The sequence below is a fragment of the Lycorma delicatula genome, chromosome 1, assembly GCF_047948215.1.
Source record: "Lycorma delicatula isolate Av1 chromosome 1, ASM4794821v1, whole genome shotgun sequence".
NCBI lineage: Eukaryota > Metazoa > Arthropoda > Insecta > Hemiptera > Fulgoridae > Lycorma > Lycorma delicatula.
In genome coordinates this window covers 148,263,350-148,335,438 of record NC_134455.1, presented here as the reverse complement: position 1 = coordinate 148,335,438, position 72,089 = coordinate 148,263,350, and the positions used below count along the sequence as shown (strand labels likewise).

At 30.3% G+C, this 72,089-nt stretch overlaps 2 protein-coding genes across 3 annotated transcripts in view; both read left to right on the top strand.

The window, feature by feature from the left end:
- Positions 1–7,400, top strand: part of LOC142318202 (myogenesis-regulating glycosidase-like) — a 56,194-nt gene extending 48,794 nt beyond the window's left edge. Inside the window, exons 5-6 of the mRNA XM_075354762.1 lie at positions 3,010–3,166; positions 7,014–7,400. Of these exons, the coding sequence (XP_075210877.1) occupies positions 3,010–3,166; positions 7,014–7,285 (429 nt within the window). The 3' untranslated portion in view covers positions 7,286–7,400. The remainder of the gene's footprint in view (positions 1–3,009; positions 3,167–7,013) is intronic.
- A 10,735-nt stretch (positions 7,401–18,135) lies between these two features.
- Positions 18,136–69,474, top strand: LOC142324005 (sorbitol dehydrogenase-like). Of its 2 annotated transcripts, XM_075364552.1 has the most exons (8): positions 18,136–18,362; positions 37,507–37,540; positions 49,790–49,954; positions 55,236–55,395; positions 56,419–56,603; positions 62,824–63,002; positions 67,077–67,198; positions 68,718–69,474. In XM_075364552.1, exons 1-8 carry the CDS (start codon positions 18,312–18,314, stop codon positions 68,872–68,874), a joined length of 1,053 nt encoding a protein of 350 aa, XP_075220667.1. In that variant the 5' UTR covers positions 18,136–18,311; the 3' UTR covers positions 68,875–69,474. The 2 variants fall into 2 exon arrangements, with proteins under 2 accessions (XP_075220667.1, XP_075220676.1); XM_075364561.1 differs by lacking the exon at positions 37,507–37,540.
- The last annotated feature ends 2,615 nt before the right edge of the window (positions 69,475–72,089 follow it).

Genomic DNA, 72,089 nt, shown 5'->3' with positions numbered 1-72,089 from the left:
TTTAATACATACAGAACGTACAATTTTTGCAATGAAAAACATTGAGGATGTTTTTGTTCTGAACATCAGTTTGTGCAGTTAAAGAGTTGGAACATATAAGCATACTCTCTTCGTAGAAATTTTCTGTGTAGCAAAAAGCTTGCTGTATAGCAATGAGGTCTGCCGTAACAGAAACACTGGCCACATCTGTAGTTTCCATGAATGGACTTCTCCATTTACGTATATAGAGCATACAATACCATGCTCAGTTTTAAAACCGTCAGTGTAAATTTTTATATATCCTTTATAGCTGCTGATGATTGATGAAAATCCCTGTTGGATGATCTCAGTTAGCCTCTTTTAACTTTTTCATAAGAGAGATCCAATATTAGGCTTACAGTTGATAAAAACCGTGGAGCAATTTCTCTTGTAGCTAATGGTTTGCTACTAATGCCTACTAATGGTTTGCTAATAATTGCTAATGGTTTCAGTAAAGCAATTCTGTTTCATTGCTAATTCACGATTTTGTATTCCAGTTGGTCTGGAGTAGGCTGCGCAATGTTCATATAATGTAGCCAAATTACATCTGTTCATATGTCATACACATCATGTGTCATACAGATCGAGATAGTCACCTCAGGAGTAATTAAGCATTTGTCTCTCCACGGAATATATGAAGATGTTATCTCATCAACTATTACCTGCAACACAAGGGTGTCGTGTGGTTGATAAGGGTGAACAAGATGCTAATTTGACTTTGTTTAATACTATTAAAGCACTGAGTACTGGCAAGAAGGTAACTTCTACTAGAAAAACCAATGATGGTTTGTCTAAATCCATTTCAGTAATTACACCATCACATAAAGTTCCTACAGCACCAATTACCAGCAAACAACCAACATCCATGTGAAGAGAAATCTATTAAAACATCATCACCTGGTACAGCATCTCTGTCCTCCCAGGCTTCTAAGTTCTCTCCAGCATCTCAAGGTTTTTACAAGGATTTGATGGCAGGATGAAAGGCCCAAAGAAGCAAGCACTTCTTATAGGTCATAATATCAAAAAAGAAAAGCCAAATTTTGATAAGTAATATGAACAGAAAGTTTTTATATATAACAGGAAAAAAGTTATTTCCTATGGCTAAAAATAATATTTAGTGAAATGTTTACTGTCACTATTCTAGCTGCAAGGATATTGAAATCCTACTAAAGGAAGAAAATCCTTTAATATTATGTCCACAGGAGACTCACTTTCGTCCAAAGGATAATGTATCCTTTTGCAGATACATCTGCAAAAGATGCAGCCATCAAACTGAGGGCAGTGGACATGAAAGTGTGGCTGTTTCCTTGAAAGAAATCATATTACCTACACATATCCAGGTAGTGATAAGCATCCATGATTTCAAATGATCTTGTCTGTTTTCTGAAGAGTATGGTTCAAGATGAATGGCTGAGTGACTGGAATGCTACCATCAATAATAAACTTTGACCAGTTAAGAATACTGTCACCACGGAGCTCTTCAAATAGGAATAACTATCGTGAGGAGATTATTTTTTACTATTTGGATATAAGGCACACTAGACTCGCTCATGGATATCTGATGACTCAGTCTGATGCAGCCATTTGTGTTTGCTGCGACTGCCAACTAACAGTGCACCACATTCTTGTGGATTGTGTCTGTTTTGCGGCATTGCATCAGATGTTTAATCTAGGTCCTAACATACAAAATATCTTAGGCATCAATTTATCAATGATGTCCAATGTCTTATGATATCTCAAGGTTGTGCATCTAGATTCAAATGTTTAATTAAAACTATCATGCTTCTGCCTCTTGACATTTGGTAATTTTATTGTTTTATGTTAGATTTTTAATATTGTTTTGATTTTATTTCACATTTATTATTCTGCATAGTTATTTAATATTGTTTTAATTTTTAAAGTAAATTTTAATTGTTAATTTTTAATCATTTGCTATAGTAATCTTGTGTCCAGGCGCTGATAACAACATCTCATTGTACACCCAGGAAAAAAACACTTAATTTAAAAGACAGTCGTGATCACCTACTCAGGAAGACTTTAATGGTGAAGTACCACTATTTAATTAATGACAGGTAATTCATCATGTGGAGAGAGTTAGTAATCTGGGAGTTCTTTTGGATACCAAGCTACTCCTGAATAGCCATGTAGAGGAGATAATATCTAAGCCGAAACGGAAACTTGGACTGCTTCTTTGGGTGAGCTTACACTTTCAGTGAAGTGATACTACCTTGATACTATACTAGGCGATGGTTAGACCGATTTCAGATTATTATTCAATGGTCTGGAATTATAATAAAGCTAATACCATCAAAGAAATAAAAAGAATTCAAAGAAAATTCCTGTTCAACTTGCACCTGCGTGGTTTATATAACAGAGGTCCAAGCATATGAAAAACAATATGAATTGCTTGGTTTAAAGACTGTTAGAGAGAGAGGAAGTGCCAGCATGATGTAATGTTTATTTAGTTTAAGGTACTGCACAGACTTATGGCTATCGATGTTTCTGTAGTGGGATTAAGAATGCCTTATGTAAATAGTCAAAGGCATGAATTATTTGTAAATGAAAGGCGAGATACATTGTCAAGAGATCTAAGAGATTTAGAGAAGTAAGATGTGTAGTGAGTTTAAACAAGGTCAACCAAAGCACAAATGTAGATGTTCTTGACCAAAAGCTATACATTTTTAAAAATAGACTTTAAACCATGAAGTTATGGTTTAAGGCTTCAATAATGGTTTAAGGCAGTTTTTTAAATTATTACACTTCCTTTTTTCAACTAGATAGGGTGCATTACACTAAGGATCCTCTGTTCTGTTCTGTTCTACCTTCTTTCGATCGTCGGGTAGGTCATCTTACTTCCCTCAGTTGATAGATTTATCTTCTTAGGAATGTGTGACGCCTATAAGGGAACATATGGAGGACATCCTAAGAAAAAAAAGTATTATTATTGTATTGTCTTGTTGATGTATAGTTAAATCTTTTGTTCTTTTTCAGACTATTGAAATTAGTAAAAAATTTACATCATTACATTACAGTTACTCTGAAAAGATCATAGAACTGATGAGGAATACAGTAAAAACTGGAGCACCATTGAATCCACCAATATGGTGGATTGATCCTTGTAATCCAACTGCACATGGCATTAATTCTGGTCTGTTATTAACAAAATTCTATCAAATATCTAAATGTATTTTACGTATATCAAACAAATAGAAAATCTCTGATATGTATGTTTGTATGAAATAGTGAGTATAATTTTGGTAAATGATCTGTTTTTACTAGACAGCCTGAAAAGAAATGCACCTGATATCATGTTGAGTTAAAGTTTGTAAGTTATATAAATTAAGGTTATACTAACTGTACTGTAGTTATTATGGGCTAATGGTACTAGAAGGGGAATGGCGTTCAGTACCATAGTTATTGAGACACTAAGTCTTACTGTTACTGATATTCTTTTGTAGTCAAAAGAATTCTTTTGTGCCCCCAATATAAATTTTACAAACATAAAAACTGCAAACAGTTATATCAGTCAGTCAGTTTAAAAGGTTATATCTTTTGCCCTCTGGAAATACAGTTCAGTGATTATATTAACTCTAGAATATAATGCCATCCTAAAAGGATGATCATATTTCAGTAAATGGAACGAGGGAAAAACAGAAGAATTTCATGAAAATTGCTTATATTGTTTTGCTCTAGTATCAAGTATATACCAGTAAGTCCGTCATATTTAATCTTTTTATGATTCTTGATATTTATAAACATATAAATTAGGTGACCAATTTTTTAAACTAAACATAAATTAACTGTCTGCATAGACCTGAAATATTTTTGTTTCTTTTATTATCATCATTGCTTAGAAATGATTATTTTACGATAAAAAAGAAAGAGCCTGGTATAATTCTGATATTCGGTATTGTTTCGCCAAATTTCAAGAAAATTTGTTGAAAAACTTAGGGTAAAAAAATACACATTCCTGCACTTCACAGAGCCTCATTTCATGCATGCTAGAACTCACTTCATGTTGTTTTTCTGTATTTCTTTCTTATTTTTTATCAAGAGGCTCAATAAAAATATGATAGTGTAATCATTTTTATGCTCTTTCCCACAGTTTGCAAAATAAATGCCCTGGAATATAAATATTCCAGGAATATTGTATGACCTTCAAAAATGTGTAACTCATATAACACTATCACCCGTATAACACTATCTCTGATGGTTAGCTCCATGACCTTCAAAGAATCTCCAAGGCCATATGTGTCACCTCATATTTTGTATGTAAAATTTTCTGCTCTTTTCATTGGTGGGGTCAAAAATAGGTCATTCCATTTGAAAAAATCATGTTAATCTTAAAACAACGGACAAGGTTAAATTCAAGGTCACCATGAGTTTTTCCTCTTCAATCTGAGTAACTTTTGTTTAGATTATTTTTTGTATTGTGCATAGTTTACGAGAAAATCCTTTGGGGCAGTTAGAATGAAACACTATATATATATATGCTTTTTTTAATAAATTAAGTTTTAAATTAAAGAAGATCATTTCATTCACTTGAAGGTATCAGAACTAAAAACATTGTAGGCTTGAGATGCAAGTTACCCTCAAATATTTATATACATTATCAAGAAGAAGTTTCCATGACAGATAAAGTGAAGAATAATGATGTTTCTCATTGCCTGCCTTACTGAACTAAAGAATGTATTGTCAACAGTTATATCTTTTGTGCTCTGGAAAATTCTTCGGTGATTATATTAACTCCAGAATATAATGCCATCCTAAAAGGATGATCATATTTCAGTAAATGGGAAGAGGTAAAAACAGAAGAATTTCATGAAAATTGCTTATATTGTTTTGCTCTAGTATCAAGTATATACCAGTAAGTCTGTCATATTTAATCTTTTTATGATTCTTGATATATATATCTTGATATATATATATATATATATATATATATATATATATATATATATATATTAAAATAGCCCTTGTAGAAAAAAAAAAATATTACATTCAAATTTTTTTCAGATTGAAAATTAAAACAGATAATATGAATAATTTTACAAAAATACAAAGATATTTAAAAAGAGCTGACTTATACAGAGTGTTAGAGTTTTCAACTTAAAGTAGGAGCCCTATCACTTAGTAGTTTATACCAAATGTATATTTTTGTTAAAATTCATTTATTGGAATGAGATTGGTAAAATAATGCGGAACATGTTGGTACTACTGGTGCTGGAGTGGGGAGGGATTGTTTATTACCTGCACATTTGAGTATTGCCATTCTGTGTTGAACATTGGCTTTTGAACAAGGTTGCGTAACCAAACATTGTTATTTGTTAAAATGCGATTAACTGTTGAAGAAGGTGTAATCATGATGGAAATTTATTTAGAGACAAAATCTGATTTTGTTTGTCGGCAAAAGTTCAGGGAGAAATTTGAAAAGGAAGCACCAGTGAAAAATGTTATTCAGAAGTTAGTTAAAAAATTTTGTGAAATAGTTTCAGTGTTAGACCAAAAATGTGTTGAACACAGGTCAGTTTTAAACACGCAGGTCGTACAGGACATTAAAGCAGCAATTAAAAGACCTCCTCATAAATGTTTGTGGAGACTACGCTGTGAAAAGAAAATTTTACTTGGTTCAGTCGACACTGCAGTGAGGAGAATGCTGAAATGTTAACCTGTATCGAATGCAGGTTTTCCAAGAGCTAACTAATACTGATTGTGCTAAAAGGGTTCACTACTGTCAGTATTTTAAGAAATTCATCAGAAACAACACTTGCATTTTAAATCAAGTATTTTTCACAGATGAAGCGTGGTTTCACCTTGGTGGATATGTTAATTGTCAGAACTACTGGACCTGGGGTACCGAAAACCTGCACATTTTCTTTTAATCTCCCCTACACCCACAAAATAATGTCATATGGTATGCAGTTTCAAGGCAATGAAAAATAAGACCCTTGTTTTTTTTTAAAAAGTGGATGCTGCCATTTACCAAGAAATTATCCAACAGTTCATAGCCTTACTGCAAGAGGCTAAGCATGACTGATGATTATATTAGGACAGCATCACTTTTCATACAGCTCGCTTGACTACGAAGATGATAAAGGATTTTTTCAGTGAAAAAATCATATCTAAAGTATTGTGACCACCAAGATCTCCTGATCTGACCACTCCAGCCTTTTTTTTTTTTTGAGGATACTTAAAAGAAATTGTTTTTAGGAGCTATCTACACACCTACAGGAATGGAAGACAAACATTGTCACTACCATCCAGGAAGTAGACAGGGTACAGCTAACATGAGTAGCCAGGAACATGATCAAACATGTTGGCAAGCGCGTAGAAGTGGAGGGACATCATTTTCAACACCTTATGTAAATTATTATGTAAGTGTATGCTACTAAACTATTATTTATAAAATAAACTAAGTGATAGGGTCTGTTTTAAATTGAACACTCTGTGCATACTTAAAGCTGAGCTATTTTTTTAAAAAAACACTTTATTAAAGCTGATAGCCAAAAAATATTACCTGAACATTATTTCTGAAACTTAACATGTTTTTATTGAAAGATAGGTATTAAAAAAGTACAGTAAAGATTTAAAGATAATTTTTTATATTTGTCGATACCAAAAAACATTACCACATAAACATTATCACAAATTGTAGTAATAAATAACACTAATTTGCTTATTTAAAAATGCTGTAAATTCATTAACTTAATGGAAATTGTAATTAAAAATACAATGAATTAAGCAATAATAATATAAAACAACTTATAATTATATAATAGAGATAATATGATATTATATTTTATAATTATTGTTTAATATTAAATAAATTATAATAATATTTTAATAGCATTACATTATTAAATAAAAATGGATCTATATTACATTCAGTATTTATATATTGTACTGTATAATTTTAACTCGTAAGACGTTAAAATATATTCAGGTATATAAATAATATTTCAGAATGTTAGTCGTTTGTGTACTATGTATTACAGAGTTTCTTTTGGGAGAAGACATATTAATTGCACCTATCTTAGAAGAAAATGCAATACAACGGGATATCTATTTGCCAAAAGGAATATGGAGAGATGAGAATAATCCTAGTCGATTATACAGCGGACGAAATTGGCTCAGAAATTATCCAGCCGATATAACAAAATTACCTTACTTCACAAGAATTAATGCGACCATGGCTGTACCTAAATATAAAACTAAAATTATTGCTGATGATGAATACGGGTTCCAAGATGGGGAAATTTTTTTTTAGTAAATGAATCGAATATTTATCTCGCTAATGAACTGATATGTATGAACTAGTTAAAGTTATTAGCTAGTTATTTTTTGTAATGTTATACGAAATAAAACAAAATTAAAAAGTATGAGTAATTTAAGCGTATACTTTACAATCATGATTTCTACCTTTCATGTTTGGGCATTTTTACACGAATGGATTTCATAGTCTTATAAGTGTTTTTTTTTTTTTTTTTTTTTTTAACATTAGTAGTTAACTAATTAACTACTATTAACTCTATTGGTTTATTTACTAGTGATTTAACCGGATTTCTCTCAGAAATTTATGAGTTACTTCTATACAGATAACATGCTCACGCCATCTCTATTTCCACCTTTTAAAATTAATTATAAGTTCAACATGCTTTTTAAGGAGACAGGATAAGTAGAGATGGAAATATTTTTTAGAAAACACCGCACCCTTTGTGAACAAGAAAGGACGTAATAAAGAGTGTTTCACGATTTCTGAAGTTTCAAATTAATTCTACCGTTTTCGAGAATAGTTTTGTTTAGTCTTTGGTACACTCCTTACGGCTAGTTTTCGTAAAGTATGTCGTTTTCCTTAGCAAAGAAAGTGACCGTTTCGCAAAAAACTGAAAGAACGACTACGATTTTATTTTATCAACGGGATGAATTTATTGACACGGAAAATGATACATCAGAAACATTCGTTATAATTATTTTAAATACTATTTTTATAATGTATTATGCAAGGCACAAAGTTAACATAAAAAGCGGTGATAAAAACAGATATCATTCGGTTGAAATACTTTACTGTGAATTCTAATAATTAAATTAAGTACACTTCTTAGAAGAAAGTAAATCGATTTAAAATAGTCCTTCTCGATGTTTTAGTTGATAAATCTTATTTTAAAGACTTTGACAAACTGTTCAATAATGTAGCCGTTATAGCAAGTCTACTTGGCTAAACCTAGGTATATTTCTCGGTTTCAAATATAGCATAACTAAAGTAGAAGAAAAATAGTTTTTGTGTTTTATCCAAGGGCCAAGTTATTTTCATTAAAAATTTAAATGAATTTAAATACTCTTACTACTCATACAGGAACGATCAAGCGAGGGTTATCGGGATAAAACGGTGGTTATGCACATTGATGTTCACCTTACCGTTGTACTTAAAAGCCGTAACAAATATAATATCCAGGCAAAATAACATCAATTAAAATATCTGCATCATTCGCATCCGAAACTGCAGCTTTTTGTTTTTTTAACACCACATCAGTTTTTACGAAGTAAATTTGAACAACATAATCTCCTATGATTTATTATTTAATAGAATAAAACAGTAATATGGGTTTAGCATGTCCGTATTTCATCCCATTAATATTATTGTACGCACTGCAGAATTCTGACAAACCTTTTAAATGGAATTTGGTGATAAATATTATGGATTTTCATCGTTTATTCTGTTATTTCATAATTTTCTCATTAAATGAAACTTATGATATTACAATAAATAGTAAAAGGTAGAAAATTGTATTAGTATTAATACCCGAAGATATTTGCTAAATGTGTAGTTTTACAGTTTCAAATATATTTTTTTTAACTTTGCGTCATTCTAGTTACGTGGATTAAAGAGAATAATATTTTTTTTCCATGGCTCACTTGACCGGTGTATATTCTACAGTAATAAAAAAACTAGCTAAACGTGTTTGTTACAAACTAATTTCCAGTTATTTTCTTCTCCTAATCTATTCTGTTTTCCTTAATTTTTTTCTCTCTTCACATCTTTTATTATAACCCTTTGAAGTTTTAATAATGATCTTCTGATTTACTTTCCTATTATTCTTGAAACCTCTTTCTATGTTTCGAAATTGATCAATCCGTTTAATCTTTAACTTTCTTTTGTAGCGAGTTTTTTCATTATTACACAATTTTTTTATAACAATTTATTATTTTATAAATAAATTATTAATATTGTTAATATAGAGAAACTTTTATAAAGAAAAAATTCTGCAATAAATAAATGCGTTTTCATTATGTTCCCGAAATCAATATTTTATGACGAATTCATCGCAGACGTTTTATACATCGAAATGTGGTATATGAAATTTGTAACTTAAAAGAGATAAAATTTGACTGGAATTCAAATTCAAGAATCTTCGAATGAATGCAGAAACATGCCATTTTTCTATGAAATTTAATTATATAATTAGATGTTAGATACATAAATAATAAATTAAATTATAATTAAATATTTATTTTCAGGTTATAATTTCAGTGGCTAATAATCTGAAGACTTGTTCCGGTATTTTTTGAGGAAGGCATTATTAGTCTTTGAATAACATAAAATATATACATATATACGCGTACTTTTGGAAACTAGTTTGTAACAAACACGTAGAGCTGTTACAATCTATTTTTTTTTATTACTGTATACTATACAGGAATGAAGGTTGCGTCGCACCAGTCAAGTGAGCCATGACAAAAAGAAATAAATATCATTCTCTTTAATCCACGTAACTGGACTGATGCAAAGTTCAATATATATATTTATAGTAGTGTCTGTGAATCTTTCACTCAAAACTACTCAACCAACTGTGCTGAAATTTTGTATGAACATAGTTTCTGTACCTGAAAAGAACATAGAACTATTACCGTTACGAAATGTTTCAGTTTCATGATGGTGGCCGTTGTAATGGCTTGCGGTAATTACCGAATTATATTCCTTGCCAAATCGAATTTGAAGAATAATTGTAGCATTTAAAATTAAATTTTCTACCAAAAATTTGTTTGTCTTTTTCAATATCTCTCTCGGTTATCGAGAAAAGTAGGATTAAAGTGGCTCAACCAACACAGCCACTGCCACTGTTAACTCTGTGTGTAAATGTATGTCTGTGACTCATATACAGTAACTAAAGTTTAGATTTATGATTTTTTTAAATAAAAAATGAGAAACAAATTACGGTCACTTCTTAGTGGTGATAGTCGGGTAACGCTAAGAACCATGCAAATACTGTTTTACCCGTACGAAGGACGGGTAACCAGCTACTACTATTTTTAATATGGTGACCGATTATTATGAAACCTGCATACTTAGATCACTCTGTAGTTACAGAAGAAAGCACATTTTGATCACTTTTTTGAATAGTTTAAAAGTTTTGGATCCTGCGCTGGTCAAATTTTGCTCTGAAAAAATTACAATAAACTGATAATTTGTACAAAATTTAACAGCTTTTAAATGTTATTTATCAGTATTATTCTTACAATCATGAGGATAATGAACACAGTGGCTCTGACCAGCTTGTACGAGTATATACATATATGCACATTCACATGTACCTTCATATCATAGCATGTATTCCAAACATATATTAAAAAAACAAAGATCATATTCATTATCTATTTATATATATTAAAATTTACATATACAGTATGTATTTATTATTCACATGTACCTTCATATCATAGCATGTGCCCAAGCATATGTTAAAAAACAAAGATCACATTCGTTATAATGAAAAAATTAATTATTCAAATCTCTTCGATAAATGTGATTACTACGTAAATAATCCAGTTATATTGCAGTTACTTAGTGGAAGTTTTTTTTAAATAATTAATTTAGCAAAGATTTATGTATTACATAAATACTACAGTAACATTCGATAACCTTCGGATAAAATATCGCTTTCATTCATGAAATACTAGAGTACTTCCTTTTATACTAAATATATTATTATGTAATGATGTTTTATATTATGTAATATTTTTACATTACTCTATTGTTTTTTTTTTACTTTATAGCGCGTTCTAAACATTACACGAAAATAAACCTAATATTAACCGAATGTTTAAAAAACATAGAAAAGAATCAAACGTCTTGCTTTGTAAAAGTAAAAACAAAACAATCTATGTAAAATGAATTTTATTCTGTATTCGATTTACAAGCGAGTTTTATATCTCGTTTTCTCCTTAGAGGAAATGACCTTTGTATTTAAATATGTTTCGTAGAAATACGACTAGTTTTTCACAGAACTTAAAAAATACAATTTCTTAGAGAAAAACGTATTAATGTTTCATATAAAAATCTTCTGAGTTAAATTTAACGTTAGCTGTAAAATTAGTTCTACTAGGCTTATTTATAAAAGTATCAGATGAAGTACCAGTTCTTCAAACTGGGAAGGAAGGAGCTTTTAAGCTCCATCTTTTATATTACTTTGCTATTTGAGTTGAAGAAATCATTGTAAATAATTATGGAAATTGTAGAATGAAATCAGTTTGAAATTCGATCTGTGAACAGATAGTGCAAATAAATGGTCTCTGATCTTAAGATTTATACTTCATACGGTACTTTTCTTTGATATTTCTTGCTCTTTTGGAATGTAAACTGGAAGTAAAAAGTGAAATTTTCCAGTTTCAACCTCACAATCGTGTTTTAAACGACAATCCTTTAATTATTTTCACAAATTTCTGAAGTTAGCATAAGTAAAAAACTTTTTATCGGTTCGATGTGTTAAAAATATTCATTGGAATTAGACATCCATCCTTTTAAAACCACGTTTCGGGCTGGGCGCTGAACGCATTCGCACCTATGCTCAATCCCCACTCCGTTGGCTTATTTCCTACTCCTATCCTAGTTTCGTAGCACCTGTTCTTTATAGTGATTTCAGGACATCCAAGATTAGCTTCACAAACTACACGCTTTATTACGATCGTGTATAGTGTCCTTCAACCGATTATTAATTATGTATATCTTTTTCTTCACCGACACCTTTTTATAAGTTTGAAGTTCACTCTTGGTTCGTTGATATCTGTTTAAACGTTCTGTAATATAGTTTATTTCACAATTGGATTTCAAGTCTCAAGAGTGATTCGACCATCTGTTTCTTGTGCGAGAAAGGGTGTGTTCTATTAGCTATAGATTTGTAAGCAAACTTTACATGCTTTACCTCAATTTGTTCTTCTTTATCAAAGAATTCTACTTTCAGGAACAGTAGAAAGGAAGTCTAAAATATTTTAAAGATATTATTGAATTCAGAATTGATTTTATTTCAATCATAATCAGATTGCAGCCACAAATTTATTTTAATTTTTACTTTTTTTCCTTCAAAGAAGAATGATGCAGCCTGATACAGCTAGAAATTGTTTTAAGAGAAACTCGAGAAATGGCTCATATATTGTTTTAGTTATCATGAGCTGAATTTCTTGCTTCTATTATAATTTATTTTCTATAGCCTAGAATGCACGCTTGTTTAACACCTCGAGTGAGTTAGGAAAAAATTTCTTTCTTGGTTATTTTTTAAGTAACTTAGAATAAAGAGAGCATCCGTATACATGCTAGGTTTCAAGTTTCTACCTTTTCAGCCTAGCTTAAATGTGCCAAATCTCACATAGTTTTCCTTCGGAGAAAGACAATGACTAACGAATGACTCAATCATAATGTCTTTCCCGTTATATATATATATATATATATATATGTTACTTTGTACGTCTATTCGGATTGGGATCTAAAAAGCAATAGCGTATTCCCTAAAAATAAATATCTGAAATTCAATTAGTCAGATTTTAAGTTTTCAGCTTTCCCGGCTTCGACACCCTTTTTAACCCCTGTTATATTTAATCGTTAGGGCTTCTTGATCAAAATAAATTTTTCTCACTTTTTCTAGACAACCTCTAGGGAATATGTGCCAAATTTAAGCTTAGCTATTCGGGAAATACGATAATTTGTGAAGAGTGAGTTAGTGAGTTTTTCCCATTTATATGTATTTATTAAAATGCAAAGAAATCAAATTGGAATACAGTAATATTTAATTGTAGATTATTTTAAGGTTGATCAGAAAATCTAGTCGTTTTCCGGATTTAAAAATAAATCGTATCGAGAATTCTCGATATCTAGATCTAGAGATGTAGATTCTAGATATGTAGTCTATCAAGACTACATCTAGTCTAAGCGACTAGATGTAGTCTTGATAGCTGTGTACTTTAGCATTGAATTGGTCTGAATCACTTTATCCTCTTCAAAATTTAAGGGTTTAAATTTAACCTTAAATAACTGTTTTTCTTTGTTCCCCTTTTTTCGAAATTTTGGTAAAATAACGGCACCGTATTTTTTTTTTACTAACGGACATCTCTACACAATTATTTTATATGTTGCCTAAGTGACAAAATACCAGGCAATTATCATATGCTATAAAAGTTATGCTAAAAGCTATAAAAGCAGACTTCTTGATGAGTTTCATTTAAATTTGTGTATTAACTTTACTACTTTCACTGATATCTCCCCGACCGTTTGATAAATACAATTTAAAGTTAAGCAAGTTGCTAAGATTTACGAACTCTTGACTCTTCTATTTGCATTCATTATATCTAAAGTATGGATTTCTTATTGCAACCTAACTTTCACCTACATTTAAGCACGTTATTCATTTTAGTACAGCTGAGTAAACATAATCAGGTTATCTGGATATTGAAATGCGACGTGACAGGTACATTCGGGATTGAGACGTCTGGTTTTATACCAAGATGCATTTTATCCGTTAACTTGATTCTAAGAATCTCCGTACTTCAAATCTAGAGTTCACTTCCATGCAATGATAGTAATATTTGAAAATGTGCATGTTTGAACGCGCTTTCTTTTTAAAATATATCTGGAAGAAGTATCAAAGATCCTATATTATTATTATATTTTATTTGAATCCATTCACGCAAAAAGTAACATTAGTCCATTTAACAATATTTTGAGAAACTTGGAAAAACTGTACACCAACAAACATTCCAGGGAAACTGGAACCATATCAGATCTAATATTCTACATAAAGGCATGTTGTGCTCGAATCTCTATTACCAATTTTTTTTTAAATTCGAGAAGTAGTTTCTTTTTACATAAAGATGAAGGTAGCGCAGTAAGATATAATATAATGTTAAAATCAGTGATTTAAAGTACTAACAGATAGAAAATATAATCATAAGATTGATTTAATTATTTGAATGAAGGAATAATTAGAATGAATTTTTTTAAATGAAAATTTGGTTTTTCTTGAAATGGATTTTTTTTTTTTTTTGAATTTATGAGCAAGTAAAAAGGACATTAAATTATATTAAAAAAAAAACTGGTAAAAATATTATTTTTTATTAATAGTTATCAATTTCATCGAAATCATCTTAAAAACAAAAATTCACGGTAAAAATTTGATTTTATCAAATTTAAAAATGTAGGTCTATCGTGGGGAAATACTTTATTTTATATAAAACCATCTTTTTTTTAAATTACTATGACAAAAAGTGTATTAAATGAATTTGTTTGTTTTTTTAATTCATTCCATATAAACAGTTCCAGTTAATTCACTTTACTAATTTTCATAGTAAGTTTGTCAGATATTCAATTAATATTGTTGATGGAATAAAATGTTTTTGTTAAGCTTTTCATGCAAATGATTTTATATTATCGTTCTTTTGCAATAGTAATGAGAATCTTTTCTACATAAACCAAATTTTTCTTTCAGTTAGGCCTCCACTGTTACAGACAGCTTTTTTAAAATAAATTTTTTTTTTATGAATATTTTTCGTTAACCGAGTAATTTTTAAAGCGAAGTATTTGGTTCGTTAATATTTCCATGCAAATGATTTTGGACCTTTTTTTGATGATAAACATTATAATAATAAATTTTAGAAATTAGTTTAAATATAAGAATGTATTTCTACACAAATCAATTTTTTTTTTTTTTTGTTTATTCAAATCATTAAAAATATATTTGGAAATAAATAATTCAAAAAATATTTCCCTTACAAATTAGTAGAATGAAATGTTAAAAAAAAATTATTTCAAAGTAAATACAAACGTAAGAATTTCGAAATTTATTAGAAACAAAACATATTTTTTGAGAGTTCTTTATTTTATTCATTAAACACACTTTTTGTAATAGTAAATTTATAAATAAAGTTTTTAGTAAAAATATAATCATCAAATAACAAGTTGTAAAAAATATAATACTATCAAGTTATTACAATGTAATCAAATTACAAACACTAATTATTATCTGTAAGATTAGAATCGAATATTTGATTTAATGACTAAATGAAACAACGAAATACCTTGCTGTTAAGATAATAAAATTTGTTACTCATGTTGAAGTCATGAAGACAAAAAGTAAACCTCCATAATTTAATGAAACAGTAAAGCAGTAAAAGAAGTCATTTAAGATTCAGGGACTTATTGAAATAAAAATCATGTTATTCAACAATCTCATCTTCTATTTCATTGTTTCCAGTCGGCCAATCATTTAACAGACTTCTATCCTTTACAAATACTTGACTTATTACAAGTCTGGTATTTGTAAAGGATGCAGGGCTGCATTTTCTTCACACCATTCATTTTGGCTAGGTCCACAGGAACTTTATACGAGGGATAAACATTTTTGGTTGGGAGTTGTATTTAGACAGTTTTAAGTTGCATTTAACGTTTTTAAAGAGTCAATCCTGAAGTTAAACGATTTAAGTGCTCCAGGAGATGCTGAATTGAATACAAAGTGATTGAAACTGGGGATACCGAAGTAGACTTTGTCTTCTTTCCACACTTCCCTTTCTTTGGTTCCTTCACGGACAGGATTCGTCTTGAAATATCTAGATTACCGTTCTTTAAAATTCAGTTCTTCATCGGCTTTAACTTCTTTGACTTGGAACCTGTGGGGATTTTTTTTAAATTGTGCGATATAATTTTGTTTTTTGTCTCACAGTATAGTCAGTCTGTTATTAAATTTCTTATTTTTTTATCTGACTGAAATCTCGATCGCAAAGAATGATGTCGTCGCCTCTAAGCGGGAAGTACCGCTCAACTTTTTCCAAAACGTGACCAGCAACATTTGGCCCACAAACTTTTATTTTTTAATGAACAGTTATCCCTGTTTAAAAGTGAAGAGTTTTAACGGATTGGAAAAGCGATGTAACAAGGAAGGAGCAAACCTCGTTCAGTCCTTTTTTCCATAACCTTCGTAATATATCTAAAATTTTGCGGTACTTTTTTTAATGTTGTGTATTATGTGTAAAAAAATGTTTACACTGATTTGTCGCAGATTAAATTTGTCTCGTGTAGGTATTTTAAGAACTCTAAAATTTTTTCACGAACTCAAAACATATGGCGACGTTAATGTCATTTTCTTCAAGATCAACGGCTGTATCACTTTTATATGTTTTTAATTTGCGTAGAGGTTTTTGGATTTAATTTTGAATGGAGAAGTCATATCGGTCATTCTCTTTCGCTGCCTCATTGATATGTGAATTTAAAATTTTAAATTTCACCATTTCAAATTTCCAACAAGTCTGTGACCGACTAAATTTTAAATTAAAAGTTTTTTAGTTTTAAAAAACCAATAAAACCGATATTACTTGCTGGATGTTTTTCATAATAAGATTAAAAAAAACATCGAGTTCTATTATTAACGACAAATATAAAGAGATTTGAACACAAATTAACAGTACATGACGCCCCGAAATTAATAAGAACGATGGCGATGGCATCTCGCACGTGAGTATTGTAAGAAGAGGTTCAAGTCACGGCCAGGGCCTCTTCTCGCATAAATTCAATCTACGTATACACCATATACCTATTGCATTTAGAAAATCCCTTATAGCACGAACAGTAGAAATATCTGACATCTCATTACTTCCAAATATGGGTTGGGTACAATTCTGCACGAACCGATTCAAAAAGGTTCAAATATGATGCTGCATCATAACATTAGCGGCACGGGCGTTTAGCTATAATTCTCTCCCAGAGAAAAATACGATCGATAACAGAAAGAGTTAGTATTGAGAAAGGAGTGACTTTATTCTCAGTGCGAAGAAAGCGAACCGAAGAAAATAACACTGGAAGGTGCCCTTTATCCGATATTGGAACAACAAATTATTGGGGAGCGATTTTTTTGTCGACCGGCTCAAATACGTCACAAGAAAATTGTTTTTCTTTGAGATAATAATGTATCTAAAAACAGGAAAAAGTTTCCTGAAGAAAAACTTTTAATTCATCACAGATTTAGTTCAGAATTGAATGGTGCGATAAATAAAATATAAACTATTCAATTGAACCTCCACTGGTTTTTATACATTTGTATTACAGATCAGTATTAGAGTTTCATCCATTCGTGTCATTATCGTTACTATTAAAATGTATATATGTTAGTAAGTCAGGTTTAATATATTTTTTTCTATAGTACTTAATAGATTGCACACAATATAGTTACTGATAATAATGAAATATGTTTATCTAGTATGTAAAAATTGCCACATCTGAACCATGTTCTAATCATACATTTTTATGCCTTTTTTCGTGGTATTTTTTTTTTTTTAATTGATGAAGAAAATCGACTGAAAATACAACCTCGTGCTAAACTTGAAGTTAATAAAAAGTTAGTACGTTCAAGTAAGCGACCGTTAAAACAATGGTAAATTATTTTAATCGCTCGATTGTTAAGTTCAAGTTTGCTGGAAGAATTTGTTCCTTTTCATCGAATTTTAAAGGCTTGGAAAATGATTTATTCACTTTTTTAATGGCACTAATTGCTAATTTAGTCTAAAATAATCTAAATAATTAATTTTATAATTTTAATATATCAATAATAACTGTAGCTTGTTCGTTTTTTAGTGTGTATAGCGGATGCCAATACGCGCACGCGCGAACAAATACGCACACACACACACATCATACAAAAGTATGATGTTTACTACAATGCTGCTGGTCAAAACACGTGCGTCAAAGATTTTTATATTCTTTATAACTTTATAACATATCATTGATTGTGGAGGTAGGGTGTTATGTTTACCCCCTCCAAAAACCTACTACTGGATTTAAAGTCGCAAACCACCTCCGGCGCTATAGTATACTCAGTACCGTCGTTCTTGCATCGGTGCATCAGTTGCCTTACGAAGTTTTATCGGTCCGCATAACTTAATTCGTATACAGTAGTTCTTTAGTTGTATACCTTTTATCTGCAGTGTCAAACAATTTTTATTTGACAAAGTAAATCGTTAAATTTAAAACAAATTTTTTCAACATGCCTACTAATTTAACAGCCACGCTCTACGGAATTAAGGATCTCCGTGTGGTAAGTTAAATAAACATTTTTTTTTATGCACATGTTAATGTTTCAGAATAGCCGAAGATTAGATTTCTTTATTAACAAAAAAATTATCCTTTCGCTGTCTTTTGTGTAATAATGAAAGGGATGTCCCTTAAGTAGTCTGTAAAGATTAAAAAATATATACGGATATATCGATTAACCTAAAAAACTGTTTTAAAAATGTGTATCAAATGTATTACACGAAGTAAATTAAGGTTTTCCCACTATTTCTCACATTAATAAAAAAAAACAAATCTAATGTAATTGAAGAACATCTTTTTTTATATTAGTTTTTAATTTCACATTTAAATAAAATTTATATTTAAAAAACGTTTTGAATAATTTAATCAAATTTAGTACATTTTTAAATTATTAAAATACATTTATTATTATTATTATAAGTACATTTTATTATTATTATTATTATTTTTTAAATTATTATTTTCTGTGGAAAAATAAAAACCGTTTATTAGGAAAATTGAAATGAAATCGAATGTTTCTACGCCACCGGTATATTAGGCTATCTTTTACAGGAAAATACTTGTTTACGTTTCAGAAAGAAAATTTGTGATAACACTCGTATAAATTGCACATTTTTCTTCTCTATCTTTTTGTGACTCGTTATCTATTCTTCAATAACAGTTCATTATGAAAATGTAGAACTTTCGAAAATTCATAAAAATAAATTAAAATTATATCACGATCGGTTTCTTAAAATGTGAACAGATAAGATTAGATCTGAGAATAAAATCGTTAAAGAATTATACAAGTGCTTGAAATCTGTAGTTATATTTCCTCCAGTAGTTCTATAAGTTTAATATAAACAGATACGTTTTAGAGTAGAATATAGTCCACATTCTTTTCGATTATTTAAAGATTTCCCTTAAACTCCGGTATACATTTTTTTAATAGATCTTTTAAGCATACAATACTGTTTTTAAGCATAGTACTTAAAGCACAATTAGCGCCTAAAAGATGCTTTCAAACACAGTACTTTCTTTCACGTCTAATGTGGACGTTTTTCGTTAAATTTATATTTATTTCTCGTCAGACTAATTTTTTATTAAATTAATTTTAAATTAGTAATTACTATAAAGAAAAAAAAAGCAGTTATCTATATTATTTGTTAATTTTAAACATTGGTTAGTGATAGATTCAAACAAGAATTTTTTTCAGCAAATATAAAACAAGAATAAAAAAGTATTTTTTCCTCATATTATAATACAGGTAAAGAAGCCGTTTGGACTTCATACATCGCTGTCTAGATATGTCTATTAATCTGTCGTAATAACATATATAATTTACTACAATGTATGAGATTGCGAATAACTAATCTTCAAGAATATTCTTTTCTCGGACAGTACCAAGGTTATATACATAACTAGGTCTGTTACTTAACTGACTATTAAATTCAATGATACGTCATCAACTCCTGACCTCAGACAGTTCATTTTTTCAATGAGATCTACACAGAAAAGAAGTACATCTTCCGATGAAACATTGACTAATTTTGCCGTGCTTCTCGGCAACTTCAAAAACATCAATACTTCAAAAATGTCATCTATATTTAATTTCATAAACTTTTACCACACTTTAAACACATAACAAACATTTTTATTTTCTCGGCTATAGCGATGTACGCCGCTAGAAGCTATAACTATAACAGAAAAGATATAGATCGGTCAAAAAATATCTAAAAAAATTGATCTTTTTTAAGTTTTATGATTTAAGGAGGCATTTAAAAAAAATTGATTTAACAAAAAAAAAGGTAGATTAAAATAAACTGTTAATAATCTGCGAAAGAAAATTTTTATTCCAAGGCTCCCAAGTAAAAAAAAAATTTTTTATTCAGACGGATGTTTGTGCGTATGTTGGCTTATATTGGGCTTATAACTCTAGACGGCGTTGATCGATTTTTTTCAAACTTGGTAAACAGATATTACCTTCGGGGGAAAGAATGTATTTTTTTTAATTGAAAAAGGGGGTGGGGTTGTTTTGGGCGAAATAAAATTCCAAATCTTTAGTGTAACATTTCAGTAAAAACGTTTTCTTATAAAAGTTGAAATTTTTTAACAAGGTCACACATTAATAAAAATTTTTACTTAATCCCCTTCTCAAAAAATGTATGAATATTTTTCTTTTTTTATATATATATTTCTTCAGAAAAGAAGTTAATGGGAGTCTTTTGCATTTATATTTTCTACATCAATAGGTTTCAAACTACTATAAAATTTTTTGCCCATCCCATTCCAATGGTCTTCGTAACAAAATATATTTTTTTAATTATTAAAAAATTATTTAACTATTTATTTTAAATTTAAATCCAGCTCGCAACTTATCCATTACAATTAAATGTAAAAATTTTAATTATTTGATTGCCCTTACGAATGAAACAAAGCAATAAATTCTCTGAATAAAAAAAAATTAGTCAAAATTTTCACCCCTTCCTAGAAAATTACTATTTGTTTATTTAGAATTATGGTTGACATTGATTTTATAAACGATTTTTAAAAGTTATTTTATTAAATTTATTGTCACCTCTTAGGAATTATTTTCTTAAAAATTAATTTACCCTTGACTTGGGAGCTCCCAAAAAGAAAAAAAAAATGTTATCATAATGTCAACTTTTTAATGATCAAAACATATTTCGTTAAATAATAAAGTCACTAGATATCTTAATATCCCTCTACTGATACGGAGCTCTCAAATTTATAAAAGAAAATCGATTTTTTTTATTAAGTAATTGTAATATCAGGTCTAAGTAATGTGAATGATTATTACATATTTATTTTTAATGTTATATATGTTACATACAATATATATTTAAATAAATATTTACTTATTTATTTAAATATATATTCATATAATGTAACATATATATATATATATATATATATATATATATGTTTGTGTGTGTGTGTATGTGTGTGTGTTACATTATATGAGTGTTCAATTATTATATTTCATAGGCGGAAAAGGCCAGAAAGATTATTCCTGCTCGAAAACAAAAAAATTTGATTTGGACACTACATGACTTCCTTGTACGTCTATAAAATTACATATACACATTTTTGCTGCACTTCATTTAAACTTATTTCATTTGAAAGTGAGTAACGATCCTCCAATTCTTTAATAAAAGTGGACAGATACACAATTACTAAAATATTAGTTTTTATTAACATCAAATATTAATACAATTATTAATTCAGCAATCTTACCTGAAATATTAGGTTAGAGTAAAAGACCCTTGATTACTCTTTAAATAAATTGTTTACCAAATAATCCTATAATAAAAACTGATTATTCTACATGGTAACGTCAAAATAATATTTGTAACCAGTGTACAGGAGTTCACTAAACGGAATAGTTTAATTATTATTAACTTTTATTGATACGACACACCAGAAATCTTGTGCATATTACGCACAAGTGAAAAAAAATTTTCAACAATCACTTTAAATTGAATACAATTCAAAAATTTATTTTATTTTTCTGTTAAATAATTAAATTAAATGATTTTTTTAAATAAATATACAATTTGTATAAGAATTTGCTAAGAAATTCCAAAAATAATTCGATTCTAAATTATAACTTTCAATTAATATTAAATAATCGGATGTTTCACCAACTCTTACTATATGCACACATACGTAATAATGGCTATTAAATTACATATGCACATTTTTAAAAGTACATGAAATTTTATTTTACTAATAACTTCTGATTTTTTTCATTTTTTTTTTTTTTATTGTTCTATTTTGTTGTTTCGTTAATTTTTTTAAATAAATATTTATTGTAATTTTTTTTTACAATCACGGGTTAATAATTATTAATAAATCAATATATTAATTTAAAAAAAAGTTAAAAAAATGAAAAAGGAGATGAAGTCCTATTCAAACCGATGTGCTTTCCCCTTTCCAAGTATTTTATTAATTAAAATTTCATTTGGTTATAACTCCGTAAACAGTGGAAATAAGTACCACTTATGATACATCGTTGTAAAGCTCTCAATAAGGGCCTTTTACTGAAGTTAAGAAAAAATCAAAAATCCAATTTTTTTTTTTGGATTTTAGGTTTAGTTGGACACTTTCGGTTCAGTCGATTGTAATCAAAAGGGGAAGGTGCACAACTAGATGTTACAACATTCTCAAATCCAAAATTTCAATATCCTACGGCTAATCGTTTTTGATTTATATGAGATACGTACATACGTCACGCCGAAACTAGTCAAAATGGATTCAGGGATAATCAAAAATGGATATTTCCGTTGAAATCTGAAAACCGAAATTTTTCGCGTTCACAATATTTCCTTTACTTCGTACAAGGAAATAAAAATAAATAATTGCTTCAATAAAAATTAATTAAGCCATCTCATTCCTAATGATTCAGCAATTTTTTTTGTGATTTATTTACTAAAATCTATGCATTTTGGAAAAACGTTTTGACACAAAAATTTTAATCAAATTTTAGTTTAAAACAATTTTTATATGGATTTTTTTGAGATTTCAAACGGGAGCTGCATACCTCTTCGGTGGAAGTAGTTTATCGGAGATACATTTGAACGGAACATTTCTGGGTACAAGATTTAAAGTAAATAAAAAAAACTTTGAAAATCTTAAGATGGAAGAGGTAAGAATTAAAACTTTAAAAAAGAAAGGTTCCTGGAAGAACGGAGGAACAGGAACTTGCAATAATTGCAAGAACAATTATATAGTATTATAACTCGATTACTACTTCATCATTTCAAACAATTTTATTGTTCATTTTGATAACAATTTTATTCAGTATTATTTTCCCTGTGCTTTTGTGCCAATCAGTTTTTAACAATGAGTGAACATAAACTGGGAAAACCCTTAAGTAGCTCGAAAAAAAATCAGCAAAGTATACATAACATTAAAACAAGGTAACTCTGGAAAACTTCCGTCAGACATTGCTCAGAAAGCAAGTAGTCCAACAGTCATTAGCAAAAAAACAATTTTTAATATAATAAAGAAAAAAAGAATTGATGGTAAACACGTTAGCCCTAAAAAGACTCGAAAGCCTGGGAAAACGATTGAAAAGTAGGACGATTATACTAAAACCGCTACTAAATGCCATGAATAGCGATTCTCAACCGCCGAATTTTTCTAGAAGTACACCACATAATTTTTTTACAATCAATGAGTTTTCGTTTCATGTTCAAAAATAATAATTCTTTATTGATTGAGCACGAAGATATTATTTCATGACGTAGGGAATATTTAAAAGAAATTAAGCGATTTCGTGAGAAGAATAAGACAATTTATTATCTAGTTGAAACATGGGTTAATAAGGGATATGTACGGGAAGAGGTAACGCAAATGAAAATGTGTTTTTGAACGGTGGTTTATGGGTATTCCAGATCTTCCCAAGAGTATAAGATGAAATTAATGGTGTCACTTTTAATCGGTGGTTTAAAAAAATTGTCGAAATTGTTGCTGAAGGATCCGTCTAATAATGCTCCGTACCATTGCCTGAAAAGTGAAAACTTCCAAACGCGTCGACCCAAAAATCGGAAACTGCTGAACGATTAAAACTGAGAATATCGAGATATCTTTAAAGTAGAACTTTTAAAAATAATAAAATCAGTTTAAAAAATATATTCATTATTAAACAGATGAAATCGCAAAATCAAAAAATTGTGTCGTATTGCGTCGTCCTCCATATTATTACAATTTTAACCCGATAGAACTGATATGGGCATAAGTCAAAAGCTACATTGGGAGTAATAACACAAAATGATGTAAAAAATGATGTAAAAATGTTAAATGATGTAAAAAATTAATTGATTGAAGGTATTAATAGAGTAGATGCAAATGCTTAGAAAAATTGCACTCAACATGTAATTAAAGAAGAAAAAAGTCTCGGGAAGCGAGCAGACAGTTTGTGTGAAAATATTATTGAAGATATAGTGATAAATTTTGGAAACGATGACAGCGAGTTCAATAGACAGCAGCTTAACAGGTATTGAAAGAATGCGTTGAAGTAACAAATATTTTTTCTGTTTTACTTGAATGAAATTTTAATATAGCGTAACGTACTTTCTTAAAATTGTTATTTATAAAGTAAATATATAATTTTTTCACAATTTTCTATTTTTTTATTACAAGCTATTTTTACCTCATTTTTTATGTTTAAAATAAACAAAGTATTTTTCTCGGATGGATTGCGTTAAATTAAATTAGAATCATCATACTGTTATGTTTTGGTTTGCTGCACACTTTCGTGAAACAAATTATAGTTAAAAAAACGTTAAGTTTCATATCGTTTTTAATATTATTAATATTCTGAAATTATCAGCTTATCTGTGTTTTGTAATATTGTTTAATAAAACATGATTAAACTTAAGTATGATTTATTTTATGCTATATAATAAACGTAATCTGATTAAATAATTTTAATCGTGAATATTTCAATTAATTTTTTCAGAATGATTTATAATACAATAGGAAATAATTAATCATCAGTGATAAGAATTTTTACTTTTTGACAATTAATCACAAAAATTATCTTTTTTTAACTACCAAATCAACTTTATATTTAATTGCTTAAAACGTTTTTATAATGTGCAAGTGTCATTCACACGAATCGAATGTGATTCATTGATCGACTGAATTCTTTTTTACCGTCTTAAACTTGTCCTTTCGTTTTCTTATTGTTCGTGTTAGTTAAAATTTACTCGTTAATTTAAAAACATGCACCGCACCAGTTAAAGGGAGAATAATTCAAATTTTTCTTGGTTAAAATTTCTCGTGTCAAAGTTTCTCGTGCAGGAAATTTTCATGTCGCTGGCAAAAATGCCTTTTGTAAGAGCTGTGGTATCTGTGGTATAGCCGTGCAGTATCTGCGAATGAAATTTAAAACAACGATTATACTTTATTTTGGTTTTTGATTACTCACAATCAGTTTTTTTCATAATCTAGTTAAGATAATTTTCATTATTAGCTATGAGATTAGTTGATATGATTCATCTAATTACATAATTCTTGTTAACTAATTTTGTTTACATAATTAAACGATCAAGAAAACTTGTTTTTATGCTCATTTGCTCATTATATTATCCAAACAAACGTTTTAAGAAATATATTTTTGTACAATATAATAACATATAGATCTATTTTTTTTTAAATCCTTTTTTGAAACGTAATATATCTAAGAACAGGCAAATCGTATCTCTCAAGATTGTCTGCATTATAGATAACTTCGTGATAAGTACGGAACAGAAAAACTTAATGCCCTCCGTTATTAAGTATCATTCTCTTTTGTCAAAATCGTTTATTTTCTGCCATATTGTGAATTGTTTAAAAGAAAACACAAAATATACCTCTGTAAAAAGGTTTTTTTCGTCCCAGTCTAGTACATCTTGGGTAGATCGTTTTTTTTTTATTCATTATTTCACCATAAATTACTTCAAATAAAAAAATTGCATTAATTTCACGGACGCAAGTATCCATTCATGAACTTAATTAAAAACCTAACAATTTAAACTTAATTCGTTTTTTAACAACAATATAATTACAATATATTCAAAATTTATTATCCATTTTCAGGAACGATGCATACAGAGATTAATTAAAATACATAGATTTTCTAAAATATATTCGGTAGGTTGGTTTTTCTTCTCACCAAAATCCATTATTGATTACTGGCATTCATCATGTTTGGACTTCTCTGTTAAAATCCATTAATTTGGACAAAAAAATAATTAATATAAGACATAAAAAATTATTTTTTCCTCAATGCGGGTGATTTTACTAAATATATTGATGATGTGACTCACAATAGGGAAACGATGATGGATGATTTAATAAGTCTAATATCAAGTAAACAAATGCTAACCATACTACCGTAATATTCATAAAGTAATCGTGTATGGACTGTACATCCTCAGTTCAGTAACTCACCCTCCACAGTAATATTTTTCTCTAAAACGTTTAGCTGAAGATACGTGAAATGCATTAATTTTATACAGGTAGAAAAAGAAAATATATTTAATATAACTAAAAAAAGATATCAATGAAAAAAAATAAAAATAAAAAAGAATCACTATCTAAAGCAAAGAAAGCATTTAATGTAAATGGCAAGTGTTCAAAATCAATATAAAGATGAGAACTGTGTCCTAGTTATCTTTCTCTTCTAAAATTTATTCAGTTTACGAAAACTGTATAAATCAAATTTGTGGAAATCTGTGTGCAACTAAATACTTTTATGGAAATATATTACTTGCTATTAGCCTATATATTAATTAATCATCAGTTCATACTGTATATTAATTAATATCGCCTAATTAAATCAAACTCTAATCTATCTGTACCGTATTGAAACGTTTTAATTTAGATAGACGTTTTTACAGCTGAAATTATAATTAGAAATTTTTTTCGAATTTTTTCCAAGTTCATTCGAAAGATAATCAGTTTAACAACGTTAATTTTATCCCCCTGATATATTGTTAGATGAGATAGCGAATTATATATTTATTTCTTATTCGATCAACACTCCATCGTTTAATAGTAATTCCGTAGTTCAGAGTAGATCGTCAGAGGTAAAAGTGTCTTAATTGCTGATCAGTTACCAACAATTTTAATAAAATATATTTCTCCGATTGGAAAAGCGTCATATAAAATTTTATTTTACAAATTCGATAAACTAATAAGGTTTTTTTATTATCTATTTAATTAAAAGACCTGTAAAAAGCTTTGTTATTAATGGAATGTCAAATTTTCATCTTAGGTGTTACTTTACTCCTCTAAAATCGTTTACGACTGGAAATTTTTATCTTCGTTCTAATTCCAAAAAATGTTACGGCCGAAAATACACCTGTATATCTCGGCTATAAGTTATTTAGTTACATCAAATATTTATGTTATCAAAATTTTATTTGCAATAAGTTAAAACGAACTTGGTTCATCGTCCAGACATAGTCATAGTTTGAACTAGTATTGCTGAATACATTCTACTTAACTTCGTTTTAAACGTAAAAAGGAAACAAACTATCGATGGACTAATAATAAATAAATGTATTATAAAAACATTAATTAAAACTCTACAGATAATAAATAAAAATTAAATGATCTTTAACAAAAAATAACGGTAATAAAATAAAAACTGTATAAATACGGTGTAACTTGATACCCAGTTTATTATGCTTTTGCGAATAAATTATCTAGCTATTACATAACTCGTACTATCATTTTTATTTGTTATTTCCTTTAACTAATTTGAGGTAGTATTTTGACTTTATATAAGCTAGCAGATTTGAGCAATGAGTGTCTGTGAAAATAATGTAGACGCACATTCGTTAGGCCAATATTATGCATTTGTATGTGAATAGAGAAGTTTAAAGAAACAACAAAAACTATTGTTTTGATTAGCTACCGATAGTCACATCGGAACAAGTAAACGATCTTTTTTTAGAGTCAATAAAGCTTAATCAGCAAAAATAAAGACTTGGACAGAAATTTCTAATCTCTTATTACTTCCTACATCTTTAGGTATTAAGTGGAAGTCGATGGAGAGAACGGTGATCCACTGACCGGTGGGTCTGGAGATAAGACTGTAATTTGGCACTTTTTAATATTCATTTAACGGCATTTTAAAAAGATGGAAATTTATTTTAATCCAGGAATTGTGATTGATAATGGGAAATGCCTGAATGCATTATTATCATGATATGTTGATAATTCAGGAATTTGAGGACGCTCTTCAACACGCTGTCCACTAATTAAGCCAGATATGTAAGGAGTACAAATTTTGAAACACGAAGCTAATGCTCTTTGTGGAACGCACTCCACTTACTCAAGAATAATACAAAATTATAAAGTTCTCGAGCAGTTTCTCATTTTAACTACCTGGGATATGACATTAGCTATGATTATATCAAACAAGAAGAAGTAAAGGTTAAAAAGTTCCAACAAGTTTTAAAATAATAGACACGATCGTTCGAGACAAGGAAATGAAAGACACCGAGTAAAGATTTTATAAAACAATGCCTACTCAATGCACCGAAGAAGTGAATCTTGGGTAACGTCTGGAGTAGCTGCAGAATTCAGATTGTCAAAATTAAATTTCTTAGGAGAGTGAAGCATTGCACACGTAGGGATTTAATTATAAATATAAGAGTAGAATTATAAATCTTCAGCGACAGCACATTCAAAAATTGGAAGTAATATATGGTAAGGATGAACCGAGACAGAATTCCTCCACGAATCTTCTTTTCCTCCTCGGCTGGAAGGAGAGATATAATAGGGCAGGTTCAGAAAGAGATGGAGGCCGGCCTCTGTGGCGCGAGTGGTAGCGTCTCGGTCTTTCACCCGGAGGTCCTGGGTTCGAATCCCGGTCAAGCATGGCATTTTTCACACACGCTACGAAACACTCATTTCATCCTCTGCGGAAAGAATTGCTTGACTGCGGACTCGGAGGTTAAAAAAAAAGATGGAGGTGTTAAATGTTGTGAACACGGAACTGGCGTTCGCCTAACTCCTGCTGGAAAGAAAATGAAGAAGAAATTGATTGCGTATATAAAATTAATTGATGCGGGTGTAGTTTATTTATAAGCTACTTAATATAACATCGTCTTAATATATAATGATTAAAATTTATAAAAAGTAAAATTATATAACGTAAAAAAATAGTTATTCCTTAATTTTTTTTCAGCACTGCATTCCCTTACTGTAAGTTAAGGATAGAGCAAAAAGGTTATAGATAAAATAAAATAATATAAATTTCTTTCGAACTCAAGATAAAACTCTTTATAGTAAAAAAAAGAAATAGATAGAATTTACGTCATTTAGTCCATCCAATTTCCTTAATGTATCTTATCAGTTTTATTTTATTTTTATTTCACTAGTACATATACATATACAAACACTTTTGCCATTTCTTACCGAGATATTTTTTTAAGGAAAGTCTGATTATTTTATTGAATATGTTTTTATAGAACCATCTTCTTACCTTAATCAATTTCACGAATGATAAATAATTTTATCGTTACTTATCCGTTTGCTGACTTCGTCGAATTTAATTTATTATTTACTTAATTTCTTTTCATTTAATTTAATTTTTTAATTAATTTTATTGAAAGTTTTACCAAAACCTTTTACTTCTGGCTATTAATCTATCTGAACGATACTTATCGGTCAGAATATGTTAAGAGGAACAGAAGTTAATAATTATCGCATACAATTTTGATGGATAGTACATTAGTCATTAATCGATAACGTGTAAAGAGAAAGAGTACACCATCTACTGAATAACTCGTAGTCTAAAAATATTTCTAGTAATCCCAACTCACGCGTGCGTGCTTTGGTAATGCAAAAAGATACTACATATTTCTCTTGTAGAAGTTGGTGAGTTGGTGAAGGGATGTTTGGTTAAAATCCGTAACTACAAGAATTATTGTATAAATATAATGTTTCATACATAGGAAAAGTAATCATGAGCTTGATTTATAGAATAGGTTTTACTTTGAAAAATTAACAGTGTAATACAATTAATACCTCAAACCCTTTTGTGGAATATATTTTTACTGTATTATAATCATTCACAGCTATAAACATTACTTGATTTTACCAACGTTAACATTTCTGTTAATTGATTAGATGCGAAAATTTATACCATTACACAAAGCTGATTTTGGTTTGTACGATTTGCGATGCCGGTAGAACTGACATTGCCCTAAAGCAGTAACTTTTCTCAATACAATCCAGTTTGATTGTATCATAATCGTGCTCAACCGGTTGAACAAGTATTGTATGCAGTATCTTTTCTTCTTGGAATATTACATGAAATGTTAGTGCAAAATTACAATTATACGAAAGAATATATCTTTATATTATTCCACTTTGCGCGATTTAAAATATCTTTATGCAATCTATGTTATGCTGTATTTATCCAGTACTATTAAGTGGTAACTAACCGGGTTGGTCTAGTGGTGAACGCGTCTTCCCAAATCAGCTGATTTGGTAGCCGACAGTTCCAGCGTTCTAGTAAAGTCAGTTATTTTTACACGGATTTGAATACTAGATCGTGGATACCGGTGTTCTTTGGTGGTTGGGTTTTAATTAACCACACATCTCAGGAACGGTCGAACTGAGACTGTACAAGACTACACTCATACATATCATTCTCATTCATCCTCTGAAGTATTATCTGAAAGGTAATTACCGGAGGCTAAACAGGAAAAAGAAAGAAAGTACTATAAAGTGCTAAAGCAATCAAGTAAGTAAATAAATTTGTGTCTGTGTGCGTGTGTGTATTTGTGAAATCCAGTAATTTGCTACAAATGAATGTAAATAATTTTGCGATAATTCGTTAAATATTCAGAAATATCGATTACAGTATTCAACTTTTAGTATTTAATTATGTCAACACCTTTTTTCTTTTGAAACTGGATTTTTAACTAGCATCTCAGTAATGTTTCGGTATAATGTATCAGTTATTATTAATGTACAAATTATTTTTACGATTAAATAATTTACCTTATCTACAAATATTATAATTATTAACGCATCATTTCCTATTTTAATTTTTGATAATTAATTGAGATAAATTGATTTTTATAAATTTTGACCGACTTTTTATAAGTTACTTTTTATTAATTTGACATTTTTCTGGTATTGCTACTTCCTAACGAGGGAACAAGAAGGGCCGCCTTCTTGGTTATGACAACAGATCGTTAAAGGAGGGAAAAATAATTAATATGAAATATGAGGAAATAGAAAATCGTATGATGTCTGACAGCACAATTCCCGAAACTGGTAATGGCTGCAGGAGAATCACAAATACTAAATAGTACATGCTTTCTCCAAATTCAGATGTATCTAATATCTTATTCATGAAAATTCAAAGTATTTCAGTTTTTGAAGTCCACTGTTCAATCTCAAAATCGGTTACTTATTTTAATTTTTCCTCAGTACCATTTTGGAAGTTCATATGTTTTATTCCCTTTCAATTAATTTAAATGTATTCAATTACATTTTCAGTCTTTAAACTAACCAAATTATTAAATGACTTCAAAATTCTTTAAATTCAGATAGGTGAATATTTAATCAGTTTGGTTAATTATTTCGATTTAATGATATTGTTTACACAATTCTGTGTGACAAATATTGCAAGAAAATCCTATATTGTAACCATTTTTCAAATCGTGCTTACAGATTTATCTGATACCACACAAATAGGTTTCGTATAATTTTAATTTTCGTTTTGGAAAAACGGTGTTACAATCCGTCATTTGGTTTTTCAATTCACTAAATTCGCATTGTTAATCGCACGAATAAGATAAATTGTGTGACAATTAATTTAATAAAGTCGGGGTAGCTGTTACAGAGTTACTTTGTTCGTAACTAACTGCGTTCTAAACTGTTAAACGCATAAACCTACTTTCGCAATCGAGTAAAATAAATTCTTAAAGCTGATAGAGAAACAGTTACGGGGGACGGTCGCCTTTTATCCGACGTCATTCTGACGTTCTGACGTCACAACCAAGGGACCATACAGACATTATTGCAAAGTACTCGTACGTCACAGCCTAGGGGGGCCGGGAAAAAAGGCTAAGAGCTTATCTGTCATTCTTTTGAAAAGCAAGGATTCGATAAATTTATATCTGATTCGGTCCTCAACAAATTATTAATTACACGGTTAATTATAAAATTAGCTGCTTGCTATATTTTTCTTCTTATTAAAATTTAAATATCTCACTCAGTATTCTTTGAGCGATTAAAAACCACATCTACTTACTACGTACAGCAAAGATAAATAAGCTTAATATTGTACTTTGAATTCTTTGCTTTAGTATTTTTTTATTCAATTAACCGGAATACAAATTGTTATATATAAAAATATTAAGTTTACTCTTTCTATCGATGGGCTACCATATTTATGAAGGCAGCTTCCGTATAATAACAATAATCACGACTACCATAAACCAATATTGAGAAAATGCCCAGTTTATCGGAAAAGTAATTCAGGAAAAACGTTTTTCTAATTTTATTAATATTAATTTATATACTTACTAAAAGATTTTGGTAAAATTCCTGACGGATAGCTATCGGCTAGAATTTATAAAGTAACTTTAGAAGCGAGAACAAGCTATTTTGTTGAATTCAGCCTGATTAAATATTATAAGTACTACATAAATAGTGAAAAAAATTCCTTTCGGCACGCCGGAAGGCGGAGACAGAGTTCACCGTTGCTAAGTAGAGTATAAAAAAGATTTCCACCTTAAGAAAAACTTCAAATTTACTCAATACGACAATGGTTGCATGTGAAAAATGTTTCACATGTTTAGCATACGACAAGCCCTATCTTCTTACAATTCCAGCAACATTTTGGTCATACCTTGCCGTAAGGGTTGATCATATCAAAAATTGTTTCAGACAAACGTTTTAGATAATGTCTAGAGGACTAGCGACCACTTTAAACCGATTCGATACTGTGCCTATTAAAGGAGGTATGATTCTTTTTTGTCTTCGATACCTCATTTTTTCCACCCCCTTGGCCAATGGTTGGTGATATCAAAAAACTTTACCTAGATAAGTTTTAGGCTCTTATCCAAAGAATAATAGAAACTTTAAATGAATTCGATATTTTACTTAATAAGAAAGTTATAGCGATATTTTGTTTTTTTCGAAAAAGCCCTCCCATTTCCTCCCCCATGATCCGATTTTGGTCGTTAACAAACTCGACCGAGATTTTGGGACGAATTATTTTTAAGGAAATATTTGAAAGTGATTGGCGCAAAATTACGGCAGTTATCGTGTCCACAAAAAAGTAAAATATATATATAAACTTTTGGACTGACGGTGGTTTTGGGGTGTGAGAGATGTGAAACGCGAAGATATGTCGAAATTTTCCGGAAGTCGAATCATGGAACCCATTACAATAGGTAGCTTTCTTATGAAATCTACCTAAAAAATGGAATATCGGATAGTTGTAAAGGATATCAATTTTCGCATTTATAGGTAGAGACCCAACTTCAAGGGTCCATGTTTCGGAATGAGTTTCCATTTTGTCATATTCCTCAGTAAGAAATTTTATTCTTTGACTAACTCTACATTACTTCTAACGTGTTCACCTCTTGAATCTTTTTCAAACTACAAATTCAAATTACTTTATCGATTTACTATGCGTATATTGTATTTATGTTCAGGGAACAAAGTGCATGTTCCTTCTATAATAAGACATATAAGAAATTATCAGGATATATATTTGCTGTTGAAAAGGACTTTAAAGGGTAAAAGAAAATTTAACCCTTTAAAATCTAAAGAGAATTTTGCAAACTGAAATAAATTTTGAAAAGATATGTTAGAAGAATTTTTTCCTAGTAAAAGTCTTGAAGGAAACTTTATAATTTTATATATATATATATATATATATATTTTTAAAGCGTTTATAATTATATAACTATTATTTTTTTAACTGCATTATTACTTTTTACATGTTTTTCTCTACAGAAAATTTTGTATGTAAAATAATTCTTATAAAATGATTAAATTAGGACAGCTTAAGTTGTGATAAGAGATAATTAGGTAGAAATTTTATCATGTGGCAATTATATGAATTTTGATAAGCGTTAGGACTAATGTTATTCGCCAGGTTACCGGCGATAATAATAACTGAACTGCGATTGTTATCAGAAGGGAAACAATTTTTAGGTAACGTTTTCGGTAAAATTTTTTTAAAAAAATAAATATTTTCGAAAATTTTGTAAAAATTTTTTAATTTTAACGTTAAACGTTGAAAGTTTTAACTTAACGTTTATGAAAGAGAAGAAATTCTTCAATTTGCAGTGTCATATCGGTGATATCATGATAAGAGAGGAAATAAATTTGAATTGACAGAATCTAATAATAACTATTACACGAGCATTTGCTTAATATGTTATAAATCCAATTGTTTATAAGAATACGACTTTTTCTTCCAACAAGTTGGTATATGATAAAATATTTTCGACTCATTATACCTTGAGAAAGGTAAAAGCATAGGGTGCGAGTTCTTTTTCGGGAAAGTTTTGAGGGCTTTAGCATTGTTTGATTTTCAGTCACCAATAGTCACTTCGGCTCGCATGAATATAACCATAAAATTTTGCCGTATTATACCATTCAGAATTCCGAAAGTCAAAACTGGTATAGGTTAGCAGACGTTGGGAATTTAGGTGTCGGCGAATAAGTGTGGCATTTCCAGTTTTATGTTATTATTCATCCTTCGGAGGACCATCTCCCTTATAAAGGATGCAACGCTTAAAGGGAAGAGCTTATAGACAAATTTAACAGATAAATATTAAAGAATCAATAAATTCGATTCAAAAATCGTAACAAACGACACGCATAATAAAAAATGAACATACACTACAGAGATCATTTACGAGAAATTCATTCCTCTATGAATTTTCAAAGAAAATGATTTTTGATTATTTTCCGGATTTTCTTTTCTACCGACAAAAAAGCTATTATTTGGTACAAAATTCAACGTATTAACCGTTACAACCGAAAAATAAAGAACATTATATTAAGAAACACCAAAGCCGCAAAATGCTACAAGGCTTCTAGATAATGGTTCACAGATTCAGATCGGTTTATAAAACTTAAACAAAAACGATCCGAATTTGAAACGTTTAGGTAATTTAAAATTTATATAAATGAATTGCTACCCTGAGTTGTACGAGCGTAAAAGACTCAAATTAATACGAACACCGATTCATTTTTATTTTCTTCCATAAAACTAAATTCAACCCCGAAGTTCGCTTAAAAAAGACAAGCATTCAGTCGAACTTTGCGACGAGTGTGTTTCACTTGTTCGTGAAATGTCACTTAAAGATAGTGCCAGATCAAGTGGTTGGCACCTATCGACAAAATGTTAAAGGCTTATATTATCTAAAACTTATCAGTTCAAAAGACAGTTTTCGTGAAAAGGTTTTGTCGTTGCTGTTCTCGCTCGCAGCGCAACAGGTGAATGCATTGACTTTTCATGTTATCTGATAATACTATAATATTCTTATACAATGCTGTATGCGTTCATCCCATTTTCTGTATATTATTTGGTATCTCGGTAAAAATCTAAATTAGTTGGCAGAATTCTCTATTTTAGGTTACGATATGACCGAAATAGATTTTTATGTTTATAAAAGGTGTTTTAACTCCGAATTGTAGTATGATTTTTTTAACTAATTTATTTTAATTTTTTTCATTTATTTATTTGCTTATTTTAATTTCGTTTTATTTATTACTAGATTTTTTCGTTACGTCACAGTTCAGGTGGGAGCACCCCATCTGTGTAGTATTGGTTTTCCTTAGTAAGTTAGTATGTGAAGGACATACAATATTATTTATTAAAACAATTTTTTTTCTTATTTTATTATTATATACCAATGTCACTTAAATTTAAGATTAAAATTTATGTTTTTATGAGGGTTTAGTTTACTTTAACCGAGTAGCCATTGGATTTACTATTATGCGCACTGTACTTTTGCAATGCGTATAAGACTTAGTTTGTCAGAAGGCATGCATTTATTTGTTTTTTGACATTATCTATCTCAAGTCTTTTTTACGATTGTGACTCGTATAAAAATCTGAGGTACAAAGGGTCGAGTCAGATTTGTTACTTCTGTGATTAATGATCGCTGTTCAGCCAGCACCTAAAATGAACAGAGTGAAGGTGTCACTTGTAGAGATGACAATCTCCAGCATTTCGGTAGGCTTGACTACGACTGTACAACAGTACGCTTGGCTCGGTGAAATAGCTAACGGGAAACCAAACACTCCTCGCTTTTCTTAGTAAGTCTGGGATTGGATGGTTCTTCCTTGAGAATCGCCAAGCCAGTTTCGGAAGTGATTTTATCTCACGCCAGGTCTTTAGAACTATAAATAAGAAAGAAAAATAGTTATTGCATATGTAGTTCAAATTAATACGTAAAAACAATAATTTTATGAAATATTAGTTTTAACTACGCGATAATAATAAATGAATAAAATCGGTATCAACAAAATAGCAGTTTTAATGATGGTAATTTATAAATACAGGTGAGTTACCCTGACTAAAAGGTCAGGGTGAGTAAACACTGATTTAAAAATGAAGTAAAAAATACAATATATAATTTATCTAAGTAAATTTTTATATTTAATTACAACAAATGTAATGCCATTTGGGGTACTTCATTTTTTAAATAACATATCCGACAAATGTCCTCCACCAGTTTTTATTCGATGTTGTACATCGGCACAACGGTTCGGTTTTACATATTTGTTTATGTATAAAACGACTATGGAAAAAATCAAGTTTTCCTAATCGGTAACTCTATTATTAAAAAACCATTACAAAGTAATATTGTTACTGAAAATGAAAATATTTTTATCGAATTTTAAATTAATTGAATTTTTTTCTAGAACACGTTTATTCAATTTAAAAAAACTAAAGCGTAATAAGGTTCCTTGTAGGCCGAAATCTTTTACTCTCTAACGTAAAAATAGTTGTGTCTGGCGTTAAAAATCTGTCTGCACATCCACCATACTTAACGGTACGTAAAAAAGGTCATCTAAGTAAATTTATGTTGTCTTCTTTCTTTTTTGGTATTCGGGAGATATTAACCGTTTTGGTTGTCCACCCTTTTAAATTCTTAACAGAAAGTTCAAATTACCTTTATTTTTCTGAATAAAAAAAAAATAGAATTGATGTTTCCTCGAAACTAAAGTAAATCTACCTGTTCAAATTAGATAATGATCTATTACAAGTGAGAACACTTTCAGTAATGTTTCATGTAAATATTAATTATACTCGTAATAAAAGCCAAACTTATTGCACTGTATTACAAAAATGACAATTTTTAGTTACAAAAGAAAAAACTACGAGTACATTGTCGTTCTTCAAATATCGTATTTAAATTAACATCATTATTAACAGAGAAATCATCTCTAATTGGGTGCCTCTTGTACCTCATGTGTTCTACGTCCATTAAAGCCATATTGAAGACTGAAACAGTGTAAGGCAAAAAATTAATATACATTTTTTTTTGTTTTGAAAGAATTATCATACACACGCTTTCTAACTCAGCATGGTAAACAAAGAATATCATTACTGTTAATTATTAAAAACTAACACAATTACTTCCCTGTTCTAGGAGGACCAGCCTATTCCTGAACCAAAAGAACACGGTAAGTATTTATATATAAGTCAATGTTATCCCTAAGTGAAAAGCAAATTTTTTTTTTTTTTTTGTAGATTATTCACTGCATAATAACCTATTATTAAAAAGCGATTACTGACAATTATTTCCATAATTTTGAATAATTATGAAATTAATTTTTCAACACAATGTTTATCAGTTCATCATTAAACTACATTTTTCTGCTAATCATCGTTTTTTATTATAATATTGATAAATTACGGTGTTATTTATTTTGTACTTCTTTTATGCTAATAAGCTGTGTATATATATATCGCAATAGTTATGACGCTACTAGGCTAACTAAAAAGATGATAATTTTCTAACAATGTTCACATTTTTACTTCTTTGTACGAAGTAAAGGAAATATTGTGATCGCGAAAAATTTCGGTTTTCAAATTTAATTTTGACCATCCCTGAATTCATTTTGACTAGTTTGGCATGAAGTCTGTACGAACGTACGTATGTACGTATGTATCTCTTATAACTCAAAAACGATTAGCCATAGAATGTCGAAATTTTGAATTTAGGGCTTTTGTAACATCTAGTTGAGCACCTCCCCTTTTGATTGCAATCGATTGAACCAAAAGTGTCCACAAAAGCCCAAAATCCAAAGTAAAACTGGATTTTGGGCTTTTTCTTAACTGCAATAGTAAGTCCTCATTGAGAGCTTTTTAACGATATATCGTAAGTGGTATTTATTTTCATTGGTTCCAGAGTTATAGCGAAATAAAATTTTAATTAATAATATATTTGGATCTTACAAGGCACATCGGTTCGAATCAGACTTTATCTCCTTTTTTTTAACTTAAATATATTGATTTATTAATAATTATTAACCTCTGATTGTAAAAAAAAAATACTATAAATAATAATTCAACATTAAAAAAAAATGAAAAAATATCACAAGTTTTTAATGAAATAAAAATTTACGTACTTTTCATTTTTTTTTAAATGTGTATATGTAATTTAATAGGCGTACAAGGAAGTCATGTAGTGTCCACATTAGATTTTTATAAAAAGCTGCATTCAGCTGTGATGATTACTATATTGCTAGTTGTCATAGTGGTGATCAGATGAAGGTGCATCCAAGATCACATAAAGAGATTTATAGTTCAAATAGTAGTAAAAGTAGTCTAAAGAAGAACATTGAAGCAGAAATGTTTTTAATATTGTTTAATATGTTTTTGATATACTTTTAAAACTTTCAGACTAATTGCATCAATGAAAACCAATTGAATTATTAATTTGATTATAACATTAAGAAAAAGTTTGTTAATTCAAAATTGAATGAAATGATATCCCCGACTTATTTAATTATGATTTACTCTTCAGACTGCCAAAGGAGGAGAACAGTAAAAAGTAACTGTAAAAAACCCTTACAGAAGAATCACTTAGTTCATCGTATGGCGTTAATTTGAAGATAAGACTTTTTAACTCTAGCTATAAAAAATATAATGTAATTATTTCTGATTCAATCTGAAATTTTTGTTTCCTACTTTTATGATCATGATAATATATGATAAATATATAATGAATGATTATGATTATATGATAAATATATAATGAGTATTTCGCGACCCCTAACCCAATAAAACCTAGTTAAAACTTATTTAGCTGTATTGATAGCCAAGAGTATGAATATGCATGTATGAAGTGTACAATCATACAGGTGAAGCAATTTACGGTTTCAACTTGATGCGTACATGCTCCTTTATAATTTGGTCTGTTTGCATAATATACGCCGTGAAACCGTTACGTTCGAACATCCATATGATACGTTTGAACACATCCTGCTCTCAGCAGTATAAAAGAGGCGTAAGGGATTGCAGAACGTCAGTTTAGATTTGAATGCGAAGCGTGCGTCTGGTGCCTTTATTTAAGTTTTTAAATAGTTTCATTGAAAATAATAATTGAAATTTCGGTTTTTTAGTGTGCGGTAAAATGGTGTAAATGTTTTTCTTCTTTTTTTTTCAATTAGTCTTAAGCAAAATGGATATACTTGTGAAAAACTAAGTGAGCCACCTACATCCAGTGAATCGATTGGTAAAAAGACAAGATTGTACAATGACAATTATTTAAATTGTGGTTTTACCCCCCTGTATGGAAGCCACAGTGCCCTGTTTGCTTTTCAAGTCCTCTTCGATGAAAGCATGAAGCCATCAAAATTATTCGACACTTGGAAACTAAACATTCGGATCATAAAAGCCAACTCTTGGAAGTTTTCGAAAGAAAATTACATAATTTGAGAAATAAACAAGCTTCTATTTGTAAATCAAGCCTTCTTTTTTCTGTTTAGCCTCCGGTAATTACCTTTCGGATAGTATCAGAGGATGATATGTATGATTGTAAATGAAGTGTAGTCTTGTACAGTGTTAGTTCGACGATTCCTGAGATGTGTGGTTAATTGAAACCCAACCACTAAAGAACACCGGTATCCACGAACTAGTATTCAAATAAAAGATAAAAGTACACTTGAAGCATCTTATCTCGTAGCATTAAGAACAGCTAAGATGTCTAAATCCCGTAAAATAGCAGCAAACCTCATATTGCCTGCTGCAGTCGATATGATCAGTGTTTTAATAAGAGTGGAAGAAGCAAAAAAATTGAAAAAAATTTCTCTTTGTAATGACAAGTATCTAGACGAATCTAAATATGGCTACCGATGTTCGCGATCACATAATTCAGCAAGTGACTTCAAGTGAATTTTTTAGCATTCAATTTGATGAATCAACAGATATAGCAAACATTTCTAAGTTCTTATGTTCTGCGAGATATGAATGCGATAGGGACAATTAATCAAAAGTATGTTATGAAAATCAATACACGGTCATGCAACAGGAAATGTCTTTTTGATGTTTTTTATGAAGCTCCTAAAAATTATGATATAGATTGGAAAAAAGGTACGGTAGTATGTAGCGATGGTGCAAAAGTTATAACAGGAAAGAACAGTGGATTTCTGAAAAAATTAAAAGATCGTCTTATACCTAGGGCGGAATGTACGCTGTGCTTCCTTCAACAGACATGCTCTTTCCACAAAAATATACCGGAAAATCTCAAACAAATTCTTTTTAAAGCTGTAAAAATGGTTAACTTTATTAAAAGTCGTCCATTACAAAGGCTGTTTGCTAAACTGTTCGATGAAATGGGAAAAAAGAAAAAAAAATGTCTTCTTTTCCATACAGAAGTCAGACAGTTATCGCGGGGGGAAAAGCGTTAACCTGGTTATTGGAATTGCGAAATGAACTGATAATATTTTTCCAGGATAAACAAACTCCTTTCTCAATGTTTTTACAGAATAATGAGTATATGTTGCTGTTGACTTACTTAGCTGATGTATTTTCACATTTAAATAACGAATTTGCAATATCGTGATAAAAACATTTTATAAATGATAGACGAAGTCATGTTTTTCATTAAGAAGCTTGATATCTGGATTATTCGCCTTCAAAAAAAAGTTTGATATGTCTCCGCTCACTTCTGGCTGTTTTGAGAAAACTCTGTATAAAGAAAGCACTATTATTCACCACAGTTTGGATAGAATGAAGATTCATTTGCGTGGGCCAAAATTTCAGTGGGCGGAGTATTTCCCTGAAGATAAAAATAATTTCTCAAAGAAATGGCTACTTGATCCATTTAGTAAAAACACTGTTACAGCTTTTAATTTACCGGTTGAGATTCACACCAACTCATCGAAATGTCTGCAGATAAAACGTTACAACTACAATTCACATCTGAAAATTTAGATACGTTTTAGCTTCCTCGTCGAAGAGAAAAAATAAATTTATTCACAAAAGCATTGACAATATTAATCCCTTTTGCCAATCTTACCTCTATGTAAAGGGTTTTTCGTTTACGGTTGCGCTGAAAACTAAATATAGGATTTATCTTTTATCAATTGAAAACAATTTGCTTTTAAGTTATTTTCTTTACATGTGTACTTATAAATGTAAGTATAATGTTTATAATAAATGATTTCATTATTGTTTACATCTAAAGTTTTAGGCTAATTTTGCAACCCCCTTTCATATCACCGCCGACCTCCAGGTTGAAAAAGCTGGTGTAGATGTTTTTTGGATGGCATAATTATTTCTTTGTCACTGAAACTTCCGCCCCCATCCATACAGCAATCGTTACGTAAAAGTAAACTAAGAAAATTTAACGAGTTAAAAAATAAAATAAAAAGGTAAAATGTAAGTAAAATATTTGTTAATAGTTCCTTTCACAAATTTAAACATGAGAATTTCAATCTTTTAATTTCATTGCTGCTTTCTACCAGATTTAGAATCAGATGATTTGACTGTTTGTCAGTTCTTGCTTGGCGATTTTTAATGTAAGCTCTCATCTTAATTTTCTGTTAACAAATTTTATGCTTGACATTCTTTATAATTTGTCAAATGATCTAATCACAATTCTCACATCAAAAGAGTAGATGTAGATCAATTTTAACCTGGCTATTCAGCCAGACTATGGACATTAAGGGTGTTTAGTTACTTTAATGGCCATATTAATGGTAGCAGATCAATGTATAACATTTTTGATTAATCTTCTCAATCCTTCAGATTTACCCCTGCAGTTTGATATTATGTTATCGTTTGGTTCTAAATGAATAAGAACCAAAGGTTTAATAATTTGCAAATCAACAGCAAACAAGTTGCTGTTCAGGTTGAAACAGCAAACAATTTTGAAAAACTTGTAAAACTCCCTACTTTTAGATGTGGGTGATGCATTACCAAACCTTCTAGATAGAAAATTGTTCCTAACCAGTCAGCACCATATTTAGAGAAAAACAGGATGAAATTTAGATATAAAGAGACTCAACAGACTAATCGTGTTCGCTCATTACAGTCAGAGATATTCTCTCTGAATTTGTCACTCCCATTAATGAATCTTTATAATTATCTGACTTACAATACAAATAAATTTAGAGCATAATAGTCTACGACACGACTGCTTGTTTATTTTATATTTTTAGCTTAAAGGTAAATAACATTGAAGAAAATTGTATTCATAAAAAAAGTTTTGTGCAGTTAATACCAAATAAATATTTTTGCAATACAAATTTTAAAATAAGTTGTTAATTGTAATTGTATAAAGTAAAGGAAGTATTGTAATCGCGAAAAATTTCGGTTTTCAGATTTCAACGAAAATATCCATTTTGACCATACCTGAATCCATTTTGACTAGTTTTGGCATGACGTCTGTATGTACCTACGTACATATGTATCTCGCATAACTGAAAAAGAACTAGCCATAGGATGTTGAAATGAGATGTTGCATTTAGGACAGTTGTACATATAATTGTACACCTCCCATATTGATTGGAATCGACTGGACTAAAATGTCCAAATAAGTCCAAAATCAAAAAAAAAATGTGGATTTTGAACTTTTTCTTAACTGCAGTAATAAACCCTGATTGAGAGTGTTTCAACAATATATCACAAGTGGTACTTATTTTCATTGGTTTCAGTGTTATAGCCAAATAAAATTTTAATTAATGAAATATTTGGTTCTTACAAGGGGAAGGCACATAGATTCGAATCCAACTTCATTTCCTTTTTTGTAACTTTTTTTTAAAATTTAAATACATTCATTGATTTATCAATAAAATTATTAACCTCCGACCGGAAATAAAAATGAAAATAAAACAGAAATTATTATATTAGTGAAATAAAATTTTATGTACTTTTCATTTTAATTCAAAACTTTTTACAGAGGTTAATTTCTTTAACCTCTTTAAAAGTTTAAACTTTTTATAAAACTTTAAAAGTTTAAACTTTTTATAAAACTTTAAAAGTTTATAGTTTAAACTTTTTTTTTAAAGTTTAAGAAACTATAGATATATCAAACCAATGTGTGCATGTTTACGATTCTGACACACTCTCACTTATTCCAGATAACTACTTGAGCGACGTGAAACAAAATTAATATATAAACTAATATAAAATTCTGATAAGAACACTACAAAAATAATGTGATACAATGTGGTGTCCACCGCATTGCAATTGTGTAACTATCCACTTTATTGAAGAATTGGAGGATCGTATCTCACTTTCAAATGAAATAAGTTTAAATGCAGCAAAAAATGTGTATATGTAATTTAACAGGCATACAAGGAAGCCATGTAATGCACACATTAGATTTTTTTTAAAAATTGAACCGACATCAAAATGCACAAAAAAGTAAGAAATAATTTCATCCAAATACTTAATTAATTATTTAGACACTTTTTTGAATCGGCGCCTACTTCTACAAAATTAATTTCTAGATATAATATAAATTTGTTCTATATAATTAAATTAAATAATTAAATTTGTTGTATAATTTGTTCTATATATGTATACTACATAAAACCAATACAGATATTACATCAGTTCAATTCATATTTATCTGCTTTGATTCTTGCGATTATTATGTATTTTTAAAATACCTTCTATTGGTCAACTTAAGTATGATCATGTATTTTAGCTCCGATTCAAGAATGTCAAAGTAATAATTAAGAATTTGTATGAAATTACTTCTTACTTTTTAGCTCATTTTGATGTTGGTTCAATTTTTTTTAAATTATTATTTCAAAATTTTCTGTATCTGATTAACAACGATAAGTTATTTGGCGGAGTTAATGTGCTTTTTGGTGGTATATTGCAGCTGCTTCCAGTCAAAAGGTGTTTTGTTCAACCTCCTTGGTGTGAAATAGAAATAAATTTGTGAGATGTGGCATCAGTTTTCATTTTACAATACACATGAGACAAAGAAATGACATGAAGTTCATTGATTTATTAAATATGTTGCATTTTGGCAAAATTACAACTGGCCAATTAGAAATGCTTTGCAAAAGAAGGAAGATACCTTTAACAGGCAAATGTGCAGTTGGAATTGCTGTAAAATTATTAAATTAGTTGATTAATATAATCGTAATATGACTGAGATGACATCAAAAAAAAATTGAGTTTATATTATTAATGCTATTGATGAATCACAAGAAGCTGCAACATATAGGAAAACTCCCCCCAGAATATTATTCCGGTATATGTCTATAACTGTGGTGACCTGTTGCATAATGTACAATTGGCAGAGGTTACAGAGTTATGTTGAGGCATAATATATTGATTTCTGATGGTTTTGTTAACGGCGCTATGGTAAAAGAAACTCAAATGACCTGCCCTTCGAAGGGACCAACTGAAAGGATGAGTTACCAAAAGCTGTGTTAATAAAATTTGATAATGATATAAAAGGCACAAAAATGAAAGATAAAGGTGGTTGTGTACCTATTACTCTAGTAAATATAACGTTTCAAGCTACAAAAGGATATGGAGATGTAGAAAGACGCATGCTACCTATAATTTTAAGTTGGGTTGTAACAGTGGACAAATTGCAAGGTAAAACATTAAATATAGCTGTAGTAGATTTGAGGAAAAAAGTATTTGCAAAAGGACAAGTTTATGTTGCTCTAAGTCGAGTCAGAAGCTTAAATGGTTTAGTTTAGTTGTCCGACGTTGCAAGAGACTGCAAAAGACCATGTATATAGAAATATAAGATTTCCAGTGACCCTACCGATGCTATATATTATATATGATGTATATTAGGTCTGAAAGGTTTAAGACAAGATGTCTCGATTTTTTATGTTTTTATTAACGATTCTACATATCTTGTGCAGAAACTCACATTACTTGTCCTACAGAAAACCATATAACATCATCTAACATGACCCATACTTATAGCATATCAGGATTCCCACTGTCCCTACCTACCCGCCAGATGGCAAAAAAGTTTTTTTTGTCTATTTTCAGACAGATTTTTTGTGTTTAAAACATTTTTCAACATCATGGTACCACCGCAAAAAGCACCTGCGTCGATTGCATCTCTGATCCGTTCAGAGAATTCTGTGGGTTTATTGATTGCTTTTGGTGTTTTGGCTTTAGGTAGCGTGTGCACCTTCCAATAGTTTCAAGGCGAGCTAATTGTATTCTGCAGCTGCTGTGTAGCATCAATAACTTTAGACTCAACCTTTGCTCCACTCTTGCGGTGTATAAGGCATAGATTTCTGCGACACGTATCCACCTCATCGCAGCGAAGAGGTGGCAACAACTTCTGGTCGTAAGCCCCTGTCACATGTAAGAGAATACTCCCTAGTCCTACTTGCATTCTTTTCAGAACGAGAGTAGTAATCCGTGGTTGTACTCTTATAAGCGAACCAGAAGCGGCTAATAGATACTAAGAATGACAGGGGAATACAGAATATCCCCAGTTGTCCATGTCTTGCTGCAGACAGTAGTCACATTTGGGCTTGCCTAATTTTTCATTGTAGGAGGAAGAAAGCAGGCATGTCTAAACTTCAGGGTAGCGAGGCTAGGGTAAATCTGGCCATGCTAGAGAATCAACTGTTAGTTAGGCCTGGGCGGAAGAGGAGAGCGGAGATTTCCCCATTCTCCTAAAGTTATAGATGGTGAGTGCTCAGACATGGATGTAGGGACATCCACCCGGGGAGTGAGAGGCGACCCTTTGGTGGAGGAATTCAAGACAGCGCAGGGCAGACCTGGCAGTTCTGTTGCGCTGCTCGCTGTAGCCCAGCAGAGCATAGACAGTCTTCTGGATTTTATTAAGAGTCCCCACAGCGTCAGTGCAGGGTCAAGAAGCAGAATACTTCCACATCTGAAGCATGTCAGAGGTGTTCTTTCTACTTTAGCAAACGGTTTTGAAACCTCCAAGACCAAGGAGGTCAAAGTAGTTCAGGTTCCAGCGCCTGTTCCCGAACAGCCGAAGCGTTATGCCGACATTATGAGAGGCAAACAAGAGGCTAGCCATACCTCGAAGCAGCCCGAGGTGCTATTCATCAATAAGACTGAGGGGGTCTACTAAAACTAGTAGACAACTCAAGGAGGATTTTCAGGTTGCTCTTCATAGTAACAGGAAAACCTAAAGATCAGGGAAATTAAAATTAAATTCTGGTAGTGGTTGCGAATGACAAGGAGACAGTCCAAGTCATCTCGGAGTTTTCTGAGGTACAGAAGCTCGAGGTCAAGGTTGACCCGAAGTGCAAGCATAGGCCATCCAGGGCCTACACTTGCGGGGTAGACAATGACCCGGCATTGTCTACGACATTGACCGGCGGCCATGTATTCTCGCTGGTAGCACTCCAATCACTAATTTAATTATTATATGCTATTGTGGCATTAATTTTGTCAGAATCTGATATGCTGTCATGGCATAAAGTTTATTGCAATTGTTTGTAAAGTGAGTACATATGGTTTAGGTGGTGATAGAATGTATAGAGTTAGGACCGGGGTATTTGATCTTCCACGCGTAGGCTGTTAGTTTAGCAGTTCCTGAGGGCTACGTGGTAGAGTTAGGTGTCTGATGTCTTCCTTGAAGGCAAACTTGACTAGGGCGGAATTTGCCAATGTGGATGTCTCTTGAGGCATCTGCATCAGTGGCATCTCACGAGGCCGAACTGATGACTGTGGAATGTGATCAGTTTGAGGGCAAGAAGACATCCTCTGGTCCTAGCCACTCATGGCTATGACCAGAGGATGTGGTGTAGTGACCAGACATGCTACAAGGCGGGTGTTCTCCGTTGGGGGAGAATTGAGATGCGTCGATTGCAACAAGATTTGTTTAAACTGAATTAATAGGAAATACGTTATGCTCAAACAAATTAAAAAAATATATAGGTCGAATACATAACCTCCTTTTTTGAAATCAGTTAAAAATAAGAACAATTTATCTGCACAATGTATCTTCTTATCTCTATTATTATTTTTTTTTTTTCAAAAATTTTCACTTCACCAAGTTATTATATTTCCCTACCCTTGTTAATTTTCACTAACTTGTTATATTTAATTAGACTTAAAAAATATATTGTTTGCTTCTCTTTTATTTTTAAATATGAATTTGTCAAAATTAATTTTTAAATGCTTACAAAAATGATGCTTGTTAAATTTATTTTTCCATTATCTGTTTTACTTTAGTTAATTACCTTCATTAATAATTTAAATAGTTTCAGTCATGTCATTTAATCATATCCTCATTATTATCACTTATATGGTTCCTTAATTGTCTTGTAACACTTTACACCTTTTTTGTGTTAAACACAGAAAGGTCTGTTTTTTTGTAAATGATTATGAATCATAAATAATGATGTTTTACTTCATTCTTTAATCATTAATGGTTGATTTAACTGCAATACTAAGGATAACAGGAATAAATTAAACAAAATGCTTTTCAATTCAATATCAATTATTATAAATAGATTTATAAAAGAGTAAGCAAGTAGTCTGTAAACCCATTTATATTCCCATCTAATCTTTTCTTGAATAACCTTCAAACAAAAGCTAAAAGAGAATGTCGTCAGTATTTTTTATATGGCAAGGAAGTTACCGTATGGGGCAAGGAGATAACCTCCGAGATCAAGAAAAATGATGTACGTGTGGGTGATAAGATTAAACTAAAGAAAATAGGCACAAGAGATATTAAAGCACATTTTAATTTGGTTAAAATTAGTGGATGATATTTTACTGAATTTGACATTTATCATGTTGAGAATTTTATTAAAAGATTAAAAAAACCAACAAAAATTGAATAATTACCTTTAATACTAATAAAAATGATAACTCACCATGAAGCAAGGGGAATTGTACACTAAGTTGGAAATAACATGACTACTCTAAAATCAGGTACTGTGTTAGATTTTATGCTTATAGCATTACTATTTTTAAAACTTGTACAACAGAAATTACATTAAACTTTGAAACTAATCATAATATTATTATTTTTAGATTTAAAATTAATTTATAGAAATAATAAAATCTTATTTGTTTTTATAAAAAAAGTAAAACTTTATAGTTGGTATATACTTCACAAACAATTCTTTTTTGCCTATTTAACCTAATATAGTAGCTTTTAACGCATTAGTTTACAGAGCACAGACAGTGGCACTTGGTTTGGAAGCTTAACAAAAAAAAACATATTTTATTAAAGTCACACCTGTGTTCAATGGTTTATCTAAAGAAACAATTGACTCTACAGAACACATTGACACCAGAAAGTATTCAGAAAAGAATCAACAAACAATTAAGCAAATCAGCAAAACAACAACTTCAGAGTAATAGAGAAGAAGGATCAAATAAACCCTGGAAAAGATTATACATTGCCTCCATTTAGCAAAAAAACACTCATTGAAAAACTACAACTTTAACTGTGGCTACATTTAGAAAACTGGCTTCTGTAGTTATGCTACACATAAAACTAAATAAAATAAGAGTGGGCATTTATAAATTGATTAATGAAAATCAGGCACATTTGTCACAAAGACATTTTGAACTCAAACATATTTAAAAGTATTTGTAATATATCTAGAATTTGTAAAAAATAAAGAATGCTTTAAAGTTTATTATCATAATGGAAATTTTAAATATTAGCTATGCAACTATGAAATAGTTTAAATATTATTTAAACTATGAAATTAATATATGTACGTAAAGTATACATACATACATACATACATACACACCACAATAATTAAACTTAATATTGGTCACTTTCTAGTGACCAATATTAAGAAAAGTGAAAAAATGACCTGTATTCTTCTTCAAAGGCCAAATATGGCTGCATTTCAGTAGGCCAAATGAAGGTGATTCATTCCTACACAAAATAACTTTAGTATATTTATCACAGGGACTAATAAACTCACACCGGCCTCCGTGTCATGAGTGGTAGCATCTCGGTCTTTCATCCTGAGTCCTGGGTTTGGACTTTCATCCTGACCGGGGTCAGGCATGGCATTTTCACATACTTCAAAAATTATCATTCATCTCATCCTCTGAAGCAATACCTAACAGTGATTCTGGAGGTAAAAAAAAAATCACAGGTACTGGTTATATACTGAATATTACTACCCTCAGAGAATTCAACGCTGAGATTGGTGCCGCTTGTAACCAATTTCTGAAGTGGTGTCTCACCTCAGAGTTATCACATGACTATTATGATATTATTACATAAAAATATCTTTATACAAAATTATTTATACATTTCATTTTTTTTTAATGTTATTAAATCATCAACAACAATGAAAGAACATTAAGGCAGTAGTATATCCAACTTAAAAATTATTCATTAACTTCTACAACTTTGTATGAATCAAAACTCCTGACTAGAATGCATTTTACAAGTCCAATATACATTGTTATCTTGTAAGTAACATATTGTAATTTAGTATGTAGTATATTTTTATTTTTTACAGAAGTTCTATTGAAGATGGGTTGCGTTGGAATTTGTGGTTCAGATGTACATTATTATGTTCATGGACACTGTGGAGAATATGTTGTTAAAGATCCTATGATAATTGGCCATGAAGCAAGTGGAATTGTACACAAAGTTGGAAGTAAAGTAACTACTCTGAAACCAGGTACAATGAGTCAGATTTTATGCGTATAGAATTGCAGTTTTTAAAACTTCTAGAAATAACATTAAAACGTTGAAACAATTAAATAACAGTAACCCAAAAAATTTTTTTTCCTTAAAAAATGGTGATGAAAAATTACTGTCTTAGAATAATAACAGAATATTATTTATGGCAATGCATTATCATTATTATTATTATTATTCCAGCAGACGGCGATTTCTGATGTCCACGGTGCATTCCATCCTGTTATACGGGTCGGAAGTGTGGGCACAGGCATTAAAAGTTGCAAGAAACCGGAAGCGGCTCGCGCAGGTACAACGAACTGCAGCCTTGCGAGTCGCTTCCGCGTATCGGACAGTCTCCAAGCCTGCAGTACTTGTGTTCGCCGGCGTCATACCCATTGCTACTTTAGCAAGGGAGCGCCAGGTGATCTACAGGAGGCGACGAGCAGGTGAAGACCGGGTGACCATTGCCAACGAGGAACGCACTCGCACGTTCCTTGCATGGCAAGAGACCTGGGACCACGAGACCAGAGGATGATGGACCGCAAGGCTTATCCCTCTGGTCAGACCGTGGACGGAGCGACAGCATGGAGAGGTGGAGTACTACATGACCCAATTTTTAACGGGTAACGGGTACTTCTGCGCTTACCTCCATGTCATAGGGAAAGTGCCATCCCCCGACTGCCTGTATTGCCCCGGTGTAAGGGACGACGCTGAGCATACCTTCTTCAAATGTGCTCGGTGGGCGGCAGATCGAGGGACACTAGAGGTGGATCTCGGAGCACTGAGTCCCCACAACGTGGTTGCGATGATGGTCCGTGACCTGAGCAGCTGGGAAAGTGTAGCGCAATTCGTTGGCAACATTCTCAGGGCCAAAAAGGTTGACCTGGATAGTCCTGAAAATTAGGTAGCACCTAATCAGGCTAGTATAGGAGGACTCGACTGGAAGTAATGTGTCAAAACGGTTCCGGGTCGAGTCCTGGTAGAAAGGGGGGTGGTTTTAGTCGGTAGTCTGCTGATAGTGATTGGATAATACCATCAGCGGGAGCCCGACACTCCGTGCGTAAATGCATTTCCACCTTCTTCCACAAAAAAAAAAAAAGAAAAAAAAGTTATTATTATTATTATGAAACATCATTACTTATTCTTTAATCTCAGAATGTAATTAACTTATCTAAACCTTTAAATTATTTATTATAGAAAAAAAATTATGGCTATGAAGTTTTAGATCTGCTTAATATTTCGCAATCTGTAGACAATGCTGTTCTGTCAATTTTATAGCATTCTTTATGATTTGTTTGCCCAAAACAGGGGATTAAATTACATTTCAGAAATAAGAACTCATCAATCTCTCAGTTTTTTCAAATTTATTTTTTATTTATTGATACATAAATACAGTGATGTAGCCGCCATACAGTGAAGATAATCTATTATTTCTACTGATGTATCATTAAAACCATTGCAATATTTACTTAAGGATTTTAAAATTTAGTAACAGTTATGAAAGAATTCTTTCAGTGAATAATTAAATTATTATTCCATTTATTAAACTCAAAATAAACAAAACAACTGAAATTGTGACAGTTCATTTACTAATTTATTTCTACTGTATTACCAAAAATTGAGTTTTCAGATTTTCTTTTTTAATATGTTTTACTAATATGAATGTTCCAAAAGAGTAATGTATTCAGCCTTATGTATGAATGTTACAGTTATTGTTAATACCAAACAATAAAATTATTACTACTATATTTATAAATAAATTACATGATATCAAATAAACAATTAATTAACTCTGCTGGGACAGATTCTACACTAATTTTTCATGTCAGAATGATCATTCTGTAAACAACATATTTTACTGTAGGCATTGTTTAGAGATCTAAAGACAGTTATTGAACTTCAGTAAGACATGGGAGTTACAAAACTGCTTTTTGTCCAAATATCAACACCCTTTAATTTTAATAGTGTACTTCTATAACATAATAATTATTCTAAAATTCCACTATTTTCTCGTCCATTTCTTTTAACCAATTCTTGTATTGGGATGAAAGAGTGAAATATTGTCTCTCCTGAAGCGTACGTTGCAACCAGTTTTCTTGAAGTTGCTCAGATTGAAAGTAAACAAAAGTAAATATGATTTTTTTCTTTTTTAACTTTTAGGCTGATTGACTAACAAGGCTAACACCAACGAAGGTTACTATTAAGCTCAAATATTGGTCATGTTGGCTCAGCCTACCATTCCCTAGACATTGCTACAAATTTAACTCCAATAATTTAAAATAAACCAGTGATGTAATCATTTAAACACATTACAAAGTAATTACAACTTAATGGGATATGAATAGGGTACTTGTATCATTAACAAAAAATTTATCACTGATCATTCTAATCGTTAACATTCTGGATGAAATTTGCTACTTTTTGCCCTATATAAATTAAATGATTGTTGTGCACAACATAATTTATTACTGCTCTAAATAAGAACAAAAATAGCCACATAAGGCCAAAAATGAGGTCCTACATTATATTTTAAACAAGACTTTACATGACTTATAGTTTAATTAATTGTTTATAATAAATTCAGAGTGGGATGTACATCATTCCTAGTTGTCAAATATATTCCAGATTACTTACAAACCAGGTACAGAGTGTACAAAAATTAATATTGGGGTTTTAAAGCTATTTAATATCTCTTAACTTTGACTTTAAGTAATGAACCCAAATAAAATAAATACGTAACTCTTACAGCTTTTTTCTACAAGTATTCAATTACAGCCTCTTTCATCATATGGCACACAACCAACTGATACGATAGTTCATCCTATAGTCTAACCACTATGTCTGGAGTAATGGAAGCAACACCTGCTTCAATCTTGTGTCTCAAATCAGGTAAATTAGTAGGTAGCAGAGGCACATACTCAAGATCCTGTATAAAACCCCCAAAAAAAAAAATCACATAAGGTCAGATTGATCGGGTGACCTTGGAGGCCATTGCAAATAAGCTGTCATCAGGTCCATGCTGGCCAATACAGGGGCTGAGGAAAACATCTTCAACTGAACCCATATAGAGTTAGTGAAAAGCTGTACCATTTTGTTGCCAAATAAAATTCTCTGGACCATCTTGCAGTTGAGGAAAGAGCCAGTTACACAGCATATCCAAATAAGCAACTCATCTGAATATTGCCAGAAAAAATTTAATTTTTGAGACTCCCTTTCACAGTATAAGAGTTCATGAGGATTTTTTGAGTCCCAGATCCAAAGTTGTGTGTAAATTTGTTCACTAAGATGAAATTTTGAGCCGTCACTAAATACTATATGATAAGTCAAGGAAGTTGTCATTTTCATGCTCCAGTTTTTCAGTTGCGAAGTCAGCACACAAAGCATAATTAGTAGGTTTCAGAAACTACAACAGCTATAGATGTGGTATGGTACAGGTAATTTTTCCTTAAAACATTCCACATTGTCTTCTCTGGCATTGCTAGTTTGTGGCTGACCTTCCTAACAGATTTCTTAGGACTATGCAGGTAAGACTCCCTGACATGTTAAACATTTTCTTCAGACACCCATGGTCGGTTTGAACTCTTGTCTTTATACAGACATCCAATTGTTTCAAACTGATTATGTATCGACCAATATTACTGTCATTTGGAGAAGCACAATTAAAGTTTTACAAAAAGTACATTGAACTGTAATAATAGATTCACAATTTTCAAACGGCAAAACAGAAGGCTTTCTGCTTAGAAGTACCGATCTTTGTTAGTGACGCTGTCAAGCAGGAAGATAGGAAATCAGTCTACATTCATGTGCACAACCTTATAAAAAATTATCCTTTTTATACAACTGCCCAAAAAGGAGTATGATGTATTTAGGGTATATATTATGTATGTTTGTTCCACCATAGCAACTCAACCAATTTAGATGTATGACCTCCATGTTGGAATCTTTATGTTACCGGGAGTGTCATAGGCTATATAAATATGTATATACAAATTTAAAAAATTTGAAAAAGTGCAAATACAAGAAACGTACAATTTTCAATCAGTGCAGTGTCTGGTTTGTTGGTGATTGCAAATGCCCTTTTTCTACTGCTTATATAACACATGTGCAAGTTGCTATAAATGATGAGGATAATGAGAATAAATATAGCAATTTACTTGATATGTATGATGGTGAAATCATTACCACTAGTATAATGCTAATTGACATCAATATACAAAATATGAAATCTATTTTACCTGATTTTACTGACGACCATTCGATACCTACTTATCAGACGAAGTGTAAAACAGCTCTTCCTATCAGCATTATGAGAGAACAAAGGGTAGATGAATTGGAATTGGTCAAACAGTTTCCAGACAGTAGAATGGCTTCAGAGAAAAAAGCTTAGTGTCCATAACTCCACTTGACTACTTCCAATCAAGAGTAATGAGTAAGGAAAGGAAATTACAAACCAAGTATCTGTTTTACACCTTCTCAACTGTAGAGTTACATAAGCTCAGCAAACTGTTTCTGTTTCTGGTCGCTTACGCCAAAATTGAGTTGAGCATAAAAATTTTGTTCAAAACGTTGACTTTGATGCACAATATTAAAGTCATATTGGCATAAATCCTTCATGGATCAAATGGCAATAGTCTGAAATTTAGGGCTCTGCTCTTCATTACACTGTCGTGTAATGATCTGCACTAGCCAGATATCCTTCTTTTTTTTTTTTTTTTTTAGTTTTTTTTGGCAATTGTGTTTTTTAATTTTTAACATTTTTAAAACTTGTTGCAATTCGATTCTAGTCTGAAATCAACATTTTACTCATCACATAATACATTATAACAAATCAAAACTCTCATATTCTTTTTTATACTCCAGTATTTTATTGTAGCATAATTTTTTTGCTTGGTTTGCAATCATACAGAATATTATAGCTGACAATTTTAAGTTTTAAAGGAATTTGTTAAGTTTTGCTTTTCATTCAGTAAAATTATCAGTTGATGTCGTACCAGAAGAAATATGATCACTTTGTATGTTTGAATAAACATCTTGTCACCTATGTGAATAAACATTGTATATTGGTGTTTATAATTAATAGTATTAATAGTTTGTAACTTTCTTGAGAGAAAACTTCATTATGTGGATGAATTATTTTTTATGTTATTTATACATAACATGAATCTAAAAAGAAAGATATGAGCATTAGCTCGATATAGTTTGATAAAATAGGAGTTTTGGTTAGAAGTTTACATTTCTCAAATTATAAATATTTGATGAATATTTTGTGATTGTTTTAGGAGATAGAGTTGCTATTGAGCCTGGGGTATCCTGCAAGAGCTGCAAATTTTGTAAAGAAGGCAGATATAATTTATGTCCTGAAATGGCATTTTGTGCTACACCACCAATACATGGCAATTTACAACAGTATTATTGTCATTCAGCTGATTTTTGTTTTAAGTAAGTTAAACCATAGTCTTCTTATTGAAACATTATATATTACTGGTATTGAAAATTTCATTCATATGACAATAAAAGTTCACCTCTTGAATGGAACGCATAAGAAAATACATTTTTTTAACTTTCCTAACTGAATTCTTCACAGTATAATGTAAAAAATGATAATTGAGACACATTTTTACCCTGCAGAATAATCTTTTATTTTAAAATATACTCTTCATTCTATATATATATATATATATGTTGGGGATTCACTTCGGTATTAAGAACAAAACAATGAAAGAACTGGGTTACTTGTGCCAGTGCTTTTTACAATATATGAAAACATTCTATGAAATTGTGCCAGTACTGTTTTAATACATATTAAAAATTTATATTTTATAATAATTTCATTGATAATTTGCTATGTAATGAAATTAAGGGTGCTCCAAGCTTTTATTATTCGTGATATAAAATGCAAAGGAACTTTTTTAATGAATTCATTAATATGCATTATTATGATTAAATGTAGCTGAGTGATGTAATATAAAAACATTCATATAAACGTACAACCATTCACTACTGTGAATAGAAAACAGATTTATAGATGGTCATTATCAATATAAAATGTTACTTGAATTTAATCAAAGAGTTTATTTTAAATATTTATTCTTGATTTAATAATATGAAAGCGAAATTATTTTTTTGTTTACTGCATCTTTAAATTTGTATTGGGAAATTTTTCCAAACAATTTATACTTTACTTCAATAATTTCCAAATAATAAAATTTCAGTACTTTTTTTATAATTTTCATATTTGTTAAAGAAAAGCATGAATGACTGATAATAATAAAATGAAATAAAAATTTGTATTTGGCAGAGCCAAACATAAATCTGTATTTACTTCAAAGTTAATGTAATGTGCTACTCGACTGAAGCTGTTTTATCTCTTTCTAAATATTTAAATAATTTAGAAAAGTTAAAAAAACTAAAGAAAATGTTACTTATATATCTCTAACTTATAAAAATTAATTAATTTTACAGATTACCAGATAACATGTCACTTGAAGAAGGAGCACTTTTAGAACCTCTTGCAGTTGGTGTTCATTCTTGTAAAAGAGGTGGTGTTACCTTGGGATCTACAGTTCTCATAACTGGAGGGGGGCCTATTGGATTAGTCACATGTGTAGTAGCTAAAGCAATGGGTGCAAGCAAAGTCCTGATTACAGGTAGTTATTTAATCATAAACAAGTTATGATGTTAATCATTGTAGAAGAATAATTAGCTACAATTAACTAAAAAATGACTGTACAAATAAAATAAAACTACGCTTTAATTTTATTGCAGTATTCATAGCACTAGATAAATCAGTTGTTCACAATCTTAACATAGAATGTTACTGAATCAGATTCAAATGTTTTTCTATAAAATTATCATCGTTACACAATTTAAACTTTGCTATGCAGTTACCATTATATAATTAATTCTGAGATCATCTACTTTCATCTCAGAAATATTTTCCCAAAGATAAATGGTAATCTAGAAAAAAAATTGTCTTTATTAGTATAACAATATTTATCAACTTGTTTATTTTACAATGTAATCAAGTTTTTTTTTTTACAAATGTTGAGAGGGCTTTCTTTCCCTGTGTAAATAAATAAATTTAACTGCTACATTTTGTTATACCAACTGTTTTTATTTTCTTTGACCACTTCCAGTTTACTGTGTAGTGCACTCACAATATTAATGTATCATTTACTTTTGCCTTTACATGTTGCAACAAATGTAACTTTAATAAAATGTTGAATAAATGAGTGCAAACAGAATCACAATTTAAATAAAACCTATTCAATAGTTCTCAGCATTCAAGTATTAAATGTTTTCTGTGGATCAATTATTCATTAAAGCAATGTCCACTTACAAAGGATGAGCAATAGCCTCACAATGAATAATGTGGTTGTTGTATTTGTGGCATCAGCAATCATTCTTATTACTGTTGAATTAATTAAATATGGTAGATCATGCACCAAGCAAACACAGGTTACAGTTATATCATTTGATCCTTATAGAAGCACTTTCTTCAGTGGAGCTACTGATAACAGTAGAATTACCACTAGATTTTTTTTTTTTTTAATTTTATAATAATTATTAGATCACTTTAAAACTTCACTTATATATTTTTGTCCTGTAAATTTATAATTTCATTTTTTAATAGGGGATGCTCATTTCTACAAAAATCTTTCAAGCTGCATGATTTTATCTTTGGATTAACAAATTTATTTGTGTTACATCACAGTTTACATTAATTCATAACTTCTCTTGAATCAATCATTTTTAACATACAATTAAAAATAAATATCATTAGATGCTTATATTCCTTGTACTGCCTGTTCAGTTTTCTGTTCTCACACAAGATATCCCAATACTGGCTCTGACAAATCATTATTAATTGCTGTAACTGTTTTGTTTTGGTTCCTGCTTTTTTTTTCACAAGAAAGCCCAGGTCAAAATAACATTTAGGAAATGTTCATACACTATGTTTGTTTATGTCTGGTGTAATTTTTCCTATATTATAGAGCATTCCAATTTCCTTGAGCTTAAAAAAATTGTATTTTCCAAATTTAACTCCTTGGCTTTATCCACCTGCATTATCATTTATTTTACTCCCTTTTCCGTCATTTAATTTCCTTTTCCTAACCCTTACCCCTCTACTGATATTCCTTGAACTATTTTATTATCATCTCCCTTTTCTATTGCATTTCTACTTAATTGCTGCATTACTTCATGTCAGAATTGTATTTTTTCTCCACATGCAATATTAGAATCCTTTTGTTTATTTCACTTTCTGTACACTTAGTTTCACCTTGATATTCTGAAATTCAGTATTATCTCTCTCAACTCAACTCTGAGTTTATTAGGAAGTAACAACAATATTTCTAAACAACCCACTGCTTCCTTGCTAATACAGTTTACACCTCTTTTTCAGTTCTTACTCTTCCCTTTTTATTTGGTTTCACTTAACCCCAAGTTGTTTATGATCATACCTATGTTCTTTGCTCTTCCCATCAGTGTTAAAACATTAATATTCCACTTTTCAATTTTTTTCTTACACTATTTCCATCGGCTTTTCAATTTTCATAAAATAATAGCAATTTACAAATGAGATTCATTTCCTAGGTTTTTCATTTGGTTTTTCACAAAGCTGAATTTGTCTTTGAAAGTGAACATTTTGCATCATTTGTTGGGTTGCATGATCTGCCACTATTATAATGATGATACTAAATTATCAAACACTCCTAAGGATCTATTTTAATGAAGAGGTTTCTCCTTTCTCATTCTACACCAGTGATTAAAAAAGGTTCATTTAACTATAGATGGGATTTCACACATACGAGATAGCAATAGACTCCACTCAGCCTGAAGCTACTTGTCCACCCTTTGAAAAATTCATTAGTACTTGTTTAAGGACAACAAAAGAGGATACCTTCTTAATCAAAGAGATACCATTCCCTGTACAATTACCATTTATAAATTCTTATATAAAATAATTACATTTCAATTTGTACCTATCAGCTTAAAAAAAAGAATTAATATTACACATCAAGTACTGATGTGATGTTCTGACATCTTCTCTTCAGAATATGTTTAATGCAGATCTTTAATTTATTTATTATTTCTTAATTTATTTATTATAATTTCTATTAAAAGATACTAAAAGAAATGATGTAGGAAATTAGGAATGGCTCATTTGGGGCTGACATTTTTGAGGTAAATTATTACTGATCTCTTGTCACTGAGAACAATTCCAGTTTGAATTGTTATCTACCATAATTCTGTCCTGATATTTTTTTCTTTTTCCTGTTTAGCCTTTGGTAACTACTGTTCAGATAATACTTCAGAGGATGATATGTATTAGTGTAAATGAAGTGTAGTCTTGTACATACTCAGTTTGACCATTCCTGAGATGTGTGGTTAATTGAAATCCAACCAACAAAGAACAACAGTATCCACAATCTAGTATTCAAATCCGTTGTGATATATCTGTTATATTATCTATATTACATTAATATTATTTATATTGTGATATTATCTATATTATATTAATATCTGTTCTATTTGTGATCACCTTCTCATTATGAGGTAAAATTGAGAAAAAATGCTTTCTATTTTTACATCCTAATTGTTTATAGCGAGAATTATATTTAAGCAGAGAATTGTTCTTTAAATTTGAACAAGACCAAAAGAGAAGTAGGAATATTCAGTGAAATATAAAATGTTAAACTTATGGTAAAGAGAAAGTAAAACGTGACCAATTGTTACATTAATTTATTCTTTTAAATTCAGAAAATGAGATTTAAATAACTGTGCTGATAATCAGTGTTTTAATATATCACATTAGGTTTACTAATAATTCTAAAATTGACACAAGATAATAATATCACTTAATCTTGTTTAGTTATTCATTTACTTTTCTAGCATTGCTTCTAAGAAATTATGTTGATGTAGAAATGTAATTAGTGATATATCTTGTTAAAGAAATCTTCCTTTATTATTTGTACTTGAAGCATACCAGGTCAACAAAAGGATCTTTCATGAATTTTTTCATAATTCAGTATGTCATGCATCACCGTGGCAAAAATTTAAACTAGCATGCCATTCCAGGTGTGGACAAGTAGGTAAAACTTGAAATATTTAAATGTTCTAAGGAGTTTAAGGTGGTGTTAGGTGTGTATTTAAATGTTCTTAGATGTTTCACTGCTAACTGAATTGTTTTTACTTCCTTGTATGAAGTAAAGGATTTATTATGACCACAAAAAATTATGGTGTTTAGATTTCAAGGGAAATATCCATTTTGAGCATCCCTGAATCCATTTTGACTAGTTTCAGTGTGATATCAGTACGTACGTACATATGTAAGTATCTTGCATAACTCAAAAACGATTAGCCATAGGATGTTAAAAATTCTGGATTTGGGAATGTCATACATCTAGTTGTGCATTTCCTCTTTTGATTACAATCAACTGAAACAAAAGTGTCCAAAAAAGCACAAAATCCAAAAAACTTGGATTTTGAACTTTTTCTTAACTGTAGTAATAAGCCCACATTGAGAGCTTTTCAACAATATACCATAAGTTGTACTTGTTTTCATTGGTTCTAGAGTTATAACCAAATAAAATTTTAATTATTGAAATATCTGGATCTTACAAGGGAAGGCACATCGGTTTGAGTCTGACTTCTTTTTTTTTTTAACTTTCTTTTTTTTTAAATTTATTATAACTTTTTTTTAATTTAAATATATTGATTTATTAATAATTATTAACCCATGTTTGTAAAAAAAGTTTACAATAAATAATTAATCAATAATAACAATAAAAAAAGCATTAAAAAAAGTCAGAAGTTATTAGTGAAATAAAATTTTTATGTACTTTTAAAAATGAATATATGTAATTTAATAGTCATTATTACAAACGTGTATATGTAATAGATTTGGTGAATATCTGATTATTTAATATTAATTGAAAATTGTAATTTATAATCATATTATTTTTGATTTTCTAGCTTAATTTCTGTTCAATTTTATTTAATTATTCTGGAATTTCTGTTTAATTTTATCTACATTAAAGTTAACTACAGAATGACTGAAAAATAGATCCTCACAAGAACAACATATACTCGTACACTGAGGCATACATGCCCAATCGTTAATAAATTGCAAAAAATTCTTATCTTTTAGTTCATTATTTCTCTGATATTGTCGGACAATGTTCTCCCTAAGTCGGAGTTGATCATCATTCTGTTTAGTTGTTTTTTGTTGCCAATCATTTAATCGCTCTTTGGTCTGATATAATTCTTCTGATCTTAATTTGTGTACACATTCTCTAGTTTTCATATTTTCTCTCTTTAAATTCATCATCCTTTCCTAATTTTTTTTATTCTTTCCTTCTTAACGTTTTCTTCCTCTTTATATTTATCATCTTATCTTAATATTTTTAATCTTTCTTTGTTTGCAACATTTTCTTCCTATTTATTATTTTTTTTTTTTTTCTTTGTTTGCAACCTTTTCTTCCTTTTTCATTTTCCTTTTTTAAATTTTTTTTAATTTAAATCTAATGATTAACCTCTAATTGTAAAAAAAAATTACAATAAATAGTAATTCAATAATAACAATAAAAAAAAATGAAATAAATCAGAAGCTATTAGTGAGATAACATTTTATGTTCTTTTAAAAATGTGTATATGTAATTTAATAGACATACGAAGTCATGTGGTTTTCATATCAGATTTTTACATCTTTATACGAAGTAAAGGAAGTATTGTGATCGCAAAAAATTATGGTTTTCAGATTTCAACGTAAATATCCATTTTCAACATCTTGAATTCATTTTTATTAGTTTCGGTGTGACGTCTGTATGTATGTATGTAACTCACAAAACTCAAAACCAATTAGCCGTAGGATGTTGACATTTTGGATTTAGAACTATTATTTAGAACTATAGTTGTGCAGCTCCATTTTTGATTGCAATTAACTGAACCAAAGTGTCCAAAAAAATGTAGATTTTGGACTTTTTCTTAACTGCAGTAATAAGCCCATATTGAGAACTTTTCATCAATACATCATATGTTGTACTTGTTTTCATTGGTTCCAGAGTTATAACCAAAGAAATTTTAATTAATGACATATGGATCTTACAAGTGCACATTGGTTCAAATCAGACTTCATCTACTTTTTCTTTTAACTTTTTTTAATTTAAATATATTGATTTATTAATAATTATTAACCTCGAATCGTAAACACATTTTTATTATAAATCATAATTCAATAATAATAAAAATATATAAATATATGAAAAAATATTGTACGTTATTAATGAAATAAAATTTTATGTACTTTTCATTTTAAAAACTGTATATATATAATTTAATAGGCATATAAGGAAGTCATGTGATTTCCTCATTCAGTTGAGGGTCTTTTACACTCCTTACTCTGTTTTCTAGTTTCTGAATATACATACAAGTTTGTTTGTATTTCATTTTTGTTTAAATTTTTTTTCTTAACTCTTTTTAGTTTTAATTACATTTTCTGAATGACAGAACGTTTGTTCCTATCTTGGTTTCTGGTTTTTGTTTTATTAGAGTTACTTTGCCACCCCTACCGAGGTACCTTTGCAACTGCCTAAGTCATTTTTTGCTACTTTATAATTAATTTATTGTTATTGCTATCTTTTTTTTTCCAATGTTTATCTGAAATGAAAAAGTTAACAGATTATGTTTTTCGTTAAGTAAGAAAAGCCACCTGAAATGAATATAAACAAAAAGTAATTAGTTTCATTATCACTAGCAATAATTCTTACAGTAAATTTTTTTAGGTGTACATATTTGCTGATGTTGAAAATATTTCTTGAATTAGACACCACTTAATTGTTAATTAATTCTGTTAAATAATTACAGGAGCCCGAGATCACGGCTTATTATTGGCAAAGAAGTTAGGAGCAGACTTTACTTTGAAGGTCAATAAAACTGAAGATACTACAACACTTTCTAAAAAAATAATTGATACTCTTGGACAAAGACCTGATATAACAATTGACTGTGGTGGTACGGAAGCAACATTATCATTGGGAATGGAGGTAATCTTAAACTCAAACTCTTTATTTTTAATTTTTTTTTTAATTGTATTAGTAATTTGATATATAAATAGCTTTTCATAAAAGAGAGAAAGTTCAACTTGATTCAAAAAACTGAAGCTGTTATACATAACACTTTTATTAATTCATAATAATAAAACTATTTTAATGTCACCATCCTTTTCCACAATGGATTTATATATCTATATTTTTTTATAATTGATGTTAAGCAAAATAATATAAACTTCCACGGCAAAGTGAAAATAATTTGTCTTACATTTCTTAATGATGACTTTGATCTCTAAATGATTCACCATTTGAATTGTGATCAGTTCTGCATTTTTCAAATTTCCATACTTCATTCACATTAGTGGGTTGATGCCAGAAAAAAAAATCTGTCTATAAAATTCCCACCAAACACCAGAAAAAAGTAGAAAAATGGTTGTTAAATTTTTATTAACATAATTAGAAAATGATCTCATATCTTATCTTTATATAAATAAAATTACTTTTCATATGAATAAAATAAAATATGTTTCATAAATTTTATCATTATAATAAAGAATTTCATTTAGTTAATAATTGTCATATTTTACTACATTTACTAGTACAAAGTTTAAAGAAACATTTTTTTGGATTCCATATACATTAACCAGGAACACTGTTCCTGAGGTGTCTACGAGCCAATTTAACAATTTCAAAAGAACAATTTTTTAAAGATAATTTAATGACACATTTTCTTTCCATTGAATCAGATTCTATCAAACTAAGTTTGTGTTATACTGTCTCTCATTTGAAATCATTATTAATTTTTTTCCAATCCCCCACCAGCATCAGACAATATTTCCTTTTAGAAAGTCCTGCATATTCCTGCCATCTCCTCCTCTTTTTTCTCCTCATAATAATGGCTTTGTATCTGAATTTCTTATATTGTTGATTACATTTGGATTTCATTTCCCAAAAATTTTCACTTTGTTCTGTGCTATATCTATGTTTAATGTAGTTATTTTATTTCCTAATCACTAGTTTTCTTTCAACCAACCATCCTACAATTGGTTATATTCTTTTTCAATTAGTCTTTCAGTACTACCTTTTCACTGTCTCTCATTGTTATTTTCTATATGTTAAAACAATATCCTTTCATTCTTTGTGTTCTGGATTCACTAATCAACTCTAATATATTTCTCATCTTGCAGCGTTTTCTCTAAACTGTTACCTTTTACCAAAAGTCTCATCTCCCTCCTTATTTATTTCCTTTCTTCAAATTTATAATTTTATAAGTTTATACGGGATCTGGGGAAAGGTATGTCTCGAGCTCGTTTTTAAGGGCAACAGGAGCCCAAGTGCTCAGCAACCATGTTAATTTGAACCAATATCTTTTCGGTTCCGCCTGGCAGCTGATGAGCTGTGCATCTGCGGGGAGGTCCAGTCAAATGAACACCTGATGTTTGACTGCCCTGATCTTGGGAGGGCCAGAGATTGGGCTACCTGGAACTTAGAGGTCAAAGAGAAAATTGGCCACTCCTCACAAGCGGCGAGTCAATGTGACAAGAGCCGCATTTTCGGGCCGTGTGGGAGTTCCTTGATGCGGTTGCTATGTTCAACCGACATCAGTAGTTTACTTAAGGGAAAGACTCTTAATGCACTGCTGTGGGAAGCTAACTTTGAGATATATGGCTGACAACCAGCCAGTTAGGGCTCCAAGCAATTTAATATGGTGGACGGGTACTTGCTGGCATTCAGCGACCTAGGGGTGACAGCAAATTGCTGTCTAGACAAAGTAAATTTTAATTATGGATATCATAGATATTTTTAGTAGTTGACGGTGTGTGCCTACCCATTTTAGTAAATATATGACAAGTGAGCGGTTGGGACACGTAAGGCGGTGGTGTATGGCACTTAGTCCGCTTAGTCCGCTCACACTGTTAGGTAAGCTCTAGGAGCTATTTAGGACACTGAAACTGTTTTAAGGCTCAGTAGCCTTAAAAAAACTCTCAAAAGTATCATCTCCCTCCTTATTTATTTCCTTTTTTCTGATTTATAATTTTATAGAATTATATAAATTTAATTTTTGAAAATGAAATTTACCATTGCATTCTTTACTTTATAAACCTACACTTTGTTAAAATTTTATCTTCGCCTCTACTATATGTTTCTCTATCTCATATCTTTATTTTTAGTTATAAATATCAGATGCAATACATAGATACCATAACAAATACATCAACTGCTACTAATACATTACAAACAGTACTCAAACAGTAATACAACTACTACTATTTATACTATTATGACTAGATTACAAAACCAGGCTTTAGGGAGATTTTTCTACTTCATTTTTTTATTTTAGTAATTATTTTATTTTGGATCTTTTAGCAATTTAATAGTTATAATATGGCTGTGATAATATAGATAATCAGAGAAAAAGAATTGTGTTATACCAACCAGTAAATATATCACAGTATACTGAAAATAAGCTACTATAGTAGGCTAATAACATGGAGAATACATTTCATGAAATCAAAATATATTTCTAGAAACTGATTTCCTTCAAAACTCTTGTAAAGTACAACCATTTGTGTAGACAATAATAATCATGACAAAGAGTAAAAAATTTATTAAAGAATTCCCAAAATTAAAATGAAAGTGTACAAAATATTTTCAAAATGTTAAGTAATATCTCTATTGATGTTTGTAACAATAACCTCACTTCATTTATTAACCGCTTATAGTATGAGTCAGTCAGAAAACTGTTTAAAACTCCCGTTAGATTTTTCTTGGATATTATTTAATTCCTTTTTTCTTTTTTTTTTTTTTGTTTGTGGGCGAAAAACGCCTGGCATTATCATCTCCCGGAATTTTATTAATAAAAGGGTAAAATAACTCCAAAATAATAAAACTTATAAGGTGTAAAATTAATATTAATCATATAATAAAAATTTATTAAAACAAGAGTCAAGAAGGTAAAATAAAAGTACGAAGTTTTTAAAATATAAATGTTAAAATATTCGAATAAAGAAACTATATAGAACTTACCTAATTCCGATGGGTTGTGCAAAAGGCTCCATTCCCGAATAATAAAATTAAAGACAGAACCAAAAAAATCAAAATTGGAAGTAAAGATTAAAAATTATCAACTACTCTTCTAAGGTCAAAGGGAAAATTGGCCACTCACAAGCGGCGAGTCAATGTGGCAAGAGCCGCATTTACGGGTTACAGTTACGTATTTCATTCGTAACCGGCAGAGGACCACTTCCTCACGTCGAGATTTTCTGCAAGAAGAACCCCATGGCAACACTGAATCTTTAATCCGTCGGAGTTTATTATCGACAGTAGTCGCCCAGTCGCTTTGCCACCTTGCTCTCAGTGATTATTTTACACGATTAATAAAATCAAAGGTAGTAACTCGGGTGGTTAAAGGGGGTTGAATACACGCTTCTTTTGCAGATAATCTGCTTGTTCATTACCTGGAATTCCTACGTGGCTAGGGACCCAGCAAAAACTTACCTCTGTGTTACGATTACCTAACTCAGCAATTGCATTGTAAATTTCAATGACGACGGGATGCTTGGAATAGAAGTTTTCTAAAGCCTGGAGAGCACTACACGAGTCACTGCAAATAAGAATATTTCTATATTTAGGGGTAATGATATTTAGGGCCTTATTTATAGCGAGTAGTTCAGCGGTGAACACACTCGTAATACCGGGTAGGCCAAACATATAAGTTCTTTCACTGACAACAAAAGCACAACCAACGGTATCGTATTGTTTCGACCCATCAGTGTATATCACCGCGTCTGGGTTCATCTTGGTGAGAATATACTGAAACATTCGCCGGAAAACAGTAGGTGGTGTTGATTGTTTATCGTACGTTGTAAGGTCAAATATAAAATTTACAAGGTTTATTCTCCACGGGGGATATGAGCACGGACATGATGGAAAGAACGACGGAGTGTCAACATTTATATGCTGCAGCAGACGTCGGGTACGTATTTAATTCCTAACACAGTATATAATGCTAGTAGTAATAATCTTGGTTAAATAACTACTCTCAGTAAAATAACATTGTTTAATCAGGTTACTGAATGGGGAGGTGTTCTAGTGGTTGTTGGATTTGCAGCTGAGAAAGTAACAACTGCTCTTATACCAGCATTAGCAAGAGAAATTGATCTCCGTGGAGTCTTTCGATATGCAAATGAGTAAGTTTAAATTTCCCTAAATTATACATCCTAGGTCCTGGGTTTGAATCCCGGTCAGGCATGGCATTTTCACATGCTACAAATCATTCATCTCATCCTCTGAAGCAATACCTAACGGTGATCCCAGAGGTTAAAAATAAAAATAGTTAAATAAATTATTTTTTTAAATCTTATAACATATTCATTTACTCAATGACAGTTTATAATATAATTTTTTTATGTCTAAATAAACATGCCCAACACACATTTAAATCAAAAGTCATAGTATCGTATTTTTAAATGTATTATCATACTTGTATTCTAAAAAGATAATGTACCAGCAATTTGTTTCTAGTGTTTGACACTTTAATTTTACAAGTCATGCATGAAAAGCGTAGTGTTATGATATAATTGGGAGGTACTAATAACTTCATTAATTTTCCAGTTATATTTCTCATATAATTTATACATATTAAGTTTTTAATGAACAGTATACAAATGTGTTGGTTATTGCAACACCAGTATATCACACATATAAACTACACTGGATGACTATAAAACAACTTTAGTAATCCAGATAATAAAACTATTTCAATGACAAACTTCTTTCAAAAAAATTTCCATAATGCATTTTATATTTTTCGTAACAATAACTTTATACATACAACGCTTACAGCATTTAAAACAAAGCTTTATGTGTTATAAAGCTTAAGAATTAACTTTATATGTAAAGTTTTCTCCTAGAATGATCTAATTAATTATTTCACTATATTAAAAATATATTCATTTTCATTTATCATATTCAATATTTTATCATAACAATGAAAATGAATGTTATAAGAAATGAAATTTATTAAAGAACAGTCCTTCTTTTGTCATTATAACTATTCTGCTAATATTTATGTTAATTTATTATATGATAAATAAAAAATATTTTAATAAACATAATTTTTTATAGTATTATACTATGTTTTACAGGAAAAATAATATAGTTGATTGTTAAACAATTTTTAGTTTATTTATGATAAACATTTCTAAAATTGTTAACGTATTTCTAACAGCAGGAAATTTGTATATTCTCAGCAAAGTACTGAGATTACACAGCAAAGACTGAATGATTTAGCCTCTGTTGTGTGCCACATGTATTAAATACAAAATGTAACCAAAAATGTATTCTAACAAGCTGATAATAGTGAAAAAAGCAATATGCTTATAAATCTTACTGGAAAAGAATGACCTCAAGAGAAAATAAATCAAAACTTTAGAAGTGCTATTAATATCACTGAAAAGACTGCAACAACATACTGCATGGTCCGTGTTACTAACTACAGTACTTATGTCTCAAACTCGGCATACAATACAATATTTCAAAAACCTGGCATATGATTGCAGCAGCAACTGCAAAAGACAACAGTGATGAAAATAGTAATCATTAATTTTTGTTTGCATTAGATTAAAATACTATTATAGAATTTTAAACTGTTACTGATTAACTGGCTTTTCTTGTGAAAATTTCTTGTAATATTTACTCTGATTTCAGTTATCCTTTGGCAATGTCAATGGTTGCTACTGGAAAAGTTAATGTTAAACAACTAATTACACACAACTTCAATATTGAACAAACAGTTGATGCATTCGATACAGCACATGAACGCAGGGGAAATCCAGTAAAAATTATGATTCATTGTAATAAGTAAATAGCTGATGTTGAAAATAGAATATATAGAAATATTAAGCACAATGAAATGAAAAAAAAAATCCAGTTTCTTATATACTAATTAATTGTGTAAATAGTTTTAAATTTATGACACCTATTTTAAAACATGCACTGAATTTAAATAAGTAAAAATTAAAATTTTATAAATTGAGTTTAATTTTGAATATTTTTATTGAAATCAATTTGTATCCTAGAAATATCTTTAGAAATGTATACATGTGTTGTTTTTGCTAATGAAAAATATTTAAAGACTAGTAAAAGAAGTATACAGAAAAATATTCTAAAAGAAGTATTACTACAGAAATATTTAACTACAAGTACATTTTTGAAGTATAATGCACCAACAATGTTTTTAATTAAAGTTTATTATTGTAAATTTCTATAAAAAAATAATAATAATAAAAGTATTTATAATTTATGAAATTCATTGATTGTGAAGAAAAGCAATCACTAATGACTGTATTAAAATTATTATATTTTTAGAATTATTACAAATTATTTCAAGTGTATATTATTTTTAATGATTTTTGTGAATAGCTGTAATTTAATGTGAATTAAAATTTCTTAGTGATAAATGTTAGATATTAGCAAATAGTATTTCTTTTTATGGAGTTAACCTGATACCTTTACACACTATAAACCAGCAAGCTATAAATTTTACCAGTTTACAAACAATAATATCTAAAAGATTTAATATCCATTTACAATGGATATTTTAATATTTCAAATTAATTTATAACAAAACTTATTAAGGTCGTAAAACATAATGTACACAGAGTAATGACTGTATGTATTAGATACAGTATTTAGTTACATAACATGATACGCTAAAACAAATTAATCTAATATTGAAAAAACAAAAACTTATCTTTATTGTCATGCGTTTTTGAAAAACAAAATACAAAAAATAAAAATAACAAAATACAATTAAATACAAAACTGTATTATAAAAAGATAGAATACAAATACAAAAAATGGAGAATAATATAAAATGCAAATTTCGAAAAACGTTTTATGCAATGAATTGAGAAAAAACAAATCTGTAACTTACTTTTAGACTACACAAGTTTCAGTTATTCAGTAATCGCATGTAACTGCTTAACTTTTTTTTAAGTAAATTTTTTTTATAGTGTTTCTCGGCGTCATTTTTCATTTCATAAAAATCGTGGAACTGTTCTGGTCTTTCTATGCGTAATTCCAAAATTTTCCGTAGAACGTATCGGTTTCTTCCTATAACGAAGATGCTTGTGGCACAAACCGCAAACCAAATTAAAAACCAGATTTTAATGGTTTCAATTTTTAATTCGCTTCAAGATTTGCATAAAATATGAATAGCATCTAGAAGTGGATCTTTTTCGCTATATCATTCGCAGCCTTTTCATGTCCGGCTTCATCTGTCAGTTGAATTATCAACTTCCTCATATTTTTTTCTATATAAAACTTTCAGGGTTTACACAATTCCATGGCTGTATTAAAGCCATTGTGTTCGATGGTAAAAAAATTCTATGCATTTCTTAAATTACAACTCGCTGATATATGAGCTGTACAATTAACTAAAATTAAAGAGGTACTTTTCTAATTGATTAATTTTTCGTTTCATTTAATTTTAAAAAAATCATAAGTCATCCACGCATTTTTATTTGAATTGTAGTTTACAGGCAAGGAAACACCATGGACAAATCTAGGATTTTTTAATTTGCTTATAACTAGGAGTTTTTTTATCGCTTACACTCATTTTGCAAACGAGGAGAACTGTTATGCGGTTTTTCTGCTTTTTACCACCTGAGTTGTCAATTTTTTTAAAACGTAATGAAAAATCAGGAAGTGCTGAGAAATACAACCCCAGTTCATCGCAATTGTAGATATCATCAGGTTTGAAGTGGGGAAGAATGCGAAGATGCTTGTGGCACAAACCGCAAACCAAATTAAAAACCAGATTTTAATGGTTTCAATTTTTAATTCGCTTCAAGATTTGCATAAAATATGAATAGCATCTAGAAGTGGATCTTTTTCACTATATCATTCGCTTACTCCAATCATCTGCAACATCAAATCTTTCACCCGATGATTTTTTATAAACAATATTGTTTCTCTCATTCCAACGAGAGGGCCAACCATCTGTGTGATTGAAATCATGATTACCAATTTTTTCTGAAAATTGTTTACCATTAAGATTCCACGACTGATAGGCGCATTTATTGTTCTTATCTCAGTGAATCTATCTAATAAAGCGTGTTCAACATTTTCATTCTTACCATCACGTTTCCTCTTTCTGTTCTCTTCCCATTTAGGGTGACTGCAGCCTCCAATTTTTGCGGCTTTTAACGATACGAAAAAGAGAAGTCTGAAAAAGTACCAGTGTCATTGCCGCTTCTCATTGACTACATTTAGGAAATTTATCATAATTTTTTATGACATTAAAATGTGAGGGACTCCAAGGTGCCAACCTTGCCTTGGATTCAGTCGTTTCACGACTGTTCGGCAAGTTGAACCAGGTTGTGGAGGGAGTCAGGGGCTTCAAGCCGGTGACTGGTGAAGCTCTGGGTGAACTCCACAAGTCTATAAAATGGGTGGGGGAGAAAGTTAAAAGCCTGTCTCCTTCGCCGCAGTGGCTGCCACGCCTGTGCCTAAGCGGATTAGTCCACCGCTGCCAGTTCAGGCGTCGGCGGCTAAAATTAAGCGGGCTGCCGTTAAGGTGGTTCCGCTAAAACCTGGTCTGGAGGCTTCGTTGTTAGCGACGGAGCTAACCCTCAAGAAGGTGCTGGACCCACGAAGGGAAAAGATCCAAGTCTCCCGGGTCACTAAAACAAGGGACCACGGTGTCATCTTCGAAGTTATAAGTGAGTGGCAGGCAAAACAGTTGCTGGAGGCCGACGTTCTGACAAGGTACGGGCTGAAGGCTCAGTTTCTGGCCGAGCGGAGGCCGCAGATATTGGTATACGATATGCCAAGGGCGACAAAAGTGGAGGAGCCCGAAATCCTCAGGGTGCACGGGCAAAATCCTACATTGGACATGTCCGTCGAGGATTTCTTCGGGAAACCAAGGCGGTCAGGCAGCTGGGAAGGAAGGAAGCCCCAAAGAGTCACTGGGTATCTGAGACCTCGTCAAAGATCCGGCAGGTTTTGTTGGCCGGTAGACGATTGTTTTTTCGGATGGACCTCATGTAGGGTCGTCGACCATATAGAGGTCGCCAG

What these genes read in the sequence shown, in the direction of transcription:
- LOC142324005 (XM_075364552.1), top strand. Translation starts at nt 18,312, where the DNA reads ATGCCTACTAATTTAACAGCCACGCTCTACGGAATTAAGGATCTCCGT. An exon ending in CATTATCATTGGGAATGGAG is followed by an intron (nt 63,003 to 67,076) that starts GTAATCTTAAAC and finishes TTGTTTAATCAG; the next exon opens with GTTACTGAATGGGGAGGTGT. An exon ending in GTCTTTCGATATGCAAATGA is followed by an intron (nt 67,199 to 68,717) that starts GTAAGTTTAAAT and finishes CTCTGATTTCAG; the next exon opens with TTATCCTTTGGCAATGTCAA.